The 69,396-nt window shown below is 34.7% G+C and overlaps 1 protein-coding gene, 1 non-coding gene and 1 pseudogene across 9 annotated transcripts; 2 read left to right on the top strand and 1 right to left on the bottom strand.

Annotated features, from left to right (window-relative positions):
- Positions 1-14,158: 14,158 nt before the first annotated feature.
- LOC114272352 (uncharacterized) lies at positions 14,159-42,038 on the top strand. 8 transcript variants are annotated; one of them, XR_014345138.1, is made up of 7 exons: positions 14,159-14,363; positions 15,242-15,328; positions 16,772-16,834; positions 17,768-17,882; positions 28,892-29,101; positions 41,118-41,224; positions 41,587-42,038. XR_014345138.1 is itself a non-coding variant. In XM_082896371.1 (7 exons), the coding sequence occupies exons 3-6, from the start codon at positions 15,307-15,309 to the stop codon at positions 29,058-29,060; spliced, it is 369 nt and encodes a 122-aa protein (XP_082752497.1). In that variant the 5' UTR covers positions 14,224-14,363; positions 14,608-14,685; positions 15,242-15,306; the 3' UTR covers positions 29,061-29,101; positions 41,118-41,423. The 8 variants fall into 8 exon arrangements, 2 of the variants coding, with proteins under 2 accessions (XP_082752496.1, XP_082752497.1); XM_082896371.1 differs by lacking the exon at positions 41,587-42,038 and adding an exon at positions 14,608-14,685 and having other exon boundaries at positions 14,224-14,363; positions 41,118-41,423; XR_003632700.2 differs by lacking the exon at positions 28,892-29,101.
- An 8,767-nt stretch (positions 42,039-50,805) lies between these two features.
- LOC114272324 (DNA damage-repair/toleration protein DRT102 pseudogene) lies at positions 50,806-52,490 on the bottom strand (annotated as a pseudogene).
- A 371-nt stretch (positions 52,491-52,861) lies between these two features.
- LOC114272369 (uncharacterized) lies at positions 52,862-54,458 on the top strand. The gene is made up of 2 exons (XR_014345135.1): positions 52,862-53,635; positions 53,894-54,458. It is a non-coding gene; the product is annotated as an uncharacterized LOC114272369 (transcript).
- The last annotated feature ends 14,938 nt before the right edge of the window (positions 54,459-69,396 follow it).

The raw sequence follows: 69,396 nt of genomic DNA, 5'->3' as shown, positions 1-69,396 counted from the left end.
TCTGTTAAGGTATAATTTATAATCTGTTTTAATAACTACACCAAACGGGGCCTTTCTCCAACACACTCAGTCCTCGCTTGGTAAATATTTGAGGGCTAAAAAAATAAAATAAGTTATATAAGGCAACAAGATAAAGGGGTATTTGGCAAGAGTTTTTTTTTACTTTTTTTATTAAAATTTATAAAAGAATAAAATAGGCTAAAATAGTTAATAAGATAAAATATCACATGAAACTTATAATCATTTTATTTTTTCTCTCACAAATATCATATCTAACTATAAAAAAATCCAATTATTTTTCCAAATATAAAAATTTTAACCTACTAAAATAGTCAAAAATTAAAATAGCCTACTAAAATAATAACTTCCCAAACACCCATAAAATATTACATCCAAATCAAACTCATTATACATTTTATCTCACAAAAATAAAATAAAATAACCCAAAAATAAAAACCAAATGAAGCTATAGAGTCACACTTTTTCTCTCCGTCCCCCACTCTCACACGCACACTGACACCACTCTCTCTCTATCTCTCACATTTCTAATAAAAGATAAACTATTTAAACCTTTTTCATTTTATTTTAATAATATATATATATATATATATATATAATTTGTAATATAAAATTTTAAATTTTATATCATTGAAAATATACCTGTTGTGGGGATATATTTTCTGAGTACCAACACGTGGCAAGGTGACGCCGATGTGTCAGCCGAGGTGCCACATGTCCTGGTCGTAAAGCCGAGGTGATCTCGGCAAGGCCGAGGTTGTCTCCAAAGATATCGAAATCCGAGATAAGTGGATAAGGGCCAAGAGTCCTAGAATGTAAAGGGAACTCAACCTAGATGAGGGACAAGAGTCCTAGAATGAGAGAAGACTTCAGTTTGTATTAAGATAAGACTCTTAGAGAGTTTATCCTAATCTCACTAGGAGTCCCAGATTAGCAGTAATCCTAAGTCCATCAGGGTCAGGCTCCTATTGGGATTAGGATTGTATTGGCTATAAAAGAGAGGCACCCCCATGGGTCTAAGGTATGCTTTTGACACTCAAGCTTGTGAGTTTAGTACTTGATTTATCTTTGAGAGATATACTGACTTGATCGTTGGAGTGCCCCCGGGTGGAAGAGCCACCGCCAAAGCCTTCTCTTTCTGTTACAGGTCAGCCAGGTGCCATCTATTCTGCCGGTGCTCTCCAGCTGGTTACTAAGCGGGCAGTGTGGTCAGAAAATCACTCACACAATTTGGCGCCGTCTGTGGGAAAGAAAAAAGAATAGATGGCCAATGACGGACATAAGGATCAGATTAGAGACAACGCTCCTGCTGGGAGTGGGAGACCTGTCGATCTCGACGCTGAAGGGGACGACCGCAACACAGAAACTCGTGACCAGAGTCACGGAGTGAAAGACGCCGGCCAGGAAGGTGACATACCAAAGACAACAGATCGAAGCGGATACTACAACGAAGATGACCTCCAGGTATAGAAGGATAGATACCTGCGGATGAACGAAGACCCTTCCAGAAGGGATGCGAAGACAGGGGCCATGAGCGCTCCCAAAGAGATAACATTCAAGTATAGAAGAGCTCAACCTGAATGAGCAAATCCCGGATCCCATATCCCAGAAGACATGATCTCAGCTTAGATGAGTAGGTCCGAAAAAAGAAGAGCTCAACCTGAGTGAGCAGATCAAAGATTCCAGAAGATAAGATCTCGGCAAATGAGTCCGAGAAAAGAAGAGCACAATGAGCAGATCTCAAATCCCAGAAGATAAAAAGGGAAATACATAAGATCAGACTAAAGTTAGCCAGAATTGATAAGTATGTTAGGGCCGAGGAAGACATACTAGGAACAAAGGCGTTGGAACAAGAAAAGAGAAACGGCTCGCCGATGCGAGGCCGAAAATCAAACTCAAGTTGAAGCCAAGTAAGATCAATAGAGAAACCAAGGCCGACAACATCGGCTTGAATTCAACCTCGGTAACAAGGTCGAAACTACATGTATGATGAGAACCCAAGTGGATTTTAAGTTCACACTGGGGGGGCAGAGAAAAAAAGTAATGCTTAACGCTTGTTGAAATTTGTAGCAATTTACAAGTTGAAGTTAAGCCGAGATTATTGTTTATCTTCACTTGTTGAAATTTGTAGCAATTTACAAGTTGAAGTTAAACCGAAGTAATGCTTAACGCTTGTTGAAATTTGTAGCAATTTACAAGTTGAAGTTAAGCCGAGATTATTGTTTATCTTCACTTGTTGAAATTTGTAGTAATTTACAAGTTGGTTAAACCGAGGTGATGTTTAACCAAAGTTAAACCGAGATAATGTTTAACCGAAGTTAAACCGAGATGATATTCAACCGGAGTTAAACCGAGATGATATTTAACCGAAGTTAAACCGAGATGATGCTTAACCGAAGTTAAGTCGAGATGATGCTTAACCGAAGTTAAGCCGAAGATAATGGTTAATCGAAGTTAAACCGAGATAATGCTCAACCAAAGTTAAGCCGAAGATGATGTTTAACCGAAGTTAAACTGAGATAATGCTTAACCGAAGTTAAGCCGAGATGATGTTAAAACTTGAGAAAAGTTTACAAGTTAGGTTGAACCGAGAAGATGCTCAAACACTTGTTGAAACTTGAAAAGAGTTTACAAGTTGATGACTATGGTTAAATACTTGTTGAAATTTTTTGAGCAAAAATTTACAAATTAAACCAAGGTTATGTTGAAAGAAGTATCTACATACTTGCCGAGATTACCATATTGCCAAGACTTGGAAGGAATTTGAAGGCAGAAGTCTTGCTAAAAGTGAAGTATCAAGTTGTAAATAACACTTGTGGAAATATTATGATAAATATTTTCAAATATTAGGTCAAAAATCGATATAAACTGATTAATGGGTACAACCGAGGTGTTACACCCTGAGAAGATTGCACAGTTAAGGGTGTATGTTGAAGGCGGGCATATGACTCAGGTCTGCAGAGCACTAAAAGCACACTTAGAAGATCTGATGAGGCAAGGCCATCTGAAGGGACCTCGTCGATGAGACCAGAACAAGGGAAGAACAGGCAAAACTGCCTCAGGCGCCAGCAGCTCCGCCTCCCCCAGCACAACAACCTCAGGAAGGAGGACCTCGGGTAATTAATGTAATTCACTCGAGGGTCAACAAGAACGAAATTAGGGGGGAGACTCAGAAGGTGAAGCACCTGCAACATGTTTACCAAGTCGGGGATAAGAGACATCGGGTAGATGAGTACTTGGGACCAGTAGTGTCTTTTACTGAAGCCGACCTCGAGATGGTCCAGCACCCGCATAATAATGCTTTGGTAGTATCCTTCCAGGTTGGGGAGTGCAAAGTGAAACGCATTCTGATTAATCAAGGAAGCTCTTGTGACATCATACAAGGAGCTCTGCCTTCATCTAGACGATATAGAGTGACCCAATGGCCCAATGGTTGGGTTTAATGGAATGCCGACATGGCCACTGAGAGCAGTAAACTTGGAGGTGTAGGCTGACACCAGAAAGATCACAACAGAATTCACCATCATCGACACTCTATCTCCTTACAAATCTTGGGAAGATCATGGTTGCATGCAATGGGGGCAGTTCCCTCAACATTGCATCAACTATTGTGGTTCCCAACAGAACATGGGATTAAAGAAGTCAGAGGGATCAACTGCAGGCGGAGAATTACTCCATGGCAGCAATGAAATCCACCTGCAGCATTCGAGAACCAGAGAAGGCAGAGATTGAAAACGAGGACATAGATGTCCTAGATGAGGTCGGCAAGGAGCCAGCCGAGAAGAGTGAAGAGGCACTGAAGAAAATCCTCGTCCAGGAGGGGGATGAAGAATGTTTCTTTCTTCTCGGCTCAGGCTTAGCCGAAGAAGAAGAAAAGGAAATTGGAAGCTTTTTTTAGAGCAAACATTGAGGTATTTGCTTGGACACCTTACGAAATGCCTGGCATTGACCCCGAGGTCACTTGCCTCCAACTGAACGTCGACAAGTCGGCCAAACCTGTAATCCAACGAGCAAGAGGACCGACATTGATGCACGTCGAAGCAGTAGAGGAAGAAGTATACAGACTTTCTAGAGCCTAGGGCCATCCGAGAAGTCAATTACCCGACATGGCTATCAAATACAGTGGAAAAAGGAATGATAATCAAAGAGCAAGGAATGTTGACATCGGCCAAACATTTTTCAGAAGCAAAAAAGGTTACATATGTAAAGAAAACAAAAGTACAAAGATGAAGACCCTAAGAACTAGGGACCAAGGCAAGAACGTCGGATTAATTTACTTCAACGGTTGACAGTGGCTTAACATTAGCAGTCAGCTGGGAGAACTTCTCTGCCATCATCTCGGCAACAATTTCAAGAAGGGACGTGGTTCTAAGACTATGCAGAAAACAGAAACGAAGGCAAGAATCTGGAAATACAACAAGAAAACAAGAAGAGAAAAATCAGAGTCAAGAAGATGACAAAGTTCAAAGAATAAAGCCAAGTACACAGGCACTAAGTAAGTATGTGAAGAACAAGAAAGTAATGAACTAGACACGATGCTAGCAACAGAAAGCAGATATAGCAAGAACAGTGCCAGGCGTTCAAACAATTCAAAACTTGAAAACAAAAATAGAAGGCAACAGATGGCAAGTAAACAGATTCAGAAGAGTTATGAAAGATTGAGCTTAATAGCAAGCAAAGAGTTTATAATCCTATCAAGTGAAATGAACGCCGATATGAAAATCGCCGGAGTCAAATAGATGTCTGGAAATCGGGAACTCACCAGAGAGTGTGAGTGGAGCAGTTGCAAAGCTCTTGGAGTTTACGAATTAATGGAACAAGAACCTCGGCTAGGAGGTGTGATCTCGAGCAACTTGGAAAGCATGAAACTTGATACTTGACAGAAGTGGACAGTAAAGTCTAGGGAACTTTTGAGGTCGGCGACGATCTCGGACAGAGAGGCACAGATGAACGAACGGTGTAGGTTCCATCACCTCAGAATGTCGAGGTAATAAAACCTAGGGGGCAATTGTCGGGATATATTTTCTGAGTACCAACACGTGGCAAGGTGATGCTGACGTGTCAGCCGAGGTGCCACGTGTCCTGGTCGTAACGCCGAGGTGATCTCGGCAAGGCCGAGGTTATCTCCAAAGATATCGAAATCCAAGATAAGTGGATAAGGGCCAAGAGTCCTAGAATGAAAAGGGAACTCAACCTGGATGAGGGACAAGAGTCCTAGAATGAGAGAAGACTTCAGTTTGTATTAAGATAATACTCTTAGAGAGTTTATCCTAATTTCACTGGGAGTCCCAGATTAGCAGTAATCCTAAGTCCATTAGGGCCAGGCTCCTATTGGGATTAGGATTGTATTGGCTATAAAAGAGAGGCACCCCCATGGGTCTAAGGTATGCTTTTGACACTAAAGCTTGTGAGTTTAGTACTTGATTTATCTTTGAGAGATATACTGACTTGATCGTCGAAGTGTCCCCGGATGGAAGAGCCACCGCCGGAGCCTTCTCTTTCTGTTACAGGTCAGCCAGGTGCCATCTATTCTGCCGGTGCTCTCCAGCTGGTTACTAAGCGGGCAATGTGGTCAGAAAATCACTCACACACCTGTAAAATGAGACTAATATTAAATATATTTAATAACAATTTAAAATAAATAAAAATATGTTTAGTTTGGTTTCCAAATTATTATTTTTTAAATATAAAACTATTTTGATAAAAACAAATACACAAAAATTATATATTTTTTAAATTCTCAAAAATAATTTTCATTCCAAAAAAAATCATATAAAAATAACGAATTTTAATTTAGTTTTATTAACCAAACGAGTTCATAATTTTTTTAAAAAGAAATAAAAAATGCACAAATTCAATCTATGCATAAGTGTAAATCAAATGTGTGTGTGTAGTACAAGTTTAAACGCGCATGGTGCAAGTCTAATCTATAGTGATATTTTTAAAAAATTTAGTTTTTTTTTTTTGTAATATTTAGTATATCACTTAAATTATTTTTAATTTAAAAATATATAAATTATTTAAAATTTTTAGGCACATTTTGCTCAGTTTCTTTTATTTTTGTATTTCTTTTTAAAAAAAATTATAAACTCGTCTCTAATAAAATTAAATTAAAAGTCATTATTTTTATATGATTTTTTTTATAATGAAGATTTTTTTGATAATTTCAAAAATACATAATTTTTGTGTGTTTATTTTCATCAAATTATTTTTTTATTTTAAAAATAATAATTTAAAAACATAACTAAACATAGTAATTACTTTTTATTTATTTAAATTTTGTATTAAATTATATTTAACATTAGTCTTATTTTAAAGGTATGTTTGACATATTTTCAGTGATATTAATTTCATAAAAATTTAAATTTTATATTCAAAGTTTTCATATATTTTATTAAAATAAAATAAAAACGATTACAACATATTTTTTTTAGCGAGCCAGGCTAGACCATGGACCAAAAAGTGGGGCTTAGGCTGTAACAACCCTCACCATTGTTTACTAATAACACCACTGATTACTGTTAAACCGAGACTGTTCATGATAAGTAATTGAACTGACTGAAATACTGAACTGATTGATTGATTGTGCTAGTTTGAACGCAATTCTATCTATTGACTGTTAAATTATCTGTTTATGTTTTATGCTTTAAACTGCAAATTGAAGGCCTTATCGGCGGCCGAATCTGAAATTGATTGATGTTTTGTGCTAATTAAGATTTATATGATTTTATGGTATATTTAATTGAAATGTGATTTGGTATGATTAAATTAGATTAAATATTAATAAATTACAAGAGTTTGCCTTATTTACAACCTTGCCACTTAGTAGTCCACTCCATATCATATTTTGAGACTTAGAATCAACACTTCTTTAGCCTCTTGCTTGCACCAAACCGACTAGGGAGAGAGAGCTAGGAGAAAAACTTGGTTTCATCTTGATTTGCGTGGAGGCTTAGGGATTTTGGAAAATAATTGGCAAATTGAGCTTCTAGACTTGTAATTGAGAACCTAAGGTAGGATATTCAACCTCTCATTAATGTATTCAAGTTAGTTCTTGCATGGTTCTTGATTTATGGATGAATTGAGTCTTGATTTAGTCTAATAATGTTGAATTAGAGCTTAATCCATGCATGCATGTGCATGGTCTTGCATTTTGAGGTTGTTTTTCATGAATTTTCACATGCATGTTCACATCTTGAGCTTAGTCCACGAATTCATCTTATTTTTTAAGTAATTAGCTCATTTGAGCATGTATTTGGAGCTTTGAATTTGATTGAACGCATGCATGTCACATTTAAATTATGTTCTTGAAGTTTTGTTTGAAAATGTGTTTAATTGAACTACCTTTGGGCTTTGATTTCTCAAATTGATCTTTGAAACATGTAGTATTATGTGTTTACAAGTGTTTTCTAGAAAATTAGCTCAAGAGGATCGAATTTGATGTTGTAAAACTTAATTTTGAGCTTGAGGTTCGAATCTGGAAATTCTAGATTTTGAACTCACGCTCGAGCGAGGAACTTCACACTCGAGCGTACACGCTGAGTTCATGTAGTCCGCTCGAGTGGGGAAAGTGACGCTCGAGTGGGAAATGCGTGTTCCCAGCACTTTGCATTGTTTTACAGTCTGCTCGAGCGGGGGAATGCATGCTCAAGCGGAGACTTGAGTCACACGCTCGAGCGGGGGTCGAGCGCCCGTCGAGCGTGAATTTCGAGCATCCAGTACTTTTGCAGTTCGCTCGAGCGGGACTCTTTTGTCTGCATGTCCGCTCGAGCGGGGAAACCCACGCTCGAGCGGAACCCTGTTTTCTAAAAATTTTGAAAAGTTGTTTTAAGTACATCTTTGCATCCTCATTTCATCCTAGGCATTCTTAGGCCTAGTTTAAGGCATCTTAATGAGGATAGTGATGTAGAACCACATCGAGGCAAACTAGGGATTAAGTTATTATTTCTCAACTGTGTAGCTTAGTATGTGTTCATTCTGTAACTGTGTAGGGTTGGCATCCGAGGACGTCTAGCTTATCTGTAGCCCAAAACTCTATGAGTAACACTGTCGTAAAGATATGTTCAATTAAGATTATTTTCTGAATGAACAACTGTACTGCTTTCTGAAATGATAATTCTTACGAAATGAATGTTGTCCTATTTGTGAACTGTATTTGTGGCATCCATAGCATTTACTGTTACTACTACTGTTACAAAGATCTCTGTCGGTTCCCATGTTGGAACTACTACTGTTTACTGTTATGATGGCCATCAACTGACTGTTCGGTCTATTAAGACCTACTATACTGCTTTGCTATTAGATGTACCACATATGACTGCTATGACTGAATAACTGTTATACTGATATAAATGACAGTTTTAAATACTGAAAGGACATTCATTCTTAACCTCTTTATGCATATGTTATTCACTGGGCATTAGCTCACTGTTCATATATATATGTAGGTGTCCAGGCACCGGATCGGAGCTAGGATCGTTGGGTTTAACTCCCTTTTTGTTAAGCTAACCAACGTGCCTCACTGCGAGGTTCCAAGTGTGATCAAGCTTAGGCTGTCTTGGGGTGTGTTTGATCTTCCCCTTTTGCCTCTGTTTTGTAATGTATAAACTGACCGTTCCTGTACTGTATTGTTGTCTCAGGGATTTGGTCCCTAACCTGAATATATGTATATGATTGTATATATTGTACATATTGTTTTGGTACTGAATATAACTATGTTATGAAAAGTCTTTTTGCATACAGACTGTCACAGTTCATTGGACATCTTTTAATTACTGTTTTGGCTTCCGCCAGCCCCTGTACTCTGTATCACTGTATTACTGTTAAGCAGGCCTTCGGTAATCTCGGATTATTGGCCGGTTACGGTGCTAAACCCATAGGGGCGGGTTTGGGTTGTGCCACAGGCCCAAGCCCAAGCCCACTCATAATAGGGCCTAGGACCTGGGCCGTGGACTTGGGCTTGGGCCGCGGGCTGGGCCTAGCCAGGCTTTTTTAAAATAAAAATAATAATAAACGATAAATACATTAGTTATGTAGATCATTTATGGGAAAAATTAGTCTAGCATCTCTCTCAAACTTTTAGTAATGAGAGATGTCCACAATAATTTTTTTGTAGTCTAAGGTCCCTCACCCATACGCATATATAACACCTACTTTTTCATTCTCTCTCATCTCTCTTCTTACACCAAATAACTCCTCTCTCTCTATCTCCTCTTCGTCCACAGCATTGTTCAAAGCTTCATTGGCATTGACTACGATGGAGGAATTCGCACTAGCAAGATTTATAAAGCTTTACCAATGGAGATCGTCGATTTATATGAAGATTCCTAATAGTGCTTTATACAGCAAGATTTATATGAAGCAGAGCGCTGGTCCTCATTGTTGTTCCTCCGATCACTAGTCCTCCGATGAAGATTCCTTCGTCAACAAATATCACTACCCTTGGAGGACAAATATTAAGAAACAGAGCAGTAGTAAGATTTATAAAGCATTATAGCAGATATGAAAGCAAAAACAAAATGCATCAGTTACATATTCACAAGCACAACTGGAAAATATTTATCATTGTTTCTCTTACTTTTTTCTTGTTTCTTCTTCATTGTCTTTATTGTTGATCTCAACAAACTAAATCTTAAAATCTTCATACAATATTTAATGAAGAAATCCACATAAAAAGATGTATTCCAGAGCTGGGGACATGGATTTAGCAAATAAGGTGTTTGATGAAATGCTAATGAGAGAATGTCTAAGGTCTCTCAAATAAATCCAGAGAAATTTCAATCAAAACCAAAGAATGCCTCTAGACCAACCTAGAGAAAATTCAGTTCAAACCAGAGAATTTCCCTGGTCCAAACCAGAGAAATTCAATCCAATACACGAAGCAAAAGCAGAAGCAACGATCATTATAGACAAAAGTGAAAGACAATCCTACTAAGAAAACACAGCATCTGTCTGGTCAAGACGTGCATCCATAGATGTGAACAAAGCCAAAAAAAATTGTGAACAAAGCTGGGACCATGAATTCGTTTAGTAACTTGTTACTATGGATCTTGGGCGGGGCTTCATCTGAAAGGTTCAATTCATTTCTTTCGATGTTTAGAGACGTGCGAGATCAAGACGGCCAAATTTATGCAGATCTAGCCAGGTAGGAAAATCATATAACACAAAATGCTCACTAAGGATTTGAATGTTGGTTAGTCCTTGTATTTTTTGAATGTTTAATTCTAATGTCATTGTAAAAGGTTTTGTAGAAATATTAGTTTATACATAAATGATTGCATAAACTAGATATGAAGTAATGGTCAACACCAATAGTATTGTTAATAAATAGAAGTTGAAATAAGAAAAGGAAAAGGAAAAAAATTTCTCTAATTTCAACTCAGAGAAATTTCAATTTTCTCTTGGTGTTGGTGATGTGTAAAATTTTCCCTGTGATGTGTTCAGAGAATTTGGTGTTGGAGATGTATAAAATTTCTCTATGATGTGTCTAGAGAAATTTCGTGTGGGTGATGTGTAAAATTTTCTCTGTGATGTGTCCAGAGAAATTTGGTGTCGATGATGTGTAAAATTGTCTCTGTGATGTGCCCAGAGAAATTTGAAATTGGAATTTTCTCTATGATATGTCCAGGGAACTTTGGAATTTTCTCAGTGATTTGTTCAGAAAAATTCTCTAAATCGAATTTTCTCTAGATCGATATTGAGGGACCTTAGATATTACAAAAATATCGAGTGTTCTTTATGCTATAAAATTTTAATATCAGGGATCTTAAAAAAAAAAATCCCCGTGATATTTTTCTTCATACATGATCTATAGTGAAGCATGAGTTGAATTCAATCTCCACTACATATATCCATTTGTGGATAAATTTAGGGTGCAAAATTTTGAGACCTAGTTTTTTTTTTGTAAAAATAACAGTCTATTTGGTTTGTCTCCAAAAACATGTTTGGTTGAAAATTTTTATTTTTTATTTTCAAAATCATTTTTTTTTCAACTACACATTAATAATCACTTTTTTCATTCTCTTATCTTTTTCTCTTACACCCATTTAATCAACTACAAAATAAAAAATAAAAAAAATAAATATTAAATCATCCCAAACTCCAACATTTGAAAATTATTTTCAAAATATATAATTAAACAAATTTTCAAAAAATTTAAATTCTCTTGAAAAATATATATTTAAAATAATTTTTCAAAACACAAACCCTATATTTGCTTTCTTTTCCTCTCTTCTCTCTTTCTCCTGGTACACCGGCATTGACTGGATTCCCAGGCATACCACTCCGGCCACATGGCACAATCGGAGATCGGTGAGCTCAGCTGCACCTGATAAATCTTTCCAATTTTCTCTATTTGGCATTCTTACTCAATTCATGCTTTTATATAAGTAGGTGATTGATTACATTTCTTGCAAAATCGCATGAGATTCTCTACAGATTTTGTAGGTTTTATTTTCCTGTTCGTTTCTATCTAAACCCGTTTATGATAAACATTAAAACCCACCAAATTCATCCATATTCACTAATTCAACTTTCCTGATTTCTTTTTATTTGATTCCACATTTTTATTTATTATTATTTTCTTTTCTTTTTCCTGTGAGTTTGTTGAGATAAGTGAGGATAAGTCGATGTGTAGTTGTTGAGAAATTGTTTGTTGTTGTTGGAAAATGTAATTTAAAATTGGATTTTTTAGGGAAAAAACATGACTTGTTTGGATATAAGCATTTTTTGCATTAGATGGTTACCATGTTAGGTAGGGGTTGTTTTGCTGAGAAATGTAATTGGGAGGCTTTGACAGGCTAGGTGCAGGCAATGGAGATAGTAGGGGTTAGGTGCATGTTAGGCGTCAGTTGAGAATCTTGTGCCTCAAGCTTCGATTCAGGTAAACAATTTGATTCAAATTTTAACTATAATTTACGTTGCTTGTTGTGGTTGATGATTTGTCTCAATTAGATATATGAATCTCTTGAGTTTCAAATTCTAATTCTAAGCTCTGAATAATTTGAACCTTTAGGTTCTTGGAGAATCATGTTATGGTTTGATTCATAATGTTTGTTATTGAACTCAAACTGTTACATGACAATCATTAATCATTATTGTTGCTCCCGTTCAAGGTGTTTCTCTTGTAATTGACTTTGGATTGTTGAGTTTTGCACAAGTTCTTGGGATATCCATGGTTATATGATATGATGCATGGACATGGACACGGGGACACGTAAATTTTAAAAAAACAAGGAACACGACATGCTGGGACACGTTTAATATATATAATTTTATTTATTTATTATATGTATAAAATAAAAAGAAAAATCATTAATTTTTATACAATTACAATAGTAATAAAATTAATAAACATATTTTTAATTTTTTTTAATAAGAAATGAGTTTTTTAAAATAAAAATAATTTATTTTAGGGAGACTTATTTATAAGTCATATTTCGAACACTTATGCTTTGTTAAGTCCTGTCAAATTTCTTATAGAGCTTCAAGTCCTATTTACATAGGAATGTATTCCACAAGATCCTATGAGTTGTAAATAAATGGTATTACTATACTATTATACACTATAATGGCAAAACCATATATAGGAAATTGAATGTTACCATAGATCATATCTATATGAATGTTGTGAGACCATGAAATATCCTCTCACGTGGATGTTGTAGAGATCCAACGAAAAAAAAAGCTTCATCCCTGTATATCTGCAATGATGAACATAGTCGGTGCCATCCAACCGGGGTTGCCGGTCGGGGACACTCCGATGATGAAGTTAGTCATTGAATCAAATAAGTAAATAGTATATATATTTGAAGGGGTGTGTGTTCTGTGGAGAGAGATGAGACATACCTTCCACTTGGGATGCCCCCTTTATATAGATAGGGGGTGTGATATTTGTTTGGGTTGGATTCATTGTAGCCTTTGTTTGTGTTAGGTCCAATAAGTTAGTACCTATATTTTTCTTTTCACAAATGTGAATTTCAAAATACACGAACAAGTAGCATATTCACATTCAATTTAAAAAATCAAAAACCTAGTAAGTTTGCGAAACGTAGCGTGACACGTTACGTTACGTTTATGTAGGTGTCATGTTACGTTTATGTAGGTGTCACGTTACGTTTATGTAATTCAATTTAAAAAATAAAAAACCTAATAAGTTTGCGAAACGTAACGTGACACGTTACGTTACATTTATATAGGTGTCACGTTACTTTACGTTTATGTCGGTGTCACGTTACGTTTAGCAAACTTAATCTACGGTAACATTCAATTTCCTGTTTTACTATTATTTTTGATATTAACAACTAATATTGAGGGTAAATGTGTCAACAAACTTCACACAGGATATATGGAAACATAAATTTATTAGTAAGACCATATGTAGCATAAGTCTCCCTAAGAGCATCTCCAACGGTGACTCGGATTTTTCACCAAATCTGAGTAAAAAATGACCCATTTTACCAAATTTGATACCACTCACTCCAACGGTGCATCAAATCCCGTGGGTCAACCGGTTGGTCGACCGGTGGGTCGGCCGATGGGTTAACCGGTAAGCGTAAATATTTTTTTTTGGAACGCTTTGTTCATGGAGATGGGAATTTGTTCAATAACTATCCAGAATTAGAGTAATCTTTGGTTTGGGTTTATTTTCACTCCACTTTTCCAGAATTCAACAAGGTGGAATGTTGGGACCACTCATCTTCATCAATTCATCAAGAACTTGGAATGTATTCAAAACAGCTTCATCTCTGTTTTGGTTTTGGTGGTTGACCGGCCGGTCAACCAGTAAGGCAAAAATAAATTTTTTTTTTTTACCTGTTTGAACTTTTTTTGACCGGTTTGGACCTATCAATTTCAAAGGAATTCGGTCGACCGGTTGGTCAATCGGCCGGGCAACCGGTTGGTCGACCGGGTCTCCCCTCCAACGGTCACCAACAGTGTTTTGGTGAAATCAGTATTTCGTCATCAGTTTGATGAATTGTTTGATGAAATCTCAATCTGATATTCATTTGGTGCAAGCGTTGGAGCAGTGAAAAGTAACTTTTTCATCAAATTTTGAATTTGACATTAGTTTTGGTGAACCATTGGAGATGGTTATAAATAATTTTTCCTTTATTTTATGTATTTTAGGTTTAATAAAAACAAGGATAAAAAAAAAAAGTGGGAAGAAAATAAAATAGAGAAACAAAACAGGGAAAGTGAAATGAGAGAGAGAATAGGAGACGACGAAGAAAAGGGGGGAGAAGAAGGAGAAGAAGATGGAGACAGAAGACGAAGACGAAGACGAGGAGGAGAAGAAGAAGAGAGCAGACGAAGAATACCTCAGCTTCTTCAATTGATCTGAACAGGTTAGGGCTCCTTTCCTCTCCTCTCCTCCCTCGATCTCTTTCTCTCTGTCTCTTTCCCTCCAACAGTTAGGGCTTCGATCCACCTCATGCGTGTCAGTTGCATTCGATTCGTAGATGTTGGATTTGAGATCAAACTACATTTATTCGTTTGGTTATTTATTGTTGTGCCCTAACATTTTAAGCTCAAATATGGACTTGGCTGATGTTGTTTTTGATTTGAATGACTTTGATCTGGATTGAACAGATGCAGATCCTGAGCTAGCTAATTCGAAATGCTACAATCTAGAGTTTCTGGTTCTCTTAGATTTAGGGCTCTGATTTGGTATTGACCTAGAGTTCTCTGTACTATCTTTTTCCTTTTCTTTTCTGTCTTTCTTTCTTTCTTTTTCATTTAAAACAAAAAAAAAATAGCTAAAGATTTAAGGACTGATGTTAAATTTTTTCGGATAATTCCAAAAACAGAGGATGGTACATAATTACCATAATGCCGTAGTTTTATACGCAAATATTTTTGTTTTTGGGTTGATTCGTTACCTTGCTTTTTATGAATCCATGTTAAGAAATTAGACCAAGTTATGAGCTTTCTCTCTACATTGAATTGGCTTTTCCTTGAGCTTCTTATGGGCTCATGAATTCGGCAACAAAGTGATTATGATGGGTCAAACAGATTATTGTCATGAATCATGATGATAATATTGTTAGTTTAAACAGATTTATCTCATGTCATGCTTATGTTTCCTGTAGAGCCGATCTTATATTTGTATTGTTTACTCTATTCTGGGGTGGTATGACCTCACTTTTCTTATAAAAATACAATGACATTCACCATGTGTTGTTGGTCCTTATCGAACATCTCTTTAATATTGGATTCATTGCAGGGTAGAAATGTCGATGCCTTGATTTTGTATTGACAAGCTGTGCCCTCTCTGTCTCAGATCCAAATATGATTTTCCTTTGCCCTTTAGGTATGTGTATGTATTGTTTCTATCGATTTTGCTGTCGATGCTACTTTCTGAATGTGTTTTGTTTAAGTGGAAGTGTTTTAGGTTTTCATTGAAGTGGATAGGTGAGGTTGTTCAACCATAATTTGATTCAATTTACACTTCTTCTATGTGTCTGCAACATAATAAGACTTGATTCTTTCACTCTTTCATTTTTGATCCAGATAGAAAAATTGAAGATCTAATGATAAATTTTTGGTGAAAATCCAATAAAATTTTAGCACATTTTGCAATAGAGTTGAAGGCAGTGATTTATTGTGCTCCCCTGGTACAACTTCAAGAAATTTGACTTATTTTGAATTGTTTCAAGTGTCTCTTCGACTAGAAAACTCATAGAAAGCAGTAGGTTAAAACAGAATTCAGCATAGTAGTAAAACAAAACACAACCTAGTTTGAGATTTATTTAAAATTCGTTTATTGGAATTTTCTTCTATTACACAATATACTAGACTCATGGAGGGATTGCCTGTTAAAATTTGATGAAGTTATGAGGTAGAGAACTATTTTTAAAAATTCATCAAAGTCAGGCCTCTGCACAATTTCAATTCTGCGTAATCATGAAAACTCACCCCCAAAATAGCTATGCTTTTGCTTTACTAAAGCCTCTTTTCATTCCATCTTGTAAACATGATTTAAACTACATAAAAGATCAATAAATTCATGCTTGAAACTATTTAACAACAAATTAAAAATTGAATTGAAAAATTTACTGACTAAGAATTTTTTGTCAAGCTCTCTAGAAATTGAGTGAAGTTCTGCTTAAGGACTTGTACCTCATCGTGTTTTGAATTATTTTGCAGGGGAAGTGTGGTATTGAGAAATAACCTTTTTATTTAATTATTTTTTTTTTTTTGGGGGGGGGGGATTGCACTAATTGAGACTAGGTGAGGCACAATTTTTAAGGTCACAATTTTCTGGATAAGGAAAATTGCTTCTACGAATCATCTTCTTCCTTTTATTGGTGCTTTCGCTCTTTTCAAATATTTAGTTAATCGTGAATAGTAGAGTAGAGTCCAATTATATCTTTTGTGCTTGTATAGTATTTTGGTCCTTAACTCTCAAATCTTGGAAGCCCTTTTAACTGTGTCTCTTTGCGATGCTAGCTATTTAGACATAATTGATAGTTACCTAAATCATTTTGAACCGAAATGACGCAAAAGTGGCTTCGGCAGAGTTAGTACTAGTCGTGGGAAACATGTGTTAGAATCTGCTTCTCTTGATTCTGTTGTTAAAGCTATATTTTTCTTGTTACCAGATATATTCTTGGTGTTATATGGAAAATTCCATTTTGTGGGGTGTCCAATAATTATCCACTTTATTCTATTTATTTATGTATTTATATATTTTTTGGGGGACTTTTAACCTCTTTTCCCTTTTCCTACTTAACAATAATTCCTCTGTTCCAAGGTATTTTGGAGCCGCATCCTGGAGCTATCGACAGCAGCCTAAGCAAGTCACACCTGGAAATGGGTATGTTGCTATTGGTGAACAATACCTTATAGTATATAGTCTATAATATTATACCACAATGTATTTTCCAAACAGATGATTTGTGCTGCTAATCTCATATATTTTGGTCAAGACGTTCCAAATTTTTTTCATAATTTTTTCTGCGAGCTGCAGATACATGAGGCAGTGATGAACACTGAAGACACAATGTGATTGAGAAAATCCTTCAATCTGCTTTAAAATTGTAGTTTAGGATCCACCGGCCCTTTCTGATGAATCGATAGTGAAAGCAATGGAAGCTTCAACATAAGAGCTAACCTTGCGTGCAAGTTGATGAGTAGTAGAGCTTACCTTGATTCCATATTTAATAATATTAGTGTTAAACTAAATATTGATGTATGTTTTTGCATGTATGAAAGTTTATATTTTGTTTGCACACTGATATATATATATATATATATATATATGTATGTGAATATAGGTTAATAATTCTATTATAAGTTTAAATTAATTTGTTAATTTTTTTTAAAATTATTTTTCATTAAAAAAAATTGTTAGGTACTTGCAATTGTTTTTTTTTTTTTTGTAGCAAACGTATATATGATTTTTATAATAAATAATTCTTTGCGATGGTAAAGTGTTATTTATTTAATTTTTTTTTTGCGACTGCAAAATAGCTGTTGCAAAAAGTAGTTTATGCTCTGCCATCGCAAAAAATATTTGCCACCACCATATTTGCGTCCCCCATTTGTGGTTGCATGGCAGTCACAAAAGGTCATTTGTGACTGCATTTTCATTATTTGTGACGGCTTGTGACGGTCACAAGGACGCTTGATATGATTATCAACAATACTCCATGAAGGCAAGAGGTACCTATTAAACACATAGAACACAAAAATTTCCAAAATATTGAATCCACAGTAATAAAGCAACTTTTCTGGATGTGTGATGCAGGCAAACCAGAAAAACAGAAGCGCACAGTTACAATTGATGAAATGGTGGGAGGAAGAAAGGAAAGTATTCTGTGGACGAGCAGACTCATTCATTGCACTCATGCATCTTGTCCAAGGTACCCAAACAAGTTCTCTCTATACTTGACCTAGAAGTTTCAAATCCTTACAAAAGTTGCTAGATTTCATCCTTAAAAGCCTAGGTCGATTTTATGTAGTAGTTATCTGGTGCACAAACCTGTTATTGACTTATTCTGGTTTGCACATATCATTCTAGGTTACCAAAAAATGAAGCCTACTAAAAAAAAAAGTTCAAATTATGTGAATACACTCACAGTAACACAGTACTAGCTAGGCACCGCTACAACATGAAAGCAAAATACAAATCTTAAAGAGTTCACAAGCTATTAACTAAAATGGTGAATATAATTGACATCCAAGCAGTGTAGAAATTCCAGATGTAGTAAGCAAAGATAGAAAAGTGCACTGTACAAAAATGCCTAAGCAGCTCATGCAAAGAATAAACTGAACATTGTCAGTCTTGCACCCAACCTTACAATTCTGATTCGTATTAAAGACAATGCACTAAGATCATTATTCCTTTATTTTTTTTGGGTGAATTTTCTTCAAAGTAGCATTTATTTTCCATTGCTACTGTCGGAATCTCTTGGATAGAAACACTATCTCTGTACCAAGAATGAACATACAAAGAAATTATATGATATTCTATGTCCAGTGCATGTAAATTAAAAGATATATTTATCTAACCAATATTTCAGGAAATAGATGCTTCTCACAGTGGAAAGGCTCAGTTGTTGACTCAGTAATAGGAGTGTTCCTTACTCAGAATGTCTTAGACCTTAACTATGATTTTTTTTATTTTTTTTTTCGGAAACAAATTTCAGTATATAGAGAAAACAAATTGTATTGAAGAAAAGCCCTAGCACTGTAAAACGTAGCTAAGGTCTTGCATAAACGATGAAATTCGGATACAAGGAATGAAACAATTACTCATGATAGAAATAAAGGAAAGAACAAAAGAACTTCAAAAATGAAATATCAATACTTAGGTGATTTAGAAAATCTTAAGTGAGGTGTTTAAGTTAAAAGTAATGTCGTTAAGTTATAATTATTCAGTAAATTCTCTTTCTTAGAGACTAAGCGTGATTAGTTTGAGTTAAACTTGGTTACTTAAGATAATGAAACAAGTGGCCTAAGCTAATTATTTCATACAATAAAAGAGAGAAGGATGGAGAAAGTTGGAGAGAAACTTTCTTCTTGAGAGGTAGAAGAGAAAAGAAAGAGAAATAAGAAGAAAATCAAAGTGAATTAAAATTCATCCATTTGGACTTGAGAATTGAACACTTAGGTGATTTAAAAAACCTTAAGTGAGGTGCTTAAGTTAAACTAAGATCATTAAGTTATAATTAGTCAGTAAATTCTCTTTTGTAGAGAATAAACATGATTAGTTTTAGTTAAACTCGGTCACTTAAGAAAATGAAGTTGATTATATATAAATTTTGGTTTAAATTCACTTAAATGAGTAGCAAAAGCAACCCTACCAATGAAAATCTTTCCCCACATACAAACAAAATACCTGATGAAATACATGTTATAGCAAGCTCTCTTATCATGGTTCATTAGATGTTTCACCGTGTATACAAAATCGTAAGGTTTATGCATGATTACAAGTTTCGGGTTTGAGATGACTTAGGGTTGGTTTGGGATGTCCTAAAAAAGTGCACTTTTTGACTTATTGGTGGGTTTGGGTTGGGTTTGGGTTGGGTTTGATGTGATGTGTTAGAGAGGTGATGTGATTTAAATAAGATGATGTGACTTAAATAAGATAGTGACTTTTTGACTTTTTGGCTTATTTAGTACATGCCAAACTAGCCCTTACTTTGCCTTGCCTGGAGGAACATCTCTCAACCACTCAAGGTCAATGCTTCCATGTTTTCTAACCATTCGGTTTTAGGAAATCCTGCATAATTACGTAATCATTATTAACTTTTTTTTTTTATAGGTTTCTGCATTTAGCTTGTTATTACACACGGCCAGAGCAATTTGAAGCTGATTTTGACAAATATGAAACTTTTGAAATATGATTTGTACTCCTACCTTGATTCACTCTGCTAGCAAGTTGTTCTTTCCTAGTTCTCTGATAGAATTAGAAATCTCATTGACATCTGCACATTGTATTGCTTCGTAGTCCAGGGAGTCCATAGTAATAACTGATGAATCCTTTTGTGACCAAACATACCTCCTTTTGCATGGAGGGAGCATTAGTAGCTTCCGAACTAGGGCAGGATACCCTCCTTTCCAGGATTGTATTATTGCCTCTTTGAATGATTTAGTGAATCCTACGTCTGACTTCTAAATTAGGACAGGGCAGCCCTACCCCCCAAATAGGCATGAATGCAAATTATGTGCTTATGTGATATTTTGGAAATGATTTGATTTGATTCCAGCGATCTAACAACGAGAAAGACAGTGATTTCATTTCCAAAATCTGGGGAGTCTGACGTGGCAGTGATTTGATTATGTGGCAATCCGAGTTATTTAGGGGCAATGATGCAATTACAAAGATTTGGGGGTTCAATTTAGGCAATGATTCATATTTTTAGGGGGGTGGTTTCCCAATTTTAAAGAATTTGAGTTTGAATTTGGGTTCTTACCTTAGTGATCAAAGAAGAAGAGGAAAAAGAAAGGAATGATTGCCTTTTTAAAATTTAAATCCCCAAGAAAACATGTTATTAAAGAATAATTTGTAAAAAAAAAAAGAACTTTCCAACCTAAGTAGAACCTCGGAGATTATGGAAGGTGTTTGATCGAATAAGAATCTTTAAGTCATTGACTTTAGGGGGAATTTCGACTTTCATGAAAAATGGGAGATAAGGAAGTGGTGACCAAATCTTCAATTTTGAATAAAATTTGAAATCCCCCAGAAATATATTTGACTAAGGAGACAATTGTTTGATTAGATACTTGGAATCAGATCGAGAGTTCCTTGGGAGGAAAGAATTGTGAAAGAAAACCCGAGTAAAATTTTAGAAATTATGGAAAGTTTTTGATCAGGCAGAATTCTTTAGGTTTTTGACTTTAGAGGGAATTTGATTTTATGGAAAAGTGTTGATGAGGAGGTGATGACCGAGTTTTTTACTTTGAAGTGAAATTTTGATTATCCTTAGAAGACATTTGACTATAAGGTAACTGTTTGATTGATTTCTTGGAATAAGATCTAAAATTCCTGGGAAATTTTTTGAAAATAAAATTTGAATAGAGTTCCGAAATTATGGAAAGTTCTTTTCATAAGGTAAAAACCTTTGGGCCACTGACTTTGAGGGAGCCTTAATTTTATGGAGAAATGTTGGACAAGGAAGTAATGATCAAGTCTCTCATTTCGAATAAAATTTTGGTTCCTGTACAAGATAGTTGGCTAAAGGGTGATCGTTTAGTTGATTCTTTGGAATAAAATCCGAACTCCTCAAAACTTTCGGAAAAAAAAAGAGGCAAGGGGAAACATTGAAATTTTAAATTAAAAAAAAAACGGAACTTTATTTTGGAAAAGGATTTTGAAAAAAATAGACTTTGAAATTTGATGGCGTACTTTTGAAAATAAATTGGGGCACATTTCGGAAAACAATAAATAATGGAAAGACAATTGTTTAGATTGATCACTCTGGTAGGAATCCTTTAAATTCCTCATAATTCCCTTGGTCGGGCAACTATCACCCAATGGGTGATGACGATGACTTCGAGACCCAATGGTAACTGTTAAACAAAATTGACTGGTTTCATTCACCTATCCTCGGGTTTGTTGCATAGTATCCCGGACACTATTCGTGGGTTATGTTATGTCAATAAGGCAAGCATGAGATGCTAGTACTGTTTGATCATTCCCTTGTGAAAGGAGTGGTATATTGATATTAATAACTGATGTACCCTTTTGTGACCAAACTTACCCCCTTTTGCATAGAGGGAGCATTAGCAGCTTCCGAACTAGGGTAGGATACCCTCCTTTCCAGGATTGTATTATTGCCTCTTTGAATGATTTAGTGAATCCTATCTGACTTCTAAATTAGGACAGGGCAGCCCTACCCCTCAAATAGGCATGAATGCAAATTATGTGCTTATGTGATATTTTGAAAATGATTTGATTTGATCCCAGCGATCTAACAACGAGAAAGACAGTGATTTCATTCCCAAAATCTGGGGAGTCTGACGTGGCAGTGATTTGATTCTGTGGCAGTCCGAGTTATTTAGGGGCAATGATGCAGTTACAAAGATTTGGGGGTTCAATTTAGGCAGTGATTCATATTTTGATCATGATTTGAGTAATTTGTAGTAAATTAGGGGGGTGGTTTTCCAATTTTCAAGAATTTGAGTTTGAATTTGGGTTCTTACCTTAGTGATCAAAGAAGAAGAGGAAATGGAAAGGAACGATTGCCTTTTTAAAATTTAAATCCCCAAGAAAACATGTTATTAAAGAATAACATTTAAAAAAAAAGGAACTTTCCAACCTAAGTAGAGCCTCGGAGATTGTGGAAGGTATTTGATCGAATAAGAATCTTTAAGCCATTTGACTTTAGGGGGAATTTTGACTTTTATGAAAAATGGGAGATAAGGAAGTGGTGACCAAATTTTCAATTTTGAATAAAATTCGATATCCCCTAGAAAGACATTTGACTAAGGAGACAATTGTTTGATTAGATACTTGGAATCAGATCGAGAGCTCCTTGGGAGGAAAGAATTGTGAAAGAAAACTCGAGTAAAATTTTAGAAATTATGGAAAGTTTTTGATCAGACAGAAATATTTAGGTTTTTGACTTTAGAGGCAATTTGATTTTATGGAAAAGTGTTGATGAGGAGGTGATGACCGAGTCTTTCACTTTGAAGTGAAATTTTGAATTTCCTTAGCAGACATTTGACTATAAGGTAACTGTTTGATTGATTTATTGGAATAAGATCTAAAATTCCTTTGAAATTTTTTGAAAATAAAATTTGAATAGAGTTTCGAAATTATGGAAAGTTCTTTTCATCAGGTAAAAACCTTTGGGCCACTAACTTTGAGGGAACCTTAATTTTATGGAGAAATGTTGGACAAGGAAGTAATGACCAAGTCTCTCATTTCGAATAAAATTTTGGTTCCTGTACGAGATATTTGGCTAAAGGGTGATCGTTTGGTTGATTCCTTGGAATAAAATCCGAACTCGTCAAAACTTTCGAAAAAAAAGAGGAAAGGGGAAACATTGAAATTTTAAATAAAAAAAAAAAACGGCATTTTATTTTGAAAAATATGGACGTTGAAATTTGATGACGTACTTTTGAAAATAAATTGGGACACATTTTGGGAAACAATAAATAATGGAAAGACAATTGTTTAGATTGATCCCTCTGGTAGGAATCCTTTAAATTACTTAGAATTCCCTTGGTCGGGCAACTATCACCCAATGGGTGATGACGATGACTTCGAGACCCAATGGTAAGTGCTAAACAAAATTGACTGGTTCCATTCACCTATCCTCAGATTTGTTGCATAGTATCCCGGACACTATTCATGGGTTTTGTTATGTCAATAAGGCAAGCATGAGACTATGCTGCTAGTACTGTTTGATCATTCCCTTGTGGAAGGAGTGGTATATTGATAGTAATAACTGATGTACGCTTTTGTGACCAAACTTACCCCCTTTTGCATGGAGGGAGCATTAGCAGCTTCCGAACTAGGGCAGGATACCCTCCTTTTCAGGATTGTATTACTGCCTCTTTGAATGATTTAGTGAATCCTAGGTCTGACTTCTAAATTAGGACAGGGCAGCCCTACCCCCCAAATAGGCATGAATGCAAATTATGTGCTTATGTGATATTTTGGAAATGATTTGATTTGATTCCAGCGATCTAACAACGAGAAAGACAGCGATTTCATTCTCAAAATCTGGGGAGTCTGACGTGGCAGTGATTTGATTCTGTGGCAATCCGAGTTATTTGGGGGCAATGAAGCAGTCACAAAGATTTGGGGGTTCAATTTAGGCCGTGATTCATATTTTGATCATGATTTGAGTAATCAGTAGTAAATTAGGGGGTTGGTTTCCCAATTTTAAAGAATTTGAGTTTGAATTTGGGTTTTAGTGATCAAAGAAGAAGAGGAAAAAGAAAGGAATGATTGCCTTTTTAAAATTTAAATCCCCAAGAAAACATGTTATTAAAGAATAACTTCTAAAAAAAAGGAACTTTCCAACCTAAGTAGAGCCTCGGAGATTATGGAAGGTGTTTGATCGATTAAGAATATTTAAGTCATTTGACTTTAGGGGGAATTTCGACTTTATGAAAAATGGGAGATAAGGAAGTGGTGACCAAATTTTCAATTTTGAATATAATTCGAAATCCCCTAGAAAGACATTTGACTAAGGAGACAATTGTTTGATTAGATACTTGGGATCAGATCGAGAGCTCCTTGGGAGGAAAGAATTTTGAAAGAAAACCCGAGTAGAATTTTAAAAATTATGGAAAGTTTTTAATCAGACAGAAATCTTTAGGTTTCTGACTTTAGAGGCAATTTGATTTTATGGAAAAATGTTGATGAGGAGGTGATGACCGAGTCTTTCACTTTGAAGTGATATTTTGAATTTCCTTAGAAGACATTTGACTATAAGGTAACTGTTTGATTGATTTCTCGGAATAAGATCTAAAATTCCTTTGAAATTTTTTGAAAATAAAATTTGAATAGAGTTCCGAAATTATGGAAAGTTCTTTTCATCAGGTAAAAACCTTTGGGCCACTGACTTTGAGGGAATCTTAATTTTATGGAGAAATGTTGGACAAGGAAATAATGACTAAGTCTCTCATTTCGAATAAAATTTTGGTTCTTGTACGAGATATTTGGCTAAAGGGTGATCGTTTGGTTGATTCCTTGGAATAAAATCTGAACTCCTCAAAACTTTCGGAAAAAAAGAGGAAAGCGGGAACATTGAAATTTTAAATAAATAAAAAAAATGGCACTTTATTTTCAAAAAAATAGACGTTAAATTTAATGACGTACTTTTGAAAATAAATTGGGGCACATATCGGGAAACAATAAATAATGGAAAGACAATTGTTTAGATTGATCACTCTGGTAAGAATCCTTTAAATTACTCAGAATTCCCTTGGTCGGGCAACTATCACCCTATGGGTGATGACGATGACTTCGAGACCCAATGGTAAGTGTTAAACAAAATTGACTGGTTCCATTCACCTATCCTCGGGTTTGTTGCATAGTATCCCGGACACTATTCGTGGGTTATGTTATGTCAATAAGGCAAGCATGAGACTATGCTGCTAGTGCTGTTTGATTATTCCCTTGTGAAAGGAGTGATATATTGATAGTAATAACTGATGTACGCTTTTGTGACCAAACTTGCCCCCTTTTGCATGGAGGGAGCATTAGCAGCTTCCGAACTAGGGCAGGATACCCTCATTTCCAGGATTCTATTATTGCCTCTTTGAATGATTTAGTGAATCCTAGGTCTGACTTCTAAATTAGGACAGGGCAGCCCTACCCCCCAAAGAGGCATGAATGCAAATTATGTGCTTATGTGATATTTTGGAAATGATTTTACTTGATTCCAACGATCTAACAACGAGAAAGGCAGTGATTTCATTCCCAAAATTTGGGGAACCTGGCATGGCAATGATTTGATTCTTTGGCAATTCGAGTTATTTGGGGGCAATGATGCAGTTGCAAAGATTTGGGGGTTCAATTTAGGCAGTGATTCATATTTTGATCATGATTTGAGTAATCAGTAGTAAATTAGGGGGGTGGTTTTCCAATTTTAAAGAATTTGAGTTTGAATTTGGGTTCTTACCATAGTGATCAAAGAAGAAGAGGAAATGGAAAGGAATGATTGCCTTTCTAAAATTTAAATCCCCCAGAAAACATGTTATTAAAGAATAACATTTAAAAAAAAGGAACTTTCCAACCTAAGTAGAGCCTCGGAGATTATGGAAGGTGTTTGATCGAATGAGAATCTTTAAGTCATTTGGCTTTAGGTGGAATTTTGACTTTTATGAAAAATGTGAGATAAGGAAGTGGTGACCAAATCTTCGATTTTGAATATAATTCGAAATCCCCTAGAAAGACATTTGACTAAGGAGACAATTGTTTGATTAGATACTTGGAATCAGATCGAGAGCTCCTTGAGAGGAAGGAATTGTGAAAGAAAACTCGAGTAGAATTTTAGAAATTATTTAAAGTTTTTAATCAGACAGAAATCTTTAGGTTTTTGACTTTATAGGGAATTTGATTTTATGAAAAATGTTGATGAGGAGGTGATGACCGAGTCTTCCACTTTGAAGTGAAATTTTGAATGTCCTTAGAAGACATTTGACTATATGGTAACTGTTTGATTGATTTCTTGGAATAAGATCTAAAATTCCTTTGAAATTTTTTGGAAATAAAATTTGAATAGAGTTCCGAAATTAAGGAAAGTTCTTTTCCTCAGGTAAAAACCTTTGGGCCACTGACTTTGAGGTAACGTTAATTTTATGGAGAAATGTTGGACAAGGAAGTAATGACCAAATCTCTCATTTCAAATAAAATTTTGGTTATTGTACGAGATATTGGCTAAAGGGTGATCGTTTGGTTGATTCCTTGGAATAAAATCCGAACTCCTCAAAACTTTCAGAGAAAAAGAGGAAAGGGGAAACATTGAAATTTTAAATAAAAAAAATGGCACTTTATTTTGAAAAAAATAGACGTTGAACTTTGATGACGTACTTTTGAGAATAAATTGGGGCACATTTCGGGAAACAATAAATAATTGAAAGACAATTGTTTAGATTGATCACTCTGGTAGGAATCCTTTAAATTACTCAGAATTCCCTTGGCCGGGCAACTATCACCCAATGGGTGATGACGATGACTTCGAGACCCAATGGTAAGTGTTAAAAGAAATTGACTGGTTCCATTCACCTATCCTCGGGTTTGTTGCATAGTATCCTGGCCACTATTCGTGGGTTATGTTATGTCAATAAGGCAAGCATGAGATTATACTGCTAGTACTGTTTGATCATTCCCTTGTGGAAGGAGTGGTATATTGATAGTTATAATTGATGTACGCCTTTGTCACCAAACTTACCCCCTTTTGCATGGAGGGAGCATTAACAGCTTCAAAATTAGGGCAGGATACCCTCCTTTCCAGGATTGTATTATTGCCTCTTTGAATGATTTAGTGAATTCTAGGTCTGACTTCTAAATTAGGACAGGGCAGCCCTACCCCCCAAAGAGGCATGAATGCAAATTATGTGCTTATGTGATATTTTGGAAATGATTTGATTTGATTCCAGTGATCTAACAATGAGAAAGACAGTGATTTTATTCCCAAAATCTGGGGAGTCTGACGTGGCAGTGATTTGATTCTGTGGCAATCCAAGTTATTTTGGGGCAATGAAGCAGTCACAAAGATTGGGGGGTTCAATTTAGGTAGTGATTCATATTTTGATCATGATTTGAGTAATCAGTTGTAAATTTGGGCGGTGGTTTCCCAATTTTAAAGAATTTGAGTTTGAATTTGGGTTCTTACCATAGTGATCAAAGAAGAAGAGGAAAAAGAAAGGAATGATTGCCTTTTTAAAATTTAAATCCCCAAGAAAACATGTTATTAAAGAATAACTTCTAAAAAAAAGGAACTTTCCAACCTAAGTAGAGCCTCGGAGATTATGGAAGGTGTTTGATCGAATAAGAATCTTTAAGTCATTTGGCTTTAGGGGGAATTTTGACTTTTATGAAAAATATGAGATAAGGAAGTGGTGACCAAATCTTCAATTTTGAATAAAATTCGAAATCCCCTATAAAGACATTTGACTAAGGAGACAATTGTTTGATTAGATACTTGGAATCAGATCGAGAGCTCCTTGGGAGGAAAGAATTGTAAAATAAAACCCGAGTAGAATTATAGAAATTATGGAAAGTTTTTGATAAGACAGAAATCTTCAGGTTTTTGACTTTAGAGGGAATTTGATTTTATGAAAAAGTGTTGATGAGGAGGTGATGACCGAATCTTCCACTTTGAAGTGAAATTTTGAATTTCCTTAGAAGACATTTGACTAAAAGGTAATTGTTTGATTGATTTCTTGGAATAAGATCTAAAATTCCTTTGAAATTTTTTGAAAGGAAAATTTGAATAGAGTTCCGAAATTATGGAAAGTTTTTTTCATCAGGTAAAAACCTTTGGGCCACTGACTTTGAGGGATCCTTAATTTTGTGGAGAAATGTTGTACAAGGAAATAATGATCAAGTCTCTCATTTCGAATAAAATTTTGGGTTCCTGTACGAGATATTTGGCTAAAGGGTGATCGTTTGGTTGATTCCTTGGAATAAAGTCCGAAGTCCTCAAAACTTTCGGACAAAAATAGGAAAGCGGGAACATTGAAATTTTAAATAAAAAAAACAGAACTTTATTTTGAAAAAAATAGACGTTGAAATTTGAAGACGTACTTTGTAAAATAAATTGGGGTACATTTCGGGAAACAATAAATAATAGAAAGACAATTGTTTAGATTGATCACTCTGGTAGGAATCCTTTAAATTCCTCATAGTTCCCTTGGTCGGGCAACTATCACCCAATGGGTGATGACGATGACTTCGAGACCCATTGGTAAGTGTTAAACAAAATTAACTGGTTCTATTCACCTATCCTCGGGTTTGTTGCATAGTATTCCGGACCTTAGTTGCACGAAGCGGGAGCAGGAGCGGGGACGGGAGCGGGAGCGGGGAAGCGTGAGTCAATAGAAGTTTCTTAGGTTGGGAGCGCCTCGGGAAGCGGTAATATATAAATATATATATATGTTTTAATACACATTAAAAGTTTTTTTTATAAATATTTTTTTTAATACATATTAATTATTTTATTTATTTATTTATTATATTTTTTAAATAATGTGTTAAAATATATTAAAATAAATAAAAAAAATTAAAATTGGAGAGGGGTGAGATAGACACAAATTATATTATTTATTAGATTTATTATATGTATTATATACATATATATATATTTTATTAGACACAAATATGTTAATATAATTTATTAGATATATATTTTATATAATAAATTAGATATATATATTTTATATATAACCAATTATATTGTTATAGGTTGAAAACGGGAGGGACAGAGACGCATGACAAGAGAGAGAGAGAGATAGAGAGAGAGGAAGGAAGGCAAATCGAAGGCGACGACATGGCGACGCAAATCGAAGGCAGATCGGAGGAGCTAACGAGTCTTTACGGCAGATCGGAAGGCAGATCGAAGGCGAGAGACTGAGATTGAAGGCAGATCGAGCAGATCGAAGGCAGACACACCAGGTTTCTCTCTCTCTCTCTCTCTCTCTCCCTCTCTCTTTCTCTCTCCCCTTTACGATCCCATCTTCATTTGAATCGCGATTCTGAGTAAGAATCGTGGCCTGTTTGCGCGAATCCTGTAACTTAGTCCCGGACATTATTTGTGGGTTATGTTATGTCAATAAGGCAAGCATGAGACTATGCTGCTAGTACTGTTTGATCATTCCCTTGTGGAAGGAGTGGTATATTGATAGTGATAACTATGTACGCTTTTGTGACCAAAATTACCCCTTTTAGCATGGAGGGAGCATTAGAAACTTCCGAACTAGGGCAGGATACCCTCTTTTCTAGGATTGTGTTATTGCCTCTTTGAATGATTTAGTGAATCCTAGGTCTGACTTTTAAATTAGGACAGAGCAGCCCTACCCCCAAATAGGCATGAATGCAAATTATGTACTTATGTGATATTTTGGAAATGATTTGATTTGATTCTAGCGATCTAACAACGAGAAAGATAGTGATTTCATTTCCAAATTCTGGGGAGTCTGACGTGGGAGTGATTTGATTCTGTGGCAATCCGAGTAATTTGGGGGCAATTACGCAGTTACAAAGATTTTGGGGTTCAATTTAGGCTGTGATTCATATTTTGATCTTGATTTGAGTAATTAGTAGTAAATTAGGGGGGTTGTTTCCCAATTTTAAAGAATTTGAGTTTGAATTTGGGTTCTTACCTTAGTGATCAAAGAAGAAGCGGAAAAAGAAAGGAATTATTGTCTTTTTAAAATTTAAATCCCCAAGAAAACATGTTATTAAAGAATAACTTCTAAAAAAAAAGGAACTTTCTAACCTAAGTAGAGCCTCGGAGATTATGGAAGGTGTTTGATCGAATAAGAATCTTTAAGTTATTTGACTTTAGGGGGAATTTTGACTTTTATGAAAAATGGGAGATAAGGAAGTGGTGACCAAATCTTCAATTTTGAATAAAATTTGAAATCCCCTAGAAAGACATTTGACTAAGGAGACAATTGTTTGAATAGATACTTGGAATCAGATCGAAAGCTCCTTGGGAGGAAAATTGTGAAAGAAACCTGGAGTAGAATTTTAGAAATTATGGAAAGTTTTTGATCAGACAGAAATCTTTAGGTTTTTGACTTTAGAGGGAATTTGATTTTATGGAAAAGTGTTGATGTGGAGGTGACGACCGAGTCTCACTTTGAAGTGAAATTTTGAATTTCCTTAGACAACATTTGACTGTAAGGTAACTGTTTGTTTGATTTCTTGGAATAAGATCTAAAATTCTTTTGAAATTTTTTGAAAATAAAATTTGAATAGTGTTTCGAAATTATGGAAAGTTCTTTTCATTAGGTAAAAATCTTTGGGCCACTTACTTTGAGGGAACCTTAATTTTATGGAGAAATGTTGGACAAGGAAGTAATCACCAAGTCTCTCATTTCGAATAAAATTTTGGTTCCTGTACGAGATATTTGGCTAAAGGGTGATTGTTTGGTTGATTCTTTGGAATAAAATCCGACTCCTCAAAACTTTCGGAAAAAAAAGAGTAAAGAGGGAACATAGAAATTTAAAATAAAAAAAAAACCGTACTTTATTTTGAAAAAAATAGACGTTGAAATTTGATGACGTACTTTTGAAAATAAATTGGGACACATTTTGGGAAACAATAAATAATGGAAAGACAATTGTTTGGTTTGATCACTCTGGTAGGAATCCTTTAAATTCCTCAGAATTCCCTTGGTCGGGCAACTATCACCCAATGGGTGATGACGATGACTTCGAGACCCAATGGTAAGTGTTAAACAAAATTGACTGGTTCCATTCACCTATCCTCGGGTTTGTTGCTTAGTATTCCGGACACTATTCGTGGGTCATGTTATGTCAATAAGGCAAGCATGAGACTATGCTGCTAGTACTATTTGATCATTCACTTGTGCAAGGAGTGGTATATTAATAGTAATAACTGATGTACCCTTTTGTCACCAAACTTACCCCTTTTGCATGGAGGGAGCATTAGGAGCTTCCGAACTGGGGCAGGTTACCCTCATTTCCAGGATTGTATTATTGCCTCTTTGAATGATTTAGTGAATCCTAGGTCTGACTTCTAAATTAGGACAGGGCAGCCCTACCCCCCAAATAGGCATGAATGCAAATTATGTGCTTATGTGATATTTTGGAAATGAATTGATTTGATTCTAGCGATCTAACAACGAGAAAGACAGTGATTTCATTCCCAAAATTTGGAGAGTCTGACGTGGCAATGATTTGATTCTGTGGCAATACGAGTTATTTGGGGCAATGATGCAGTCACAAAGATTTGGGGGTTCAATTTAGGCAGTGATTCATATTTTGATCATGATTTGAGTAATCGGTAGTAAATTAGGGGGGTGGTTTCCCAATTTTAAAGAATTTGAGTTTGAATTTGGGTTCTTACCATAGTGATCAAAGAAGAAGAGGAAAAAGAAAGGAATGATTGCCTTTTTAAAATTTAAATCTCCAAGAAAACATGTTATTAAGGAATAACTTCTAAAAAAAAAAGGAACTTTCCAACCTAAGTGGAGCCTCGGAGATTATGGAAGGTGTTTGGTCGAATAAGAATCTTTAAGTCATTTGACTTTAGGGGGAATTTTGACTTTTATGAAAAATGTGAGATAAGGAAGTGGTGACCAAATCTTCAATTTTGAATAAAATTCGATATCTCCTAGAAAGACATTTGACTAAGGGGGCAATTGTTTGATTAGATACTTGGAATCAGATCGAGGGCTCCTTGGGAGGAAGGTATTGTTAAAAAAAACCCGAGTTGATTTTTTGAAATTTTGGAAAGTTTTTGATCTGGCAGAAATCTTTAGGTTTTTGACTTTAGAGGGAATTTGATTTTATGGAAAAGTGTTGATGAGGAGGTGATGACCGAGTCTTTCACTTTGAAGTGAAATTTTGAATTTCTTTAGAAGACATTTGACTATAAGGTAATTGTTTGATTGATTTCTTGGAACAAGATCTAAAATTCCTTTGAAATTTTTTGAAAATAAAATTTGAATAGAGTTCCGAAATTATGGAAAGTTCTTTTCATCAGGTAAAAACCTTTGGGCCACTGACTTTGAGGGAACCTTAATTTTATGGAGAAATGTTGGAGAAGGAGGTAATGACCAAGTCGCTCATTTCGAATAAAATTTTGGTTCCTGTACGAGATATTTGGCTAAAGGGTGATCGTTTGGTTGATTCCTTGGAATAAAATCCGAACTCCTCAAAACTTTCGGAAAAAAAGAGGAAAGGGGGAACATTGAAATTTAAAAAAAAAAAAAACGGTATTTTATTTTGAAAAAAATAGACGTTGAAATTTGATGACGTACTTTTGAAAATAAATTGGGGCACATTTTGGGAAACAATAAATAATGGAAAGACAATTGTTTGGATTGATCACTCTGGTAGGAATCCTTTAAGTTCCGCAGAATTCCTTTGGTTGGGCAACTATCACCAAATGGGTGATGACGATGACTTCGAGACCCAATGGTAAGTGTTGAACAAAATTGACTTGTTCCATTCACCTATCCTCGGGTTTGTTGTATAGTATCCCGGACATTATTCGTGGGTTATGTTATGTCAATAAGGCAAGCATGAGACTATGCTGCTAGTACTGTTTGATCATTCCCTTGTGGAAGAAGTCGTATATTGATAGTTATAACTGATGTACGCTTTTGTGACCAAACTTACCCCCTTTTGCATGGAGGGAGCATTAGCAGCTTCCGAACTAGGGCCGGTACCCTCCTTTCCAGGATTGTATTATTGCCTCTTGGAATGATTTAGTGAATCCCAGGTTTGACTTCTAAATTCGGAGAGGGCAACCCTACCCCCCAAATAGGCATGAATGCAAATTATGTGCTTATGTGATATTTTGGAAATGATTTGATTTGATTCCAGCGATCTAACTAGGAAAACAGTGATTTCATTTCCAAAACTTAGGAAGTCTGATGTGGCAGTGATTTGATTCTGTGGCAGTCTGAGTTATTTGGGGGCAATGATCCAATTACAAAGATTTAGGGGTTCAATTTAGGCAATGATTCATATTTTGATCATGATTTGAGTAATCAGTAGTAAATTAGGTGGTTTGTTTCCCAATTTTAAAGAATTTGAGTTTGAATTTGGGATTTTACCTTAGTGATCGAAGAAGAAAAGGAAAAAGAAAAGAATGTTTGCCTTTTTAAAATTTCCATCCCCAAGAATGCATGTTATTAAAGAATAACATCTAAAAAAAAAAAGTAACTTTCCAACTTAAGTAGAGCCTCGGTGATTATGGAAGGTGTTTGATCGAATAAGAATCTTTAAGTCATTGACTTGAGGGGAAATTTCGAGTTTTATGAAAAATGGTAGATAAGGAAGTGGTGACCAAAGCTTCAATTTTGAATAAAATTCGAAATCCCCTAGAAAGACATTTGACTAAGGAGACAATTGTTTGATTAGATACTTGGAATAAAATCCAGAGCTCCTTGGGAGGAAAGAATTTTGAAAGAAAATCCGAGTAGTATTTTAGAAATTATGAAAAGTTTTTGATCAAACAGAAATCTTTAGGTTTTTTACTTTAGAGGAAATTTGATTTTATGGAAAAGTGTTGACGAGGAGGTAATGACCGAGTCTTTCACTTTCAAGTGAAATTTTGAATTTCCTTAGAAGACATTTGACTATAAGGTAACTGTTTGATCGATTTCTTGGAATAAGATCTAAAATTCGTTGGAAATTTTTTGAAAATAAAATTTGAATAGAGTTCCGAAATTATGAAAAGTTCTTTTCATCAAGTAAAAACCTTTTGGCCACTAACTTTGAGGGAACCTTAATTTTATGGAGAAATGTTAGACAAGGAAGTAATGACCAAGTCTCTCATTTCGAATAAAGTTTTGATTCCTCTACAAGATATTTGTCTAAAGGGTGATCGTTTGGTTGAGTCCTTGGAATAAAATCCGAACTTCTCAAAAATTTTGAAAAAAAAGAGGAAAGGGAGACATTGAAATTTTAAATAAAAAAATCGTACTTTACTTTGAAAAAGGATTTTGAAAAAAATAGAACTTGAAATTTGATCACGGACTTTTGAAAAGAAATTGGGGCACATTTAGTGAAACAATAAATAATGGAAAGACATTTGTTTAGATTGATCACTCTGGCAGGAATCCGTTAAATTCCTCTAAATTCCCTTGGTCGGACAACTATCACCTAATGGGTGATGATGATGACTTCGCGATCCAATGGTAAGCGTTAAACGAAATTGACTGGGTCCATTCACCTATCCTCGGGTTTGTTGCATAATATCCCGGACACTATTCGTGCATTATGTTGGCCCTGTTTGGTAGAGCTGTGGGAAAGTACTTATAGCTTATAACTATGAACATAAGCTGATTTCTGACTTATAAATTAAGCTTCTCCTGCCCCACTCAAAGACTAAGTTGATTTCTGACTTACAAAAAGCTATAAGCTGTATTGTTAAGCTAAACCAAACACAACCAAATAGCTTAAATTAAGCTGAAAGCTGAAATAAGTTGAAATTAAGCTGTACTAAACAGGGCCGTTATGTCAATAAGGCAAGCATGAGACTATGCTACTAGTACTGTTTGATCATTCTCTTGTGGAAGGAGTGGTATATTGATAGTAATAACTGATGTATCCTTTTGTTACCAAACTTTCCTCCTGTTGCATAGAGAGAGCATTAGTAGCTTCCAAACTTGGGCAGGATTCCCTCTCTTCCAGGATTGTATTATTGCCTCTTTGAATGATTTAGTGAATCCTAGGTCTGATTTCTAAATTAAGACAGGCCAACCCTATCCCTCAAATAGACACGATTTCAAATTATGTGCTTATGTGATATTTTGGAAAAGATTTGATTTGATTCCAACGATCTAATAACGAGAAAGACAGTGATTTCATTCCCAAAATCTGGAGAGTCTGATATGGCAGTGATTTGATTCTATGGCAATCCGAGTTATTTGGGGCAATGATCAAATTACGAAGATTTGGAGGTTCAATTTAGGGAGTGATTCATATTTTGATCATGATTTGAGTAATCTGTAGTAAATTAGGGGGGTGGTTTCCCAATTTTAAAGAATTTGAGTTTGAATTTGGGTTCTTACCTTAGTGATCAAAGAAGAAACGAAAAAGAAAAGAATTATTGCCTTTTTAAAATTTAAATCCCCGAGAAAACATGTTATTAAAGAATAACTTCTAAAAAAAAAGAAACTTTCCAACTTAAATAGAGCCTCGGAGATAATGGAAGGTGTTTGATTGAATAAGAATCTTTAAGTAATTGACTTTAGGGGGGATTTCGAGTTTTTTGAAAAATGGTAGATAAGGAAGTGGTGACCAAATCTTCAATTTTGAATAAAATTTGAAATCCCCTAGAAAGATATTTGACTAAGGAGACAATTGTTTAATTAGATACTTGGAATAAAATCCAGAGCTCCTTGGGAGGAAAGAATTTTGAAAGAAAACCCGAGTAGAATTTTAAAAATTATGAAAAGTTTTTAATCAGGCATAAATCTTTAGGTTTTTGATTTTAGAGGGAATTTGATTTTATGGAAAAGTGTTGATGAGGAGGTAATGACTGAGTCTTTCACTTTGAAGTGAAATTTTGAATTTCCTTAGAAGACGTTTGACTGTAAGGTTACTGTTTGATTGATTTCTTGGAATAAGATCTAAAATTCGTTGGAAATTTTTTGAAAATAAAATTTGAATAGAGTTTCGAAATTATGGAAAGTTCTTTTCATCGGGTAAAAACCTTTGGGCCACTGACTTTGAGGGAACCTTAATTTTATGAAGAAATGTTAGACAAGTAATGGCCAAGTCTCTCATTTCGAATAAAATTTTGGTTCCTCTACAAGATGTTTGGCTAAAGGGTGATCGTTTGGTTGATTCCTTGGAATAAAATCCGAACTCCTCAAAACTTTTCAAACAAAAGAGGAAAAGGAAACATTGAAATTTTAAATAAGAAAAACGACACTTGATTTTGAAAAAGGTTTTTGAAAAAAATAGAAGTTGAAATTTTATCACGCACTTTTGAAAATAGTTTGGGGCACATTTAGGGAAATAATAAATAATGGAAAGACAATTGTTTAGATTGATCACTCTGGTAGGAATCGTTTAAATTCCTTAAAAATTTCCTTGGTCGGGCAACTATCACCTAATGGGTGATGCTGATTACTTCAAGATACAATGGTAAGCGTTAAACAAAATTGACCGGGTCAATTCACCTATCCTCGAGTTTGTTATATAATATCCCGGACACTATTCGTGGGTTATGTTATGTCAATAAGGCAAGCATGAGATTATGCTACTAGTACTGTTTGATCATTCCCTTGTGGAAGGAGTGGTATTTTGATAGTAATAACTGATGTACCATTTTGTGACCAAACTTACCTTTTGCATATAGAGAGCATTAGCACCTTCCAAACTAGGGCAGGATACCCTCCTTTCTAGGATTGTATTATTGCCTCTTTGGATGATTTAGTGAATCCTAGGTCTGATTTCTAAATTAGGACAGGGCAACCCTACCCCCCCTCCCCCAATAGGCATGAAAGCAAATTATGTGCTTATGTGATATTTTGGAAATGATTTGATTTGATTTGATTCCAGCGGTCTAACAACGAGAAAGTTAGTGATTTCATTCCCAAAATCTGGGGAGTCTGATATGGCAATGATTTGATTCTGTGGCGATCCGAGTTATTTGGGGCAATGATCCAATTACAAAGATTTGTGGGTTGAATTTAGGCAGTAATTCATATTTTGATCATGATTTGAGTAATCAATAGTAAAATAAGAGGTGGTTTCCCAATTTTAAAGAATTTGAGTTTAAAGAACCTTAGTGATAAAAAAAAAATAGAAAAAAAAAAGAAGAATGTTTGCCTTTTTAAAATTTAAATGCCCAAGAAAACATGTGATTAAAGAATAACTTCTAAAAAAAAGAAACTTTCCAACTTAAGTAGAGTCTTGGAGGTTATGGAAAGTGTTTGATTTTATAAGAATCTGTAAGTCATTGACTTTATCCGTAATTTCAACTTTTATGAAAAATGGTAAATAAGGAAGTGGTTAGCAAATCTTTAAGTTTGAATAAAATTCCAAATTCTCTAAAAGATATTTGACTAAGGAGACAATTGTTTTATTAGATACTTCGAATAAAATCCAAAGCTCTTTGGGAGGAAAGAATTTTGAAAGAAAACCCTAGTAGAATTTTAGAAAGTATGAAAAGTTTTTGATTAGACGGAAATCTTTAGGTTTTTGACTTTAGGGGTAATTTGATTTTATGGAAAAGTGTTAGATAAGGTGGTAATGACCGAGTCTTTCACTTTGAAATAAAATTTTGAATTTCCTTAGAAGACATTTGACTATAAGGTAACTGTTTGATTGATTTTCCTCGAGTAAGATCTGAAATTCCTTGGATATTTTTTGAAAATAAAAGTTGATTATAGTTCAGAAATTATGAAAAGTTCTTTTCATCAATTAAAGATCTTTGGGCCACTGATTTTGAGGGAACCTTAATTTTATGGAGAAATGTTAGACAAGGAAGTGATGACCAAGTCTCTCATTTTGAATAAAATTTTGGTTCCTCTATAAGATATTTGGCTAAAGGATGATTGTTTGATTCATTTATTGGAATAGAATCTGAACTTCTCAAAACTTTTGAAGAAAAAGAGGAAATGAAAACTTTGAAAATTTAAATAAAAAAAGGGACTTTATTTTGAAAAAGGATTTTTAAAAAAAAATAATAGTTGAAATTTGATCAAGCACTTTTTAAAATAAATTGGGGCACATTTTGTGAAACAATAATAATGGGAAGACAATTGTTTAGATTGATCATTTTGGTAGGATTCATTAAAATTCCTCAAAATTCCCTTGGTTGGGCAACTCACCTAATGGGTGATGATGATTACTTTGAGATCCAATGGTACGTGTTGAACAAAATTGACTGGGTCAATTCACCTATTCTCGGGTTTGTTACATAATAGCCCGGACACTATTCGTGGGTTATGTTATGTCAAAAAGGCAAGCATGAGATTGTGCTATTAGTACTGTTTGATCATTTCCTTGTGGAAGGAGTGGTATATTGATAGTAATAACTGATGTACCCATTTGTGACCAAACTTGCCTTTTGCATATAGAGAGCATTAGCACCTTCCAAACTAGGGCAGGATACCCTTCTTTCTAGGATTGTATTATTGCCTCTTTGAATGATTTAGTGAATCCTAGGTCTGATTTCTAAATTAGGACAGGGCAAACCTACGTCCCCCCCCCCCCCCCCCCAATAGGAATGAAAGCAAATTATGTGCTTATGTGATATTTTGAAAATGATTTGATTTGATTCCAGCGATCTAACAACGAGAAAGACAGTGATTTCATTCCCAAAATCTGGGGAGTCTGATATGGCAATGATTTGATTCTGTGGCAATCTGAGTTATTTGGGGCAATGATCCAATTACAAAGATTTGTGGGTTGAATTTAGGCAGTGATTGATATTTTGATCATGATTTAAGTAATCAGTAGTAAATTAGGAGGGTGGTTTCCCAAGTTAGTGATCCAAAAAAAATAAAAAACAGAATGTTTGCCTTTTTAAAATTTAACTGCTCAAGAAAACATGTGATTAAAGAATATCTTCTAAAAAAATGGAACTTTCCAACTTAAGTAGAGTCTTGGAGGTTATGGATGGCGTTTGATTTTATAAGAATCTTTAAGTCATTGACTTTATCTTGAATTTCAACTTTTATGAAAAATGGTAGATAAGGAAGTGGTGACCAAATCTTCAAGTTTGAATAAAATTCCAAATCCCATAAAAGATATTTGACTAAGGAGATAGTTGTTTTATTAGATATTTCAAGTATAATCCAAAGCTCTTTGGGAGGAATGAATTTTGAAAGAAAACCCTAGTAGAATTTTAGAAATTATGAAAAGTTTTTGATTAGACGGAAATCTTTAGGTTTTTGACATTTAGGGGAAATTTGATTTTATGGAAAAGTGTTAGATAAGGTGGTAATGACCGAGTCTTTCACTTTGAAATAAAATTTTGAATTTCTTTAGAAGACATTTGACTGTAAGGTTACTGTTTGATTGATTTCTTGGAATAAGATCCAAAATTACTTGGAAATTTTTTGAAAATAAAATTTGAATAGAATTCTGAAATTATGGTAAGTTCTTTTCATCAAGTAAAAACCTTTGGGCCACTGACTTTGAGGGAACCTTAATTTTATGGAGAAATGTTAGACAAAGAAGTAATGACCAAGTCTCTCATTTCGAATAAAATTTTGGTTCCTCTACAAGGTATTTGGCTAAAGGGTGATCGTTTGGTTGATTCCCTGGAATAAAATCCGAACTCCTCAAAACTTTTGAAAAAAAAGAGGAAAGGCAAACATTGAAATTTTAAATAAGAAAAACGGCACTTTATTTTGAAAAAGGATTTTGAAAAAAATAGAAGTTGAAATTTGATCACGCACTTTTGAACATAAATTGGGGCACATTTAGGGAGATAATAAATAATGGAAAGACAATTGTTTAGATTGATCACTCTGGTAGGAATCGTTTAAATTCCTCAAAATTCTCTTGGTCAGGCAACTATCACCTAATGGGTGATGATGATTACTTCAAGATCCAATGGTAAGCGTGAAACAAAATTGGCTGGGTCAATTCACCTTTCCTGAGGTTTGTTGCATAATATCTCGGACACAATTCGTGGGTTATGTTATGTCAATAAGGCAAGCATGAGATTATGCTACTAGTACTGTTTGATCATTCCCTTGTGGAAGGAGTGGTATTTTGATAGTAATAACTGATGTACCATTTTGTGACCAAACTTACCTTTTGCATATAGAGAGCATTAGCACCTTCCAAACTAGGGCAGGATACCCTCCTTTCTAGGATTGTATTATTGCCTCTTTGGATGATTTAGTGAATCCTAGGTCTGATTTCTAAATTAGGACAGGGCAACCCTACCCCCCCTCCCCCAATAGGCATGAAAGCAAATTATGTGCTTATGTGATATTTTGGAAATGATTTGATTTGATTCCAGCGGTCTAACAACGAGAAAGTTAGTGATTTCATTCCCAAAATCTGGGGAGTCTGATATGGCAAAGATTTGATTCCGTGGCAATCCGAGTTATTCGGGGCAATGATCCAATTACAAAGATTTGTGGGTTGAATTTAGGCAGTGATTAATGTTTTGATCATGATTTGAGTAATCAATAGTAAATCAGGAGGGTGGTTTCTCAATTTTAAAGAATTTGAGTTTGAATTTGGGTTCTTACCTTAGTGATAAAATTAAAAAATAAAAAATAAAAAAATAAAATGATGGCCTTTTTAAAATTTAAATACCCAGGAAAACATGTGATTAAAGAATAACTTCTAAAAAATAGAAACTCTCCAACTTAATTATAGCCTTGGAGGTTATGGTGTTTGATTGAATAAGAATCTTTAAGTCATCGACTTTAGGGGGAATTTCAACTTTTATGGAAAATAGTAGATGAGGAAGTGGTGACCAAATCTTCAATTTTGAATAAAATTCAAAATCCCCTAAAAGATATTTGACTAAGGGGACAATTGTTTGATTAGATATTTGGAATAAAATCCAAAGCTCCTTGGGAGGAAAGAATTTTGAAAGAAAACCCGTGTAGAATTTTAGAAATTTTGGAAAGTTTTTGATTAGACAGAAATCTTTAGGTTTTTTACTTTGGAGGGAATTTGATTTTTTGGAAAAGTGTTAGATAAGGATGTAATGACCGAGTCTTTCATTTTGAAATAAAATTTTGAAAGTCTTTCACTTTGAAATAAAATTTTGAATTTCCTTAGAAGACATTTGACTATAAGGTAATTGGTTGATTGATTTCTTCGAATGAGATCTAAAATTCCTTGGAAATTTTTTGAAAATAAAATTTGAGTAGAGTTCGGAAATTATAGAAAGTTCTTTTCAGCAAGTAAAAATCTTTGGGCCATTGATTTTGAGGGAATCTTAATTTTGTGGATCTCTGCCACCGGATCGTAACTGTTGTGCATAATTGTCATTCTATAGGGGTGATGCATAGGGATTTGAGCCTGAGAATTTCTTGTTCTTGAGCACCGATGAGGACTCGCCGTTGAAAGCTACTGACTTTGGGCTTTCATTGTTCTACAAATCAGGTAACACTTCTGATCAATTGATGTGTGTATTGTGATTCATGTTTGCATACATATGTACATATATACACAAGCAAACGTTCTCGTCATCGATTGATCTATCTTTGCGTTGTTTTTAAGCCTTTAATTGGAACTTGAAGGGCCTTCAGATTGTAAGATTCAATTGCTAACATGAGAATGCATAGAGTTAGTTTTATGTCCATGTGTTCTTGGTTTTTTGGTATTTGCTGTAACCACAATGCTGTTCAATTCTTTTTTTATGGTTATGGTTACTTGATATTGGCTTCGTTTAGGACTGGAATTCTAACAAAATTTTCTTCTATCAATGGAAAAAACATATCGGAAATGCAATTGAAATTATGTAGGATATTGTAATACTTGGAAGAAAAATGCTCTGTTTGGTACGTGTGGGAGGAAGGAAAGAAGCCAAAGGGAAGGGGAGAGCTTGGAGGTTCTGTTAGGCTGGATTTGGATTATGGATTTTGGGTAGGAATTTTGAAAGGGAAAGGAAAATATGAATGAAATATATACTAAATTTTTTCTCCATTTCCTTCACCTTTTTCTTTCCCTTCTCGAATCCATTATTCACGTGTTAAGAAGGTTTTAAAAGATTGTATTTTAGTGCAATAAAGAATGTATAATTCTTTTAAGCCTTTTTAACATGTGCCCTGGGGGCGCATGTGTTAACAAAATCCTTTCTCTTATCGACAAACAACAAGCTTGTGTTGTGTTGAACAAATGAGGGAGAATTATTGTTCCTTTACTGCTACCAACCTTTTTATATCTCCTATTTAATTTGCCTCTTGATTTCTATCCATTTAATTGTTTGAGGTTATCCTTTTCCATCCCTCACAACCAAGGCTGTTCTTGAGGGAAGGTGGCTGCTTATGGCCTCAAAATTTTGTCCAAAAAAATAGTGCGTGTTGCAACTGGGATTGAAAAATGTTCTCAGTTTGGCTACCTGAAATCATGGCTACTGTTCTTGCTTTCTGGACTGGTTTGTGGTTTGTCTATGCCTTTACACACAGAAATGAGTTAGATTGTCATCATTTTGCTACATAATTATACTACTAGAATGTGTGATTATTTACTCTCTACTTGTTTCCAAGTTAAGCACAGGGGCATTTGTCATTTACAGATTGGATTTTACTCTCTCTCTCTCTCAGTTATGAGCTTCCTTAACTTCTATCTTTTTTTCTTTTTCTTTTATTTATATATTTTTTGAGAATTGTCTACCTTGTTTTACAATGCAAAGGACCATGAACAATTTGTGTGACTCATGTATCATATTAGAAAAACTATTGAGTCTAGCACATAATCCGATTTATGTGTACTTAGAATTTTTCAAAATTATTTAATGTCTTGAGACCAGTCGTTGGGAATGTTATTTAGAGTTATAATCTAATTTTATTCCGACTTAGAGCTTGAGAAAAATATTGGTTGTAACTATGTCACAATCAACCAAATGAGTTGAATGGGAGTGAACTTAAGATGTTCTTGCAATCAAATTATGCAAAATGCATTCACATCCATATATTGACTCAAAATAAAATTTCGATAAAAAAATATTCAAAATTCATTTAAATTTTTTGTTTCGTACTCATATCAAATTGAGTTTTATTCATTTTTTACTCAAATGAAAAAAGATTTAATTTAAATATTGATTTAAACATCTTAACACTGTTAAAATATGTTAAAAATGATTTTTAATTTTTTTTTGTTTTTAGTGAAATTTTTATATATTTAAAAAAAATTTGTTTCTTAACTTATATGGACTTAAAAAATAAAATATTTGTGAAGAAATTTAAAGGTAGGTTCATTTTTTTCATATAAACTTGGGGTATCAATGTGGAAAGTTTTGATATTTTCATTTCAACTTCATTTCCTTCACTAGTAACTCTCTCTCTCTCTCTCTCTCTCTATATATATATATATATATGTGCGTGTGTGTGTGTGTGTGTGTGTGTGTGAGAGTGTGCGTGTATGTGTGTGTGTGTCTTCAACACTTCTTAAACTACAAGTTCTCCATTGCAGACTTTTGGGTGGTTTTTAATTGAGTTAATATTACCCTCACGCTGCTTGCATTTTTTATAATTTCACTAGTCCTTCCACTATCAATTGTGACAATTAATTTCTTTACCTTTTAAGTGAAGTTACAATGGTTTGGAATGTTAGTTTTTTATTTTTTATTTTTTTAAAATGTGTAAAAAATAGAGTAATTTGACAATTTATAATAACACTAGTGTATAATGATGAAAGCAAAATGTAATTGAATATAAAATTGCTAGGTTAAAATATAATTTATTCCATTTGTTGCTAAAAATATTGAAGTCAAAATATGAATCAAGGTTAAGTTAATTTTGAAAATATTTTTTTGTTTTTTTAAAATTTGAAAATATGTTTAGTTGTATATTTTGAAATTAAACATTTCCTAATCAATTATTCAAAGTACAAGAAGTAAATCAATCATAAACATTTTGGTTTTATTAACAAACTTTATGACTCTAAAATATAAACTTCATATCAACACAAAAATTAAAAATAAAAGCATCTTTGCTAAGCAAGTCAAGAAAAAAAAATTATAAACACAAAATAGCACACACAAACCAAAGGAAGTGAAAAGAGATAAGTGGCATACTTGCAACAATATAATATAAGAAAAGCTTCTATTTTGAACTTTAAAACAGAAGAGAATAAACAATAGGAAAATAAGATGAGGAATTAAAGTTGGAGGAAAAGCATAAAAAAGAGTTCTGAGGCGAAATGAAATATTTTACAGTAATAAACACTAGAAGATCCTTGAACGCCTTGAACTGGCTATAAGAGAAGAAAATTACACCAGAGCAACCAATTATCGTTTCCTGTTGAAAATCACACATATATCTCAGCATAGAAGAAAAAATGTGTTTTTTAAAAAATAAGGGGAAAAAATCTCAAATAATCTCTAAAAATTTGTCTAGTGATTATGCTACCATAAACTTATGTATTATTTTTAGAAGCCAAGATTTTTCAGAAGCCAAGTAGAACTCAAAGGCTAGAAAGCTGCTATTATCATCTTCAGAGATATTTTCTCATGAGACCTACAAAAGGTTCTATCAAATTGATAACCAAAATCAAGCATTGAAATCATCCCCTAATAATCAATTTAGCAATCTATTTCACGATAAAGCATTGAAATCATCTCCTAATAAGTAATACTATGTATGAAAATATAACTGCTTTATTGAAGCCTTTATACTATTTCAAAAGCAACAATGTAAGCAAAAGGTCAAAATTGCTGAGATGGTATACAATATTGTATTTTTTTTTTTTTTGGTCACAAATAGTTGCCAATAAACTTGCCTATGAAAGTGTTTACAAATCAATCATGTCTTCCTAAAAATTAAAGTGGTATCTCATTTCTACATGGTTTTGCTCTCAAAAAATTGGAAGGCCCCATGACCCCCATTATAACCCCTTGTATGCCCAGCCTATATGACAAATCAGTTGAGTTCAAGGAGGAAAGGGTAGAGGAGCTTCCCTTATACCAAACTGGCTATAGGAGAAGTCACATCTGGATTCTTATGTAGGTAGCAGGGAGGGAAGCACAAAAAGAAGATTTTTAAAAGGGAACACCCAACTCCAAGCTCTATCTAGATTTGGAGTAAACATTCCCAACATCATATTCCAACCTTCCACTCAAGAAAATGATGTTTAATGAAACAATCAAATCACTCATTGCTCCATCGGTATAACAAGAGCACTTCTAGTACCATGTCGCAAATAAAATTCATTTAAGCATATGCTAGCACCCTGAATCAATTGGACCAACTGTGTAATGGTCTTATAGTTAATACATTCAAAACACATTCAAATGTTTTTATTTTGCACCTTTTCTGGGTAACAAAACAGAGCAAAAAGAGAAGGAAAAAGAGATTACCTTGGTGAGAATCATGTCAAGTAGTTCAATTCCTGCTCTAGAGTCGGAAATTTCTGTTTGGTAACTGGTAAAAACAATGAAATCAACAAAGAAAGAGGAGCGAGGAATTTCAAAAACTAAAGATTCAAACACATTTCAAAACCCATCAAATCCATTTCAAAAATCACAACCAAAATCATTAACTTTAAAGCAAAATAAGGGAAAACTAAAACGATACCCAAACTAAAATTGTGCACAATTTATTTGAGCAGAGAGAGAGAGAGAAAAATGTTGCAAGAACTTTTCCTTTGGCAGCCTACTACCACACAAATATAACCAAACATAGGCATTAATTGGAGACCCATGGTTTAGGAACAATAGCACAGGTTGCATTAACATTGGGTTACTAATTCATGGCTCTCAATATACTTTCCCTTTTTTTCTTTAAATTCTCAACAACCAAACATTGCACCGAAAGTAAATCATGCTCAGAATTGAACCAAAGGCATTAAAAGAACAATTTCATAAACCCAAATAAAGATAAACCAGAGAAAATAATTATATAGAAAACACCCATTCATAGAAACCAAAATAAGAGAGAGATGATACCATTAATTGGATTTGTGAAGGATCCGAGGAGTAGCTTGTAAACTTTATTATGGAAACACCCATTCTAGAATGATATCTATTTTATTCCACTACATCATACATAAATTCAGACAAAATTATAAACTTTATTATGGAAAAATCACTATAACACAGCAAATATAAAGAGGCAAAGAACACAAAAAGCCACACCTGGGAGATGATGATAGGACTACCTTGAGACTCAAACAACTTCTTATCCTTCATCATTTGGACAATTTTTTGGGTGAACCTTTGCATCTCTGTCTGCAACACCAATAATTATCTATTAAGGTAATGGCTTAATTTACAAAATCTTGAGAGAGAGAGAGAGAGAGAGAGAGAGAGAGAGAGAGAGAGAGAGAGAGAGAGAGACCTTGAAAGGTTCATTATCTGTTCTAAAGCTAATGCCTGGAACATACTTCAACCAAACAGGAGAACCCCTAAAAACACAAAAGCAAAAGAAAATCAAACATTTAAAAAAAAAAACTTGAATCTCAAAAACTCATCAAATGTATATAAATTAAAACATTAAAATACATAACCAAAAATGTGACTACCCAAAATTCCACTCTGCACAAACATAAGGTCCAATGCGAAGAAGAACATATAGCCTTGCTTTCTGAACAACTTTTGTGAATCGAACCAAGCCACATCTTCCTTCAAAATTAAACTAAAACCCACAACAAATAAGAGAGAGAGAGAGAGAGAGAGAGAGAGAGAGAGAGAGAGATTAACCTGTTGTTAGTTATTTATATGTGTGATTGCAGTAGAATTACCATTACAGTAAGTGTACAAAATTTTAGATATGAAAAAAATTATAATAACAAATAAACTGTAGAAGAATGTTCATGTTCAAATTTTAATTAGCATAGCAAACTTTTCACACAATGACTGGTTAGCAAAGCAGTGAAATACATTACCTTCTTGTTACCATCGTAGCCACAAACCTGAGGTGATCCTTCAGAATGATTCCATTAACCGCCTGTTAAAATTAAAAATAAAAATTATAGCAGCCATTAACTGCTTGTTAAAATATAAAATTAAAAATTTTAAAAAAATCAGAGATGGATATAGATGATTTATTGTCTTTGGGACCATGAAAATCCGCATAGAACTCTTGCATACCATCATTGATTGTCTCCACCTTATAGTCACTCATCAATTAAAAAACCCAACAATTAAAAAACAAACAAAATAATAATAAATTAAATGGAAGAAAAAAAATTGGAGATTTACTATTTCACAACAATCAAAACCCAATAATTTAAAACAAAAAACAAAAAAATAATAAATGAAATGGAAGAAGAAATTTTTTTTGGAGATTTATAGTTTCATCAAATCCATCTCTCTATGTTTGCTTTGGGAAGATATGGTGGCTAACTCATCAAATTCTCGATGGTGGAGGATGGAGACTCATAGAACCCATTCAAAGATTTGGAAATGATAAAAGCCTAAGAAAAATAAAGGTTGAGTTGGAAGCATATGAAATTACCTTCAAACCAGCGGTAGCTTCCTTGCCATATTCAGACACAAATGGAGATTCTGAAGATTTCACAAATAGAAAATATTAGAGTCAAAAACAAAAAAAATAATAATAAATTTAACGGAAGAAAAAAAATTGGAGATTTACTATTTCACAACAATCAAAACCCAACAATTAAAAAATAATAATAATAAATGAAATGGAAGAAAAAAAAATGGAGATTTACAGTTTCATCAAATCCATCTCTTTGTGTTTGCTTTGGGAAGACATGGTGGCTAACTCATCAAACTCTCGACGGTGGAGGAAGGAGACTCACAAAACCCATTAAAAGATTTAGAAATAATAAAAGCCTAAGAGAAAGAAAGGTTGAGTTGGAAGCATGTGAAATTACCTTCAAACCAGTAGTAGCTTCCTTGCCATATTCAGACACAAATGGAGATTCTGAAGATTTCACAGATAGAAAATATTAGAGTCAGTCCAGATATTTATAGAGTGATTGGATTCTGGGAACCCTTAACACAAACAAATACAAACTCAAGAGTAGTTGAAGCAAGCAAGCAATTGAATCTGACTCTCTTAAAATTGAGAGCTTTTTTTTTTTGCTCAAAACTCCCAATATATTTCCAAAGAGGGTATTTAAAAAATTGAACTGCTCTTGGGAACCCTTAACCCAGACAAAGCAGTTGAAGCAAGCAAACAAGCAATTGAATCTGACTCTATTAGAATTGAGATTTTTTGTTTTTTGCTCAATACTCCCAAAATATTTCCGAAGGGAGTATTTAAAAAAGTGAACTGTTCTTAGGAACCCTTAACCCAGACAAAGCAGTTGAAGCAAGCAAGCAAGCAAGCAATTGAATCTGACTCTATTAGAATTGAGAGTTTTTTTTTTGTGCCCAATACTCTCCAAATATTTCCGAGGAGAGTATTTAAAAAATTGAACTGTTCTTGGGAACCCTTAACCCAGACAAAGCAATTGAAGCAAGCAATTGAATTTGACTCTATTAGAATTGAGAGTTTTTTTTTTTTTTTTGCTCAATACTCACAAAATATTTCTGAAGAGAGTATTTAAAAAATTGAACTGTTCTTCGGAAACCTTAACCCAGACAAAACAGTCGAAGAGAGTATTTCAAAAATTGAATTGTTCTTGGGAAAACACAGCATCACCTTACGAGTGGGAGTTTGAAGGGAGCCGATGGTAGCCGAAGACAAACCATCAAAAAACAATCGAACCCAGCCAAAAACAACCTAAATCAAAACAAACAAAAATCGTACCTTGCCAAGCGTCGGTAGCAAAGAGGCAAAGAGGGTTTCAGCGAGATTTGTTGCAAGGAGAAGAGGACTGAAGTGATGAAAGGGGATGAGGGAGAGGCTATCACGATGGCGATGGTCGAGAGGGTTCAAATGAAGAAGGAGAAACAGAAATGGTCCGGTGAGGAAGAGGGGAGGTGGTCGTGATGGCGGTGGTCGAGATGGTTCTGTTGAAGAAGAAACAAAGATGGAAAGAGAGAGATAAAGAAAGAAGGATGAAGAGACGTAGGTGAGAACAGAGAGAGAGAGAGAGAGAGAGAGAGAGAGAGAGAGGGAATGAGGAGGTGACGTGGGTAGGTGGGAAGGTTAAGGAAGAGAAGTGTTTGGGCGGGAAGTAAATATATCATAACCGTTGATATATTCTGAAGATTGATCTGAGCCATTAAAATAAAATGTATCTCTGATACATTTTGATATATTTTCAAAAACCGTCCTGCTTTATTATATATATATATATATTAATATATCTAAATTGTCCATCTAACTACAAAACATTGAAAATAAAATGACACATATGCCCTCTTTTATATGGGTAAGGCTACCATGTGCACCCCAAAAAGGGTGCAAGTAAGCTTCTTATACAAAAAATATAATTTCTATCACAAAATGTATAGCTTTTTGCACCTTATAACCTTTTGTTCATCACAAAGATATAACCTTTTACTCATCATAAACGTATAAAACTTTAACCACAAAAATCATAATTTTTATTTATTTATTTATAACTATGTGCACATTTTAGCATTTCCCCTTTTATACATTGATCATCCAAACACAATGATGAAAAATCACAATTATTCCTTTTCCCTTCTAATGAGAAATTATATTCTTATCAATTTTTTTCTCACCTAGTTTACCAATCAAAGTTTCAGTGGCCCTATTTATCAGATTAAAAATTGATCTCAAACCCAATAAATTCAAGCATAATGCAACCCACAATGGAACAACATAACAACACAGAAGAAGAACACATATATAACACAATCACAAATAGATACATGATTATATATATACCTTGGCTTGGGCGCAGTCAGGCAAGGTTTGCAAGAGACGATGGCACTTGTTTTGATCAAAAGGAGATTCAATGGTGCAGTTGAGTAAATCGAGTGCCTCCTGTGGACATACGAGTTGAGGGTTTCGAGATTCATCCATGTCTTTCTGGCTTTGGGTTTTGTGGGTAGTTACGGTTTTAGGATTTGCAAGAAGAATATAGGAGGGTTGGTTAAAAATTAGGGAATTTTTTTTTTAAGATCTCCGATATTAAGATTTTATAACATAAAAGACACTCAATATTTTCATAATGTCTAAGGTCCCTCAACATTGATTCAGAGAAAATTCGATCCAGGGAATTTCTCTGGATACATCACAGAGAAAATTCAGAATTTCTCTGGATACATCACAGAAAAAATTCCAAATAGGGCAGAGAAAATTGAAATTTTACTGGATTCAAACTTTTTTAACATATATAGCAAACAAGTCAGAATCCTTCAAACCCCAAACATTTGTAATCTCATGATGAGCTTAAAATTTACTCAAAACCAAATGGTTGGTGAGCATTGAAACAAAGAAATATACATAAACAAACTATAGATTTCCAAACTAGAGAATTTCTCTAGTCCAAACTAGAGAAATTCAATCAAAAATTCAATCTACACCAGAAAAAATTCGACTTACCATAATTTCTTTGGACCCACTTCAACCTAGAGAAATTCTCTCAGTTCAGAGAAATTCACAAAAACTCCAGAGAAAATTTCTCAGGATTTTTGTAGAACTTTTTAGTTTATAAATTTGTGGGTCATTTAATCAATGATGAATATTGTAGTAGGTAATTCTAGTCTTTTTCAAATTTGATTTTTGGTTTGTTTTAACTTATTAACAGTTGTTGAAATAAATTTATGTAATGATTAGTTTTTTGAAGATATATTCAGGAATTTCACCGGATTTCATAAAATAATGTGTCTTTACGATCCAGAGAAAATTAGTTAAAATGAATCCAGAAAAATTTAAATTTTCTCTGGTTTATAAATGAACTTAGAGAAATTTGAATTTAAATTTGAACCCAGAGAAAATTAGCAAAACGAACCCAGAGAAATTTGAATTTTCTATGGGTTAAACCCAGAGAAATTCTTTAAAAATTCCAGAATTTCTCTCCGATTTACTAACCATTTTCTTTGTACGTTGACTCAATCAGAAAAAATTGATTAAAAAGCTAACATAATTTTCTTTCGTTTGCTCACCCATACCTCCATTTTCACACCAACCCACCAACTAAATCTTCTTTTCAATAGAAGCATTGGCAGCATCAAAATCCTCATCCATCAAAAGATCCTAATGCCCACCTCACTTGATGAAAAACTCAGTATCCTCAAAATACTTCACCCAATGCACATCCCCAGCCGGCGTGAACAAGAAATCACCAACACCCAAATCGTAATTCTCTTTCTTGCTTAAAATCCACACCCTTTTGCTTCCCTTCAGCACCACCAAATCATGTCCAAAAGTGTGGTGATGAGCCGGCTCTACACTTCCAACCTTGAACCTCATTATCACCGAGGTTGGTGTCTCTCTCAATATCTTCATCGATCCACCAAGAATTACCTCAATCGGAGTGAACTCTCGGGTCTTAGTCAGGCAACAGATTGCACAGGTGTCTAATTGGGTTGTTGGGAAATTGGATCCGATTTTGGACATTTCGGGGATTGAGTTGTCGAGAAAGGAATTGATTTCAGAGGGCTAAGGTTTGGAATCGGAGGCAGGGCATGGAGAGAGAATAAGAGGGTGGGTGTGATATATGGGTATGGGTGAGGGACCTTAGGCTATAAAAAAAATATCATGGACCTCTCCCATTACTAAAAGTTAGAGAGGGATGTTAGACCAATTTTTTCTAAAAATTAAGGTCATGTATAGAAAGAGTTAAATAAGTAGTTTTTATTTTAAAAAACAAATTAAAGTAAATTTTGAATAAATTTGTGAAAAGATGGTCCTGTTTAGGAATTTGATTATTTTAGTTAGTATTTTTGACTTTTTATATATTTTAATCTGGTTAAAAAAATTAGATTTGGAAAGATAGTTGATTTTTTTATTTTATTTTTTTTATAGTTGATTCGATAATTGTAAAAGAAAAAATGAAATAATTAAAATTTAAATGTAACATTTTATCTTATGAATTATTTTAACCTATTTTATTTTTATTAACTGCTTTAGCCTTCAACCCTCTTCCCAAACAAGGCAATGACACATTTTGTCCCGTGATTTAAACAACATAATACATAATTATTTTTTTAGAATAATAATAGTTGCTATTAATCTTTTTAGGATAATAATACACTTATTTAATGATCTCATTTGTACTTTGTTTTTCTTATTTTCACAGTAAAGTACAAAATAAATCACCAAATAAAGATATTATTATCTCAAAAATTTAATAAATATGTCATGTGTTTTATTTCTAATCTAACTTTATGTAGATTCTTAAATCTTCACAGAAGAAATAAATTATGATTAGATAATACTTTAAATTAGTTAACTAGGAAGATTTGGGCCTACCAAACTAAATTTAAAAACAAAAAGTAAGAAGTGGAAAAGAGTTTAGACCAAAAGAAAAAGGAAAAATTACCCCAAAAAAAATAAAGAAAAAAGAAAAAAGAAAAAAGGAGTTTAGATTTTATTGCTTTTAAAATAAGGCAGATAATATGCCCATTCATTTTTTTTATGACTAATGAAACCAAAAATATGAATTTTTTTTTTTTTTTTGACAAATACCTTTCCCTCTTTTTTTTTTTTTTTTCTTTTTTGTTTTTAAATTTTATTCTGAAACTTCCTATACAAACATATTTTTTATTTTTTATTTTTTATTTTTTTTTGTTGTTTGCGAAATGAAGAAAATGGTGATACTTTTCCTAAGTTAACCTCGAAAGTTCACAGGACAAATTAAGTTCTTTATCAGCCCCCATTTTTTTAACGGTAGTTGTGCATCAGCCTATTTATAGCTTAAGGCTTCGAATTCAACAGTCTTTCCATCAGATACTGATACATAACATCACCTACATGCATATAAATTAAAACTTGTTTCTAGTGATTATCAAATTTAAAATGTTTGCATTTACAATTCAAATGATAAGTTACATAACCATTGAACAAGTCATTGTTGTCTCTTGCAGGAGCGGACCTATCAAGGGACTGATAGGGCCCCGGCCACCCCGAACAAAAAAAAAAAAAAAAAAAAAAAAAAGGAAAGAAAGAAAAAAAGTCTTAGATCTCTACAATTTTTTTTGAGTATTTGTAATATACTTTGGAATAAAGTCTAGATAAATTTAATTAGGACTTTTTTTTTTTTTTTTTTTTATAATAAGAACATCACAAAATTTTGGTATTTTTTAACCGCCTATGAATACTATATTTTAATACTACGAATAATATAAGTTTTAGACTAAACCAAAATTTAACAGACTAAAAAGTATCAAATGGTAACAAGTAAATTATAAAAACTATATACTTTTAAAATGATTTCATTGTGAAATAATATATATTGAAAATTCTGTAAAAAATATGTAAGATTCGTAATTTAAACCTCCTTGAGTAAACTTTTTGTCCCTCGTCTCATGTTACTAACCTATCACCATGGCACATATAAAATATTAGTTGTGACAATTGTCAAAATAAAAAATATAACAAAAAAGGATACAGCTTTTACTTCCTAAACATAGGGATCAAGTTGTATTTGACTCCATCAAGCCTTCGAAGAGCAAACAAAAAAAAAAGGTCATTTTCCACCACACATACCAAAACTCCAAATAGTACTTTGATAAACCAATTTAGAAATTGTCTTCTATTTATATATGTGCTGAAAAGAAACCCCATTTCTCATTCAATACAAAACCCAACAAAATCAAGAGATAAAGATACAAATCCCCCAGAAAAATGAATAAGTTTCAGCTTTCCTTGTTGCTCTTGGTAGCAATCTGCAACCTGATGACAGGACGGACAAGCGCCATGTACCACATTGTCGGAGCAAAACTTGGCTGGAACATTCCCCCAAACAAAACTTACTATCAAGATTGGGCTAAATCAAGGGTCTTTAGTGTTGAAGACAAACTACGTAAGTGTCTAGAAAATGATTTTTTTAAAATGTTCATAATGTAACAATGCTGCATTCATTTTAATCGAATGTAAACACCATTTATAATTAATGCATTGTTGCTAACACAACATTCTGTAGATGTTTTTTAAAATTTTATGACTCTATTTTCATTTTAATGTGTACGTATATTTTTACCTCTTTCAAATTTCAATGCATGCAAGCAATTTAGGACATGAACTGTAATCGTTGTCTTATTGGCAAAACCATTTTTTGCAGTTTTCGCATTTAGGTCACCTTTGCATAATGTGGTAGAGGTTGGAAAAGATGATTTTGATGAATGCAAACAAGAAAACCTCATCTACACATATTCCTCGGGGCCCCTTATTGTGAACTTCACGAAGCCTGGTGACCATTACTACTACTCTGGTGTTGGGATTCAGTGTGAGCTCGGCCAAAAGCTCCACGTCCCCGTTGTAAGTAGAAAGGGCTCATCAGGGAGGAATTCCAAAACTCTCTAGGCCCTTTCCACTGACAATGGTAACGTGGGGAATGATGTCTGGTTTGATTTCTTTTGTAACATATAGCTATTCCTTTGAGAAGCAAAACATTTGTTTGCGAGATTGCATTATAGTGCATGTATGTTGTAAGTTATTTTATTTAATTGATAATATAAGCCACAATTATAATTTTCCATGCAATTAGGTCTACATGGCTTTTTTGTACTTACATATTTCATTGTTTTTACAGAAGTTTGCAGAGACTATTTTATAAGAATCGAAACACAATATTGTTATGACACTGCATTATAATTTATGTAATGTTTAGTATTGTTAGTTTTTTTTTTTTGATTTTAAACCACAATAATGACTGGTTATACGTTTGTATGGAGTTTCTTCTTTGCCTTCTTTTCATTATCAATACAAATATCTAAAATTGGCTTTTGAATAAATGGAAAAATGTTATGTGAATATCACAAGCAAATATTACACTCCAAATTTCAAAATCCACAAATAAATAAATAAATAGACACAACTTATTCTTGAAATTAGAAGGATTACTGTGCAATTTGCAATGTTCATCTCATCCGGTAAAATGACTAAAAATTCTTCACAAAACATCGGCCATGTTTGGCTTGATTTTTTGAAAAAAAATTAAGAATTTTTTTTTTTTTTTTGAAAAATTGGAAACTAATTTGACAAAATAAACATTAAAAAGATATTTTCATATTTTAAAAATTATTTCTATCCTCCCAAAATATTAGACTATAGTTTTTTCTTCTTTTTTTATCAAATTAATTTTTAATTTAATTATTATTATTTTTTAAAATAAATTTTGAAAATCAAACCAAACATAGTTATTTCTTGGTTAGTAGGTTCATGTGAATTTGCTAATTGGTATATTGGTAGGTTTCAAAACATTGCAGTAAACTATCTATTTTTAATTAATCATAACTTCTTAAATTAAAATTAAATGGGAAAATGTTGGGAACCCTTACAAAAGAGGACCCTCACGGCCCCTACTGATATATTGACTACTGATGTCTTTGAATTTTTTTTTTCTATTTCTGACAATGACATGAATGATTTCGATCATTTTAAAAATTGTCAGATTATATTTTATGAGAATCTCTATCATTACTGAATTAAATGAGCTGTGTTGCATGGTGAACTGTCAATAAATTTTGGGTTAGTGGGTATCAATTTCACCCCCAAATTATGAATATATGGAGAGACTGGGCCGAACATTGTACCCATTGAACTTCGATGGCTTCGTAGTGTTGGCCAGCATGAGTCCACGATTTAAATCATAAAACTTAACTATAAAAAATTAAGCTTTTAGAAATTAAAATTTAGCGATAAAATTATTTTTTAGGGATCAAATATTTTTATTGTGAAAAGTATCGTTATTATGTATTTAGCAACAAAAATTAGACATTAGTGATGAATTATTATCTCTTTGGGACCAAATTTTTTATCTCAAAAAATAAATTATTTTGAAATCAAATTATTTTGTCCCTAAAAGTCTATTTATTAATGATATTTTCAAAATTTTGTCGCTAAAAACCTTATTTTGATTTTCGGGACGACCTTTTAACGACTATCCACATGACAATAGAAATTAGTCCCTAAATGTCTTTCGCAACAAAATTTTCACTTTTAGAGATCAAAACATTTGATTACTAAAACTCTTATATGTTGTAGTGAGTAATAAAGATTTGATAATAAAAATTAAAATCTCAAGTTCAAGTCATCTTAAGAGATTATTAAAAATTTGTCTAATTATTAATTTTAAGATCTTAGAATTAGTCGAAATATATAAATTGATCCAAACACTAAATTATAAAAATAATAAAGGAGTTGGGATGGTTCTAAAGCACTGGGCCCTATCAAATTTAGTGAGACCAGTAGTAGCTCTTCCAAATGCATGGCCACAACAAATATTAGATGTATGATTTGAGTTCGAAACAAAAATTAATAATATTAAAACAAGGAAAATGTTTAAGGGCCATAATTTTTGTGATCACAATGGCTCAAAATTGTCAAAATGACGTCGTTTTGGCATGTTTTGCACCCAAAACGACGTCGTTTTAACAGTTTTGAGCCATTGTGACCACAAAAATTGTGACCATTTAGCATTGTTGTTAAAACAAATATTAGATGTATGATTTAAATTCATGCACCCATACTATTACCAGGTACATTCCCAGCCCACCACATGGCACACATAGAGAAGATTAATAATGGTGAAAATTGTCAAAACAAAAATTAATAATATTAAATAAATTAAAATTAAAGTATTGTACGAGCAATGCCACAAAGAAGTGCAAGTATGGTGTGACACGTATTAATGTCCACCCATCACCATTCATGAGATAGGTTATGGTTGAATATTTATGTAAAATGTACTCAACTATTCTTGAGATATCACTCTCAAAAAGATCTCTCTCTACATTCTAGATCCATCACTATGTTGGGTAGTGTTGGTGAGAGTGATCCCTTGAGGCCCTACTTGCCCACTTTCTCACCCTACAATTTGTACATGAGTACACACTATTATAAATGAAAAAAAATTATCTGTGAATGATAACTACAGAAAATTATTATTATTATATATATATATATATATGAAAAAATTTATAATTTGAAATATTAAAATTGATAAAATTTATCATTAATTTATAATTATTTTTTAACTTATACACTGATTTGAAATTCCCTCATTATATATTAGCAGGGTTTCACACTCATAGATATACAATAATAATAATAATAATAATAATAATAATAATAAAACCCTTTAAATTTGACAATTATAGGAGAAAGTTAATTTGGGCATAAAAAGCATGTCATATAAAAGATTTTATATAATAGAATACAATGACTTTCACATCCTCCCACTCCATGTGACAGTGATGACCCCTTAATTGATGGGATTACTACACTACAGTAGTGTCAGGAAAAAAAAAATTACAAATTTAATTATTAATATTTATAAAAATTTTCATTAATTTATAATTATTTTTTTCACATCTCAGTGATGCGATATTTGTCCTTAATTGATTGTGCCTTGAGGTGGTACTCTATAAAATAGGTCCAAAATGAACCCTGCTTCAAGACACGGGAGGGATCCAAAAATGATGTGCCAAATGTGAGCATTACTAATAACTTCTTGTAGTGTGCTTAATTCTTGTATTAGTAATGACAAAGTTGAATGTCTCCCAACTTCAAGAGATGAGATCAAGACGAAATTAAAAGAAGAAATTCATGATTTGAAGTTCACTCGAGGAAAAGGTGAAAGAGGCAATGGTATTCTCAAGCTGTAACAGAGAGCTTCAATATTTTGTTTTACCTAGATCCTAGAGTTGTTAGAATTCTTGTTTCAGATTTGTTCTCGCTTCGTAAAGCTTTCAAGGTTGTTTTGTCTTTTATGGTTTGTTTTGTATTAAGCTTTCTTGTCTATAATCTTTGTATTTTTTTATTTTATTTATTTATTTATTTTTTTTTTGTATTTTTGGTAATGAAATGCTCACTTAACCCCCCCCCCCTCCCAAAAATAAACCCCCCCCCCCCTCCCCAAAAAAAAAAAAAAAAATTGAACTTTACGAAACAAGAGGGAGAAAGGGGCCAAGGAGAGTAGGGTAGCTCGGTTGCGTAAATTTAATAAGAGAAATTTTAACATACACACTCACAAAAGAAATATATTACATATATCTTTAATTAAGTCATTTTTTTTAATTATGACATATTTTTTTCTTTAATTATAATATTATTTTAATTATATCTCATTTTATGTTTGATTATGACATTTTCTTTTAATTATAATTTAAAAATTTTATATATATATATTTTTTTAAATTATAAAATACTTACTGTACATACCATTCAACAAACACTTGGTAGGCGGCAGAAGGAGTTTGTCAATGGGGTCATGCGCCATGTTACATGAAAAAACGTCGGTAGTACTGCTTTCCACCGGCGGAAGTGAGGCTGGCATGGCATTGCATTGTCCCATTTGTGGTAGACAACAGAGTGATGGCTGGCTGAGCTCTCTAGATCAAGTTGGGTAGAGGGAGAAGCTCTCGAACAAAATGGGATTATAGAATCCTGTTAGAATTGTTGATATTGTAAGATTCATCAAATATATTATTTATATAAAAAAAAATTATTAATTGAAGATTGCAACTCTATGATCATATTTTAATTATTTTTAAAAGATTATTAAATTCACGTGAACACATTTATTTTTTCCTATTACAAAATTATAAATTTCTAATTAATTTAATTTCTTTACATGCATAGTTTGCTTAGGGATGATTTGAAAAGTTGGTTAAAAATTAACTTTTTAATTTTTTTTAAACTTTTTTTATTATCTTGTTGTATATAAAAAATGTGAAAGGAGATATAGCTCAAAAAGAGTGTTTAGCTAACTTAACAAATTGCCCCTTGACTAATCATATACTATGAACTGTTTGTAAATAAAAATAAATAAATAAATAAAGATTATCATAGGTGGATCCCTTGGTCCAAATGAATGAAGGGTGGTTGGGGCAACCACAGTGGCTATGTTGGACATGTTTATTTGGGCTAAGATAGTTATATAAAATAAAATTTGTTATTTTAATTAAATAAGATTAAATGTCATATTTAAATTATAATTATTTTATTTTTTTCTTACAAAAATCAAAATGTCAAAAGGAACTTTTAACCCCGGACTAAAATAACTAAAAAATTAAAAAATCACCCCACACATCCCAAATGAAGGCTGAGAGGTAAGCATTGTGGGTGCGCTTGATTCGTCGGATTAAGGAGGGAACCATCCACTGTTGTGATTGTAATTCAGGGGAAGATTTTTGTTCGACATTTGTTTTTTTTTTAGTCCGTCGGACATAGAATTCGACCGAACTCCTTATCTATGTGGGATTATACTGTCCGTAGAGGGAGGTGTGGAACAATTTTCATCGAACTATTTACTGTGGGGATTAGGTGGTGAAATGATCATTTTGACCCTCTACTATTTAATTATGTATTATATTTAGTAAAATTCATTAAAATTTAAATGTCTCAATTTAAAAATAAAATAATTTTATTTAACTTTTTATTGATGTTTTATTTATTTAATTTTTTTAAAATAATTTTTTATAGATATTTTATTGATGTTTTATTTTAAAATTTTGTTTATATTTTATTTAATTTCATTATTTAAATTTTAATTAGATGTTTCATTTAATTTCATTATTTAATTATTATTTTTTAAAAAATAAATTTATTTAAAATTTTAATTAAAAAATTAACGTATATTTTTATTGATATTTTATTTATTTATTTTTAAAAAAAATTATTTAATTGTGTAAAAAAAATTATTTCATCTAGTTAAAAATAATTAAAATATTAAAGATATGTTTAATATTATTATTAATTAATAATTTAAAAAATGTAAAATAGTCTTTTATTCATTTATCCTATCTAATCGGTTCAACCATACATTAGATTCACCAAAAATATTTTCTTCTAGATATCTAATCCTATAAAAAAATAAACACATAATAGACATCCAATCTAACTAAATAATCTAAGAAATTTATAGTCCCCCCTTATTCAATCCATCCAATTAAATACAACTGTATTCTATTCCCTACTCTCTATAGTGGAGTTGGCGGTGGTGGAAGGAAGGAAGACCGTTAACCAACCCCGCCGGCTTACTTTTTACTGCCATTATTATTTGTTCGTACGTACAATTTAACCAACCAACCAATAACATTTATTGTTCTGCTATTATGCCTCCTAGATTTTAATTAAAAAATGATTTTCAAAGATTTTATTTTTTTAACCCGTATTTTAATTTTAAAAAATCAAAAAAATATTATTAAAAAAATAACTACTCAAAACCAACTCTAATTACCTACAAACATTATAATAGGTTCTCTAGATAAATTATGGGTTAGAGAGTGAAAAGCTCATAAGGGTGAGATTTAATTTTGTGTGTTAATTTAAAAAGTGAGTAATTGTTTCAATAAGGAATGTAGTTTTTTCCAGTCCAAATCTGAAAAATGTAATAAAATAAATATGTTATAATTATTGAATTGATTTTTTTTTTTTTTTTTTTTTTTTTTTTTTTTTTTTATGAATGATATACATGAAAATTTCATAAAGATGAATAGTTTATAATATCTGATGATACAGCGTGCTCCAGATAGAATGGGTCAGATTGATCCACGCTTTCCAAACCGTTGCCCGAGTGTTGAGCCCACAGAGAAACCTGCACAAGAGTTCAACGGAAACAGGGAGTCCCCCAGCGAACCCTCCAACGAGTAAGTTAGAGAAGTGAGAGTGATGGGGCGTAGAGATAGGGTAGTGATAGAGAACTTAACCTTTTCTTTGTCTTAGAAGCCTGTTTATATCCTCTGTTCATCATTGCCTTGTCCACTCCGAGCTGTCATGTTAGCCGAAAGTCTATGTTCTAGCTTGCCTTGTTCGTGGTGAAGCTGTTCTATTCCGACGTGAATGGGTTATCGTAATAAATGTTGTAGGGGAACTCATTAATGGCTGATATGTGGTGCAATAACTCTGCAGGATCTTTGTCTATTGATGTGGCTGGTCCTACTCTTGACAAGTGTCTAGATATCATTGGTTCTTGATGTAACATTAGGTTCCAGGAAAGTTGGGCTTTAGTAATTGAATCATGGATTAGACCATAAATGGTGGGCCAAAAGCTCCTATAGGTCCACCTACATCAGTAATCCCCCATTCCCAAGTGCAGCTTCAGTCCAACGAAGGGAATAAGAAAGAAGACAGGGGTGGTGAGAGGTCGACGGAGAGAAGACCGACTGGGAGGTGGGCCGACCGCGAGGGGTGACCGAGTGGGAAGGACGACAGCTAGGGGTGACTGAGTGGGAAGGCCGATCGCAAGGAAGGCCGACTGTGAAGGGTGGCTGAGTGGATGAACCTACCGCAAGGGGGGCCGACTGTGAATGGTGGCCGAGTGAGAAAGGAAAATGGCGGTGCGCGAGGCTCGAGGAACGGTGTGGCACGTGGTGATGTGAAGTGGAATAGACAGGGAAGGGGAAGAGAGTAGTGGATCGTGGGCATACACATGGCATAATCTTTTAATAGGAGAGGTGATGCATTAGTAAGAAGTGAAGGGACGGGGTAATATAGGGTAATGAAAAGGCAGGGGCGGAAGTTTTTCGAAATTTTTCAAACTGGCGAAATTTAATCTTGACCCTTGGAATATAGGCAAACCGTGGGCATTTTGGAGTTATTCGCTCTACCTACCTTATCGCCAAAAACCAACATATCCTTGAAGTGAACTCATTTGTCTCGTGTGACACACCTCTGCAACACTTTGCAAACTTCTTTGTGCCAACGTCCGAAATAATACGTAGACACGTAGGAGAAATGGCCCGGGAGGAAGTGCCGGCCGCAAGGCTTGACTCGTTAGGTGATGATGACGCGGTGGAATTGGCAGAATAGTATCAGGTGGAGCGAAGGGAGGGAAGGGAGCCACTCAAGCGGTGTGGGCTCGTCCAACGACGATGATTGCGGCCGCGAGGCCCATTAGCCAAGTGGAGCTAGACCACTGGCATACCAAACCAGACAGATCCACGTTTACGACGGAAGAGTTAGAGGGGGTACGGAGGAAGTACCAAATTCCCGTGAAAATAGGGTTGAGGCTGCCCACGTCCAAGGAGAGGGCGTCAGATGTACGGTCGGATGAGTTCAACCTATACGAGGAGGCGCTACGGGGGGATCTGAGGCTACCACTCCCCTAAATTGTGGTGGATGTGCTTAACAGGTTAGAAGTGGCGGCAAGGCAGTTGATGCCGAATGCCTGGAAGATATTAATGGCCTGTGCGAGCGATTGGGCGTAAGCGACTAGAGGAGCGGCCATAACGGTGGAGGAATTCTTCTCCTACTACAAGGCCTCCGGTCAACAGGAGACGTGGGTAACCTTGCAGGCTGTGACAAGGCGGGGTCTAGTAACGGGCCTGCCGTCCTCGGTGAAGGGGTGGAGACCGAGATGGTTTTTCATATCAGCGAACAGTATGAGGGGAGTTCGCACAACATGGAAGGTCCCCACAAAATTGGTTATGCCAAAGTTGGATGTGGCAGCCGAAGACAGGGTGAAGAAAGTGAAGGAGTGGAGGGAGGAGAATGGGGTGAGGTGGGATAAGTTGGTCCTTCCTTCAACCTTGGTTGCCCTGAAACTAGGACCGCAGCCATTGGAAGAGGATCCGGCGATGGAAGAATTAGAGGTGCGGAGGAAGGCGAAGGAGGAGAGGAGATTGTTCCCCAGAGCGGATAAATATAAGGAGACACAATTGGAGCTTGCCCTTAAGTTGGTGATGATGGAGCGGGTCCGACCGCGTCCCAAGCCGTTAGGCGACAAAGATTTAACTGACTTTGCCCCATTGCCACCCCCGGTAGACCCGTTAAAAGAGAGGGGTAAACAGGAGGTGAAGACAGTTTTGAAGAAGTCAAGGAAGAAGAGGGAGGTGTAAAGGGAGGAAAAGACGCCCCTGCCTTGAAAAAGATGAAGGTTGGGGGGGACGTTGCCCCTATGGTGGAGAAGATGAAGGAGGGAATGGTGGAGGCAGTTGTAAAAGGGGAGACCGCCCAAGTGCTGAAGGAGGACAAGAGGCCGAGCGCCCAAGTATTGGGCGAGCACTTGGGCCTAAGTGTCCAGATGGCGACGAGGTGTAGGGGTGTACACGATCCGGATTGGTTCGGTTTTGAAAAAATCCAAGAACCGAACCGATCCTAACGGTTCTGTGATTTTGAGAACTAGACCAGACCGTTACACTTATAAAATCGAACCAGAACCAAACCGAAAAAACGGTTCTGTTTCGGTTTGGTTTACGGTTCCAAAAATTTATATTTACAAGAATAAATTGTTAATATTAACAAAATAATTACTCAAACTAATTACATTTAACTCATGATAAAAACTAATAATATTAAGACATTACTTAACATTACATATATATAGCATCCTAATATCATTAAAATTATAAAAAACCAATTAATAAAAATAAAACTTGATATTATATATATATATATATATCTTTTAAAATTCGGTTCGGTTCGGTTCGAACCGCGATTTTTTCATAAAATCCATTAATCGAACCGTTTTTACGGTTCCCATATTTCTTAATTCGAAACCAAACCAATTCTTAATAGAACCGAACCAAATCGTATGATTCGGTCTGGTTCGGTTCGAATTACCGATTTGAACAGAATTTTGAACAGCCCTAACGAGGTGGTACCTGCCCCAAAAATAACCCCCAGTCCCAGTGAAGGAAAGGCTGGGATCAGCAAACCAACGACGAGTGCCGCGCTGGCGATCGCATTGTACCACGCGCGTACGTTATCAGGTCGCTCGGTAGAAGGAGAGGAAACCAGGGTCGCAACCGACCGCCTTATTGGAGTGGTGGAGGATGCGGCCGTACGGTCCATGGCGTGGTTGGCAGAGGCCAACCTCTTGAGGGGGTTTTGCTCAGCCCATATGGAGGCAGCGACACTAGCGACTGCCTTGATGAACAAAGCAGCGCACTCGAAGATGGAGGTAGAGCCGCTGAGGACCCAGCTGGAAGAGTCAAATTACAGCTGCACAACCTAAGGGTTGAGACAACGAGGTGGAGGAAGACCACTCGAAGTATGTGCGTGAAAGGATTGGAATATACGCAAAGGGCGAAGAACATGGAGGTGTTGGCGCTGGTGCACAGCTATTAGGCGGAACGAGCCAGTGCCATGCTCCTCGAAACCAAGTCAGAACTAGAAGCGGAGCACCACAAGGCGATATCGCTTGAGTTCGAGTTGGCGGGCGAGAAAAGGAAACTAGAGGAAGTCTAGCAAGCTTGCACCATTGCCAACGAGAGGTGGGAGGAGGCCATGACCAATAACGAAGATCTGCGGGATCAGGCGGTGAAGAACAAAGAAGAGGCCGATAATCAGATTGCGACATTGGGAAGGCCCTGGCAGAAGAGAGGGTGAAATTGGTATCTGAGAGAGCGGTGTACCCCGATCTGTGCATGGCGGCCGTAGAGTAATTCAAGGGGTCCGCCGACTTCCAGATGGCCATAGATGCCGCTATCGCCAGCAGCCTGGCTAAAGAGGGAAGCGGGGGGGCTAGGCCGTCGGGAGTGGCCGCTGGAGGTAAAAGCGAAGAGGAAGTTATCCAGAGCTTCCAGCAGTCAGACTTTTACAAGCATTGTCACGACCCAAACCGGCCCCTATGGGTTTAGCACCGTAACCGGCCAGTAATCCGAGATTACCGAAGGCCTGCTTAATAGTAATACAGTAATACAGAGTACAGGGGCATGGCGGAAGCCAAAACAGTAAATAGACAATGTCCAATGAGCTGTGACAGTCTGTATGTAAAAAGACTTTTCATATATATATATATACAATTAGTACCAAGACAATATGTACAATGTATACAATCATTCAGGACAGGGACTTAATCCCTATTAAACAGTACAGTACAAAAACATTCAGTCTAAACAGTAGTTACATAACAGATACAGAAAGGAAAAAACTAAAACACCCCCAAAGCCCTGGCTTGACAGGCTTGGAACCTCGCAGTGAGGTACAATGGTTGGCTTTGACAAAAGGGAGCCTAACCCGCACTCCTAGCTCCGGTCTGGTGCTTGAACACCTACATATATATATGAGCAGTGAGCTAAAGGCTAGTGAATAACATAATGCGTAAAAGAGGTTAGGAATGGATGTCCTTTCAGTATTGAAAACAGTCAATTGATTCAGTGTATCAGTCATTCAGTCATAACAGTCATATGTGGTACATCTAATAACAGAATAGTACAGTAAACAGTAGGTCTTGAAAGACCGAACAGTCAATGATGGCCATCAGTAATGGTTCCAAATATGAGAACCGACAGAGATCTCTGTAACAGTAGCAGTAACAGTAACAGTAGTTGCTAAGGATGCCATAATATAGTTCAGAATAGATGACAAACATTTATTCAGTTAACAGTAAACAGTTCAGTTAATCATTCAGAAAATATTCATTTTCGAACATATCTTTACAACATTGTTACTCACATAGTTCTGGGCTACAGATAAGCTAGAGCGCGTCTCCGAAAGCCAATCCTACACAGTTGCAGAATGAACACACACTAAGCTACACAGTTGGGAAAATAATAACTTAATCCCTATCTTGACTCAGTGTGGTTCTACCTTAATATCCTCATCAAGATGCCTTAAATTAGGCCTAAGAATGCCTAGGATGGAATGGGGATGTAAAGATGTGCTTTAAAAACATTTTCAGAATTTTCAAAAAACAGAGGTTTCGCTCGAGCGTAGGATTCCCCGCTCGAGCGGACATGCAAACAAAAGACTCCGCTCGAGCGTAAACTTTCTCGCTCGAGCGTGCTGAAAAAGTACTGGATGTGTGAAAATCACGCTCGATGGGCGCTCGACACCCGCTCGAGCGTGCAAAACCCCGCTCAAGCGGACTGTAAAACAGATGAAGTGCTGGGAACACGATTTTTCCGCTCGAACGCCAGTAATCCCGCTCGAGCGGAAGTCCAAATTCTAGAAATTCCAAATTCGAACCTCAAGCTCAAAACCAAGTTTTAAAGCACCAAATTCGATCCTTTTGGGCTACTTTTCTGGAAAACACTCAAAACTCATAATATAACATGTTTAAAAGATCAATTTGAGAAATCAAAGCCCAAAGGTAGTTCAATTAAATCCAATTTCAAACCAATTTTCATGAACATAACTCAAACATGACATGCATGAGTTTAAATCAATTCAAAGCTTCAATTACATGCTCTAATGAGCCAATTTCTTCCAAAACATGGTAAAATCATGAACTATGATCAAAAGATGAACATGCATGTGACAATTTTCCATGAAAATAACTTTAAACTCATCAATATGGGCATGCATGCATGTAATGGGCTTCAATTCAACATATAGAATCAATTCTAGACTTTAACTCACTAAATTTCCATGATTCATGAAGATACAACTTAAATACATAAACCAAGGGATAGAATCTCTACCTTAGGTCTCCAATCACAAGTCTAGAGGCTCAATTTGGCAAATTCTTTAACAATTCTTCCAATTTCCAAGCAAACCATCAAGTTGAACTCAATTCTCTCACCCTCTCTCACTCTTGGTCGGCTAGCTCTCAAGGAAAAAGGCTGATGAAATGTTTGGTATGAATGTAATAAAGCTCAATATGTTTTGTATGAGGTGGGCCACTAGGTGGCAAAGTGGTAATTAAGCTAACTATTGCAATTTATCCTTATTTAATCTAATTAAATCATACCAAATCATATTTCAGGTAAATACACCATAAAATCACATAAATTATGATTAATACATATCACTAATCAATTTCAGATTCGGCCGCCGATAAGGTCTTCAATTTGCAGTTTAAAGCATAAAACATGAACAAATAGTTTAATAGTCAACAGATAGATATGCATTTAAACTAGCACATTCAATCAATCAGTTCAGTTTTTCAGTTAACTCAATTACTTATAATGATCAGTCTCAGTTTAGCAGTAATCAGTAGCTTAATCAGTAATCAGTGGTGAGGGTTATTATAGTCTCCCCTCCTTGAAAAGAGTTTGGTCCTCCAAACTCGAATTACCTTCATTCTGGAAGAAAAACAGGATTCAGTGGGAACAATTTAGGATATCTCTTGGCCATGTCATCTTCCTTTTCCCAAGTGGCATACACGCCACCATGGTTCTACCAGTCAACTTTCACTAACGGAATCTCTTTGTTTCTCAACTTCTTGATCCGTCTGTTTACAATCTGTATAGGCCGTTCTTCATAAGTGTAGTCATCGCTTAGCACTACAAGGGTAGGCTCAATCACATGGAAGGGATCCCGAAGGTATTCCCTCAATATTAAAATATCGAACACGTTGTGCATATGCTCTATTTCAGGAGAAAGCGCTATTTGATACGCCACTGGATTGATTTTCTTAATAATCTCATACGGTCCGACGTATCTCGGCGCTAACTTACCCTTGACTCCAAAACGAGTCTGGCCTTTCATTGGTGTCACTTTCACAAAAACGTGATCACCTACTTCATACTCTCTGTCTCGCCTTCTGACATCTGCATAACTTTTCTGTCAGCTCTGTGCGGTTTTCAGTCTCTGTTGGATCAGTTTTACTTTCTCAATCGTTTCATATATAATCTCGGGCCCAAGCAATGGCCCATCTCCAACTTCTGTCCAGCAAATCGGAGATCTACATTTTCTGCCATACAATGCCTCGAAAGGCGTCATACCAATACTTGAATGGAAGCTGTTGTTGTAGGCAAATTCAGCTAACGGTAGATGACTTTCCCAATTTCCCTGGAAATCAAGAACACACATCTGCAGTAAATCCTCCAGAGTCTGGATGGTTCTTTCTGACTGGCCATCTATCTGAGGATGGTATGTACTACTCAATCTCAGTTCAGTACCCAATACTGTTTGTAAGCTTTGCCAAAATCTCGATGTAAACTTCAAGTCCCTATCAGAAATAATGGACACAGACACAGGCACTCCATGCAATCTAACAATTCCATCAATGTAGAGCATAGCCAATTTGTCCGCATTATAAATTATTTTGACAGGTAAGAAGTGAGCAGATTTAGTCAGTCTATCAACAATAACCCAAATTGAGTCCATACCTTTACTGGAGCGAGGTAAACCAACGATAAAATCCATGGTAATATGTTCCCATTTCTACTCCGATATCAGTAAGGGTTGCAGTAAGCCCGCGGGTCATTGATGTTCGGCTTTAACTTGTTGGCAATGAAGACATTTTGACACAAAATCAGCAATTTCTGTCTTCATTCCCGGCCACCAGAAATTTAGTTTCAAGTCTTGATACATTTTCGTATTTTCTGGGTGGATAGACAGTTTCGAATTATGGCCTTCTTGCAAAACTCTTCTTTTCAGTTCAGAATCATTCGGTACACACAATCTTCCCTGGAATTTCAATACATTATTCTCAAATTTGAAATCCGACTTCGGTTTGGATTCCCGTTCTTCGATGATCTTCTTCAAGAAGTCATCATGTTGCTGTTTCTCTTTAATTTCTTTAATCAGTGTCGGTTGAGCAGAAATAGCAGCTATTGTTCCACCTTGTTCTCGCAAAACAATCTCAATGTCAGATTTCTCAAGGTCACAAAGCGACTCTTTCTGTCCGATGAGTAAACAGGCTAAGTTTCCAATCGATTTCTAACTCAGTGCATCGGCAACGGTGTTAGCTTTCCCCGGATGGTACAAAATTTACAAATCATAGTCTTTAATCAGTTCTAACCATCTCCGCTGCCTCATGTTCAATTCTTTCTGTGTGAAGAAATACTTCAAACTTTTGTGGTTTGTGTATATGTAACAACCCTCATACTGTTTACTGATTAATGACTGATTGATTACCGATAATCACCGATTACTACTAAACGGAACTGATAATGACTGATAACTGACTGAGAATTGAACTGATTAAGGTACTGAACTGACTGCCCGAAATTGAAACTGAATTGAGTGAATATATCTGTTTGAATTGCATTTTATCTGTTGACTGTTTGTTTGATCTGTTCGTGTTTTATGTTTAAACTGCTAATTGAAGGCCTTATCGGCGACCGAATTAGAAACCGATTGATGTTCCATGACCCTCGTAATTAATGTGATTTTATGGTGTATTTACCTGAAAACTGATTGGGTATGATTAAATTAGATTAAAATAAGCTAATTAAAGAGTTTGACGTAATTACACTTTTGCCATCTAGTGGGGCCTTTGTCTACTCATATTTGAAGCCTTGTGTATGCTTCATCAAAACATTTCATCAGCCATTTCTTCTTGTTCTAGCCGACCTTAGAGAGAGAGAGACTTGAGGAGTTGATTTCATCTCAATTTTGCTTGTAGAATTGTTTGGAAATTGAAGAAATTGTTAAGGAGATTGCATATTTGAACTCCCTTCTTGAACTACAAGACTAAAGATAGCTCCATTGTCTTCTTGTTCATGTTTTGAGTTGATTGTTGCATGGTTCATGTTAGATTGTAGAGCTAAGTCATGATTTGGGTCATTAATGGTGAATTGAAGCTTAAGTGTTGCATGCATGTACATATATTGAAGTTTTGAGGTTGTAGTTCATCATACCTCACATGCATGTCCATCTTTTGGTCATACTCCATGAGTTCATCTTGTTTTTGAAGGCTTGAGCTCTTTTGAAACAGCATTAAAGCTTTGAAAATGATTTAAGATCATGCATGTCATGTTTGAAGATTGTTCTTGAAAATGATTT

Source organism: Camellia sinensis, chromosome 11, assembly GCF_055761805.1.
Source record: "Camellia sinensis isolate YWXY chromosome 11, ASM5576180v1, whole genome shotgun sequence".
Lineage (NCBI taxonomy): Eukaryota > Viridiplantae > Streptophyta > Magnoliopsida > Ericales > Theaceae > Camellia > Camellia sinensis.
Note: the sequence above shows the minus strand (reverse complement) of the source record. Positions and strands in the feature narration are given on the sequence as shown.

Bases quoted from the DNA above. Each gene is read 5' to 3' on its own strand.
- LOC114272352 (XM_082896370.1), top strand. From the start codon at position 15,307: ATGATTTTCCTTTGCCCTTTAG. The intron at 16,835-17,767 runs GTATGTTGCTAT...TGTGTGATGCAG, and splicing joins CAAGTCACACCTGGAAATGG to GCAAACCAGAAAAACAGAAG. The intron at 17,883-28,891 runs GTACCCAAACAA...ATATTGTTATAG, and splicing joins ACTCATGCATCTTGTCCAAG to GTTGAAAACGGGAGGGACAG.